Source organism: Pelophylax lessonae (assembly GCF_965119305.1).
Source record: "Pelophylax lessonae genome assembly, chromosome: 13".
Classification (NCBI taxonomy): domain Eukaryota; kingdom Metazoa; phylum Chordata; class Amphibia; order Anura; family Ranidae; genus Pelophylax; species Pelophylax lessonae.
In genome coordinates this window covers 207,894,248-207,960,764 of record NC_138780.1, presented here as the reverse complement: position 1 = coordinate 207,960,764, position 66,517 = coordinate 207,894,248, and the positions used below count along the sequence as shown (strand labels likewise).

Genomic DNA, 66,517 nt, shown 5'->3' with positions numbered 1-66,517 from the left:
GGGACCGGGAAAGGACCCCTACATTACTCAGGAGAGGGACCGGGGAATGGACCCCTACATTACTCAGGAGAGGGACCGGGGAACGGACCCCTACATTACACAGGAGAGGGACCGGGGAACGGACCCCTACATTACTCAGGAGAGGGATCGGGGAACGGACCCCTACATTACTCAGGAGAGGGATCGGGGAACGGACCCCTACATTACTCAGGAGAGGGACCGGGGAACGGACCCCTACATTACTCAGGAGAGGGATCGGGGAACGGACCCCTACATTACTCAGGAGAGGGACCGGGGAACGGACCCCTACATTACTCAGGAGAGGGACCGGGGAACGGACCCCTACATTACTCAGGAGAGGGACCGGGGAACGGACCCCTACATTACTCAGGAGGGGGACCGGGGAACGGACCCCTGCATTACTCAGGAGAGGGACCGGGGAACGGACCCCTACATTACTCAGGAGAGGGACCGGGGAAAGGACCCCTACATTACTCAGGAGAGGGACCGGGGAACGGACCCCTACATTACTCAGGAGAGGGATCGGGGAACGGACCCCTACATTACTCAGGAGAGGGACCGGGGAACGGACCCCTACATTACTCAGGAGAGGGACCGGGGAACGGACCCCTACATTACTCAGGAGAGGGACCGGGGAACGGACCCCTACATTACTCAGGAGAGGGATCGGGGAACGGACCCCTACATTACTCAGGAGAGGGACCGGGGAACGGACCCCTACATTACTCAGGAGAGGGACCGGGGAACGGACCCCTACATTACTCAGGAGAGGGATCGGGGAACGGACCCCTACATTACTCAGGAGAGGGACCGGGGAACGGACCCCTACATTACTCAGGAGAGGGACCGGGGAACGGACCCCTACATTACTCAGGAGAGGGACCGGGGAACGGACCCCTACATTACTCAGGAGAGGGACCGGGGAACGGACCCCTACATTACTCAGGAGGGGGACCGGGGAACGGACCCCTACATTACTCAGGAGAGGGACCGGGGAACGGACCCCTACATTACTCAGGAGAGGGACCGGGGAAAGGACCCCTACATTACTCAGGAGAGGGACCGGGGAAAGGACCACTACATTACTCAGCAGAGGGACCCTGGAAGGACCCCTACATTACTCAGGAGAGGGACCGGGGAACGGACCACTACATTACTCAGGAGAGGGACCGGGGAAAGGACCCCTACATTACTCAGGAGAGGGACCGGGGAAAGGACCCCTACATTACTCAGAAGAGGGACCCTGGAAGGACCCCTACATTACTCAGGAGAGGGACCGGGAAAGGACCCCTACATTACTCAGGAGAGGGACCGGGGAAAGGACCCCTACATTACTCAGAAGAGGGACCCTGGAAGGACCCCTACATTACTCAGGAGAGGGACCCTGGAAGGACCCCTACATTACTCAGGAGAGGGACCGGGAAAGGACCACTACATTACTCAGGAGAGGGACCCTGGAAGGACCCCTACATTACTCAGTAAGGGACCCAGGACCCTGGAAGGACCCCTACATTACTCAGTAAGGGACCCTGGAACAGTCCACTACAATACCCAGGAGAGGGACAGTGGTAAGAAGCAGAGTTCTGGTATCTCCATGGTGACGCCCCGTTATATTGTCATCTATTCACCCCGATGTGTAATCTATATAGGGGACTTTCTTCTCTGTTACATTCTTTTTTCCTATTTTTGTCGGTTATTTTGCTTTCTGGTTTTTATCCCCATCTACAGTATGGCCCCTACTCTTACCCCCCATCTACAGTATGGCCCCTACTCTTACCCCCCATCTACAGTATGGCCCCTACTCTTACCCCCCATCTACAGTATGGCCCCTACTCTTACCCCCCATCTACAGTATGGTCCCTACTCTTACCCCCCATCTACAGTATGGCCCCCTACTCTTACCCCCCATCTACAGTATGGCCCCTACTCTTACCCCCCATCTACAGTATGGTCCCTACTCTTACCCCCCATCTACAGTATGGCCCCTACTCTTACCCCCCATCTACAGTATGGCCCCTACTCTTACCCCCCCATCTACAGTATGGCCCCTACTCTTACCCCCATCTACAGTATGGCCCCTACTCTTACCCCCCATCTACAGTATGGTCCCTACTCTTACCCCCCCATCTACAGTATGGCCCCTACTCTTACCCCCATCTACAGTATGGCCCCTACTCTTACCCCCCATCTACAGTATGGCCCCTACTCTTACCCCCCATCTACAGTATGGTCCCTACTCTTACCCCCCATCTACAGTATGGCCCCTACTCTTACCCCCCATCTAAAGTATGGCCCCTACTCTTACCCCCATCTACAGTGTGGCCCCTACTCTTACCTCCCATCTACAGTATGGCCCCTACTCTTACCCCCCATCTACAGTATGGTCCCTACTCTTACCCCCCATCTACAGTATGGCCCCTACTCTTACCCCCCATCTACAGTATGGTACCTACTCTTACCCCCATCTACAGTATGGCCCCTACTCTTACCCCCCATCTACAGTATGGCCCCTACTCTTACCCCCCCCCATCTAAAGTATGGCCCCTACTCTTACCCCCATCTACAGTATAGCCCCTACTCTTACCCCCCATCTACAGTATGGCCCCTACTCTTACCCCCATCTACAGTATGGTCCCTACTCTTACCTCCCATCTACAGTATGGCCCCTACTCTTACCCCCCATCTACAGTATGGTCCCTACTCTTACCCCCATCTACAGTATGGTCCCTACTCTTACCCCCATCTACAGTATGGCCCCTACTCTTACCCCCCATCTACAGTATGGCCCCTACTCTTACCCCCCATCTACAGTATGGTCCCTACTCTTATCCCCATCTACAGTATGGCCCCTACTCTTACCCCCCATCTACAGTATGGCCCCTACTCTTACCCCCCATCTACAGTATGGTCCCTACTCTTATCCCCATCTACAGTATGGCCCCTACTCTTACCCCCCATCTACAGTATGGCCCCTACTCTTACCCCCCATCTACAGTATGGCCCCTACTCTTACCCCCATCTACAGTATGGCCCCTACTCTTACCCCCCATCTACAGTATGGCCCCTACTCTTACCCCCCATCTACAGTATGGCCCCTACTCTTACCCCCATCTACAGTATGGCCCCTACTCTTACCCCCCATCTACAGTATGGCCCCTACTCTCACCTTCCTTCAAGTGGAACTACACTGCATATGAGCACCAAAAACATTATTTCATTTATTTTTTAATATTCAAAGCAAACCCCCCCCCCCCCATCCAACCATGTCTCCATCCATCCTTCCACTCCCCCATCCTTTCACTCCCCCATCCAACCATGCCTTCATCCATCCCTACTCTTACCCCCCATCTACAGTATGGCCCCTACTCTTACCCCCCCATCTACAGTATGGTCCCTACTCTTACCCCCCATCTACAGTATGGCCCCTACTCTTACCCCCATCTACAGTATTGCCCCTACTCTTACCCCCATCTACAGTATGGCCCCTACTCTTACCCCCCATCTACAGTATGGCCCCTACTCTTACCCCCCATCTAAAGTATGGCCCCTACTCTTACCCCCCATCTACAGTATGGTCCCTACTCTTACCCCCCATCTACAGTATGGTCCCTACTCTTACCCCCCATCTACAGTATGGCCCCTACTCTTACCTCCCATCTACAGTATGGTCCCTACTCTTACCCCCATCTACAGTATGGCCCCTACTCTTACCCCCCATCTACAGTATGGTCCCTACTCTTACCCCCATCTACAGTATGGCCCCTACTCTTACCCCCCATCTACAGTATGGCCCCTACTCTTACCCCCCATCTACAGTATGGTCCCTACTCTTACCCCCCATCTACAGTATGGCCCCTACTCTTACCTCCCATCTACAGTATGGTCCCTACTCTTACCCCCATCTACAGTATGGCCCCTACTCTTACCCCCCATCTACAGTATGGTCCCTACTCTTACCCCCATCTACAGTATGGCCCCTACTCTTACCCCCCATCTACAGTATGGCCCCTACTCTTACCCCCCATCTACAGTATGGCCCCTACTCTTACCCCCCATCTACAGTATGGCCCCTACTCTTACCCCCCATCTACAGTATGGCCCCTACTCTTACCCCCCATCTACAGTATGGCCCCTACTCTCACCTTCCTTCAAGTGGAACTACACTGCATATGAGCACCAAAAACATTATTTCATTTATTTTTTAATATTCAAAGCAAACCCCCCCCCCCCATCCAACCATGTCTCCATCCATCCTTCCACTCCCCCATCCATCCATCCTTTTACTCCCCCATCCAACCATGCCTCCATCCATCCATCCTTCCCCCCCCCCCATCCAACCATGCCTCCATCCATCCTTCCACTCCTCCATCCATCCATTCACTCCCCCATCCAACCATGTCTCCATCCATCCTTCCACTCCCCCATCCAACCATGTCTCCATCCACCCTTCCACTCCTCCATCCATCCATTCACTCCCCCATCCAACCATGCCTCCATCCATCCTTCCACTCTCCCATCCAACCATGTCTCCATCCATCCTTCCACTCCCCCATCCAACCATGCCTCCATCCATCCTTCCACTCCCCCATCCACTCCCCCATCCAACCATGCCTCCATCCATCCTTCCACTCCCCCATCCATCCATCCACTCCCCCATCCAACCATGCCTCCCTCTATCCTTCCACTCCCCCATCCATCCTTCTACTCCCCCATTCATCCATGTCTCTATGCTTTATTTTGCTGAGAAATCACTTTGAAAAACACACCCCTAGCTTCCCTAGCAGTGGCCATCTTGAGTAAGGGCAGATTAATTATGTGGCATTTACTTCCTGTAATCCATCTGCCCATAGCTCAGGCATTCAGGCAGGAGGGTGTGCTTAATAGAGAAGGCCCCTCCTCTCATGAAGTCTCCTGGGATGTATGACGTCATTGTGGACCAGGCCAGAAACCAACTGAAGAGAGTGAAGTTTTATCTTTCATTCCTCTGGCTGGGGGTTCACACATTTTCACTTGCACCCTTTATTGGCAATCTTTTCACCGTGACTTTTTCCAGCACTTTGTGATGTCATGCGTTCTTCCCCGGTACTCTGTCACCGCAGCTGCAGTGTTGGGACAGCCGGCTCCGCCTCTCGTGCCGCTGCATGTCATGAGCTATATATCCCCCTTTGGGTTGATCTGGCGCTGTACTGCGCATGCACAGTTACCTAGCAACAGGACCAGATATTCTGATGCAGATTGTCCCGCTCCTTCAATGGGACAATTGTGTGTGATGGGGTTCCTGTGATCAGTGTAGATATTAGGGACACCTCATCTTTGTACGGCACACAGCATTGCTTTTACTTCGGTGATTCTTTGTTAGGACTGCAGATTACAGATCCAGGGTGCAAATATCCCAACCTGCAAAAACTCATTATAGGAAGGTGGCACCCCCCCCCCCCCCCCACCACCACCAATTTAACACAACTAGAGGATGATGAAATGCAATCAGTAGACAGAGGATTACTTCTTCTGAGAGATATTAAAGGAACACTCTAACCACCATGATCAGTGATTTGGAGTGGTGATGGTGGGAGGAGTCAGAAACACTGCACATGCTGGGATACTTACAGTTATGTGATGGGGGATAGTTGCACCACTAGTACATGTGACTTAGGCAGCCAGAAAACGTCATGTCCTTATTCATACATGTATATACAAGGACATGACATATTATGACAAAACACAACTAGCTATTAAAAAACATATTGCAACAATTTACACACACTAATGCACAGACTGATCCAGAAAAGTGCCTAAGGCTGCTTTCACATGGATGCACTACGGTTTACCTGCACCTCAATCTTCACTTCTTCCTCAGGATTCCTGCAGGTATCACTGGCCGATGCTGTCCCCCAGGTGAGTATAGCTGGTGGCTTCTGCTGGCTGGAACAGCTGTGGGTACTGCTGGCTGGGACAGCTGTGGGTACTGCTGGCTGGGACAGCTGTGGGTACTGCTGGTGGATACTGCTGGCTGGTACAGCTGTGGGTACTGCTGGCTGGGACAGCTGTGGGTACTGCTGGTGGATACTGCTGGCTGGGACAGCTGTGGGTACTGCTGGTGGATACTGCTGGCTGGGACAGCTGTGGGTACTGCTGGCTGGGACAGCTGTGGGTACTGCTGGTGGATACTGCTGGCTGGTACAGCTGTGGGTACTGCTGGTGGATACTGCTGGCTGGGACAGCTGTGGGTACTGCTGGTGAATACTGCTGGCTGGGACAGCTGTGGGTACTGCTGGTGGATACTGCTGGCTGGGACAGCTGTGGGTACTGCTGGCTGGGACAGCTGTGGGTACTGCTGGCTCCTCTGAGACACCAATGGAGATGTGACAGGAGCGGCACTCTACTGCGGTTGGAGAAGTACATTTTATATCACTCCGCCTATGACAGGAGCCGGAACTATACAGGAATCATCGGCTCCATTCTTCACAGTAATGCTCGGGGATACGGCCTCGGGCTGCTGCAGCTGACTGCCGGGATATCACACGGCACTTGCGGGTGTCAGGGAGCCGCAGCCCAAATGCTGGAGACTCCCGCACCTGGCAGGAGACTTGGAAGGTCTGCATGGTGTGGTGATGACATGTTCACCGCCACCTGTGACTCCCGTATCCCGGCACTGCTGGATGAAGAAGTCTTCTTGTCAATACTAGTTGCCTGGCCAGTCATACTGATCCGGTTTCTTTAGTATTCTGTAGGCCTGACCTTGACAAATACACAACGCGAAAAACTTCAAGAAGGGGTCAGATACAAGTTAGAGGCTCAAATCTGCCGAGTCCTTCAGGGTCAGCAACTCCAGAAAAGTACAAGAGACAGCAGCGGTCCCCTTTTTGGCACCAGGAACTACTTTTGATGTAACCAATTTTTCAGTGACTGCAGGGGGGGGGGGGGGGGGGAGTTATGGGGAAGGCGGTTCATGGGGGGGTCTCACAACCTGTACTTCACTGTGATGATTACAGTCACCGTTTACTGTGCAGTGCTCTTATATCAGTGTCCCTTGCAGTCATGCACCCCCCCCCCCCCCAATCACAGCTCTCCCTGCACTTATGGCCCCACCCCCCTATCACAGTTGTCCCTGCAGCCATGGACCCTCCATCACAGTTATGCCTCCCCACCCATCAGAGTCGTCCTTGCAGTCATGGTCACCCCTATCAGTTATCCTTGCAGTCATGGTTCCCCCCATCACAGTCCTCCTTGCAGCCATGGTCCCTCCATCACAGTCCTCCCTGCAGTCATGGTCCCTCCATCACAGTCCTCCCTGCAATCATGCCCCTCCATCACAGTCCTCCCTGCAATCATGCCCCTCCCCAGTCATGGTCCCTCCATCACAGTCCTCCCTGCAGTCATGGTCCCTCCATCGCAGTCCTCCCTGCAGTCATGGTCCCTCCATCACAGTCCTCCCTGCAGTCATGGTCCCTCCATCACAGTCCTCCCTGCAGTCATGCCCCTCCCCAGTCATGGTCCCTCCATCACAGTCCTCCCTGCAGTTATGGTCCCTCCATCACAGTCCTCCCTGCAGTCATGGTCCCTCCATCACAGTCCTCCCTGCATTCATGGTCCCTCCATCACAGTCCTCCCTGCATTCATGGTTCCTCCATCACAGTCCTCCCTGCAGTCATGCCCCACCCATCACAGTCCTCCCTGCAGTCATGCCCCTCCCCCAATCAAAGTCTTCCCTGCAGTCATGCCCCCTCACAGTCTTCCCTGCAGTCATGCCCCCTCACAGTCTTCCCTGCAGTCATGCCCCCTCAGTCTTCCCTGCAGTCATGCCTCCTCACAGTCTTCCCTGCAGTGGCCATTTAATTCTCTGCCTCCCCTGCAGTGTCTTACCTTTGGCAGGGGCAGTTAGCAGCCTGTGTGTATTCTCGCATATCGCCCGGCCGCTGATGTCAGGGGGCGGGGGCAGCTGCAGATCGCGACAGAGAGCGGGAGACTTATAACAACAAGCCGGTAATCACTCGCTTAGTATAGGTTTGGCAGCTCCCGCTCTCTGTCCAATCTGCAGCTGCTCCCGCCCCCTACCTTACTAATAGGCTGACATTGGCGGCCAATCAACATGAGAGAATACACACAGGCTTCTAAATGGCCGGCAGTCCGTAACAGGACTCACCTGCTGTGACGGCAGCCCGCTCAACAACAGGCCACAGACCAGTAGTGGGGGGTTGGGGACCCCTGTACTACAGGGTACACCTGTGCCAAAAGGCCACGGTTGCCTGCATGGGAATGTACAGGTGTTCCACGCATCCCTGTCCAGGCAGTCCCATTTCTCTCAATTGGGACATTATGGGTGCTTGGCCCTAAACACCTGCCGTTAGAACCACATGTAAACACGACACGCTGCAACCTAGCCTGGAAGGAACAAAGCGGTGCAGCACTCCACAGACCGGAGAGTCCATCACTGCATAACAACAAAGCAGGTGCAAACTTCTAGGATGGAGGCCATTTCCCAGGAAACATGGATCTTGTGTCATCTGCACATACTTATGGACTGTTTTATGTCATGCCATCCAATACATTTGCCTTGTAAGTATAATATAGGTTTTCGGTCACCCTTTAACCACTTTACCACCGGAGGATTTTGCTGTCTTACGTCCAGGCCACTTTTTGCGATTCGGCGCTGTGCGACTTTAACTAACAATTGCGCGGTCGTGCGACGCCGTACCCAAACCAAATTTACGTCCTTTTTTTCCCACAAACAGAGCTTTCTTTTGGTGGTATTTGATCACCTGTGCAATTTTTACTTTTTGCACTATAAACAAAAAAAGAGCGTTTATTTTGAAAAAATAACAATATTTTTCACATTTTTTTATATGAAATTCCCCCCAAAAAATGTAAAAATCAAATTTTTTTAAAATTTTTGGCCAATTTGTTTTCTGCTACATATGTTTGGTAAAAAAAAAAATCACGATAAGCGTATTTTGATTGGTTTGCGCAAAAGTTATTGCGTTTACTAACTACGGGAAAGATTTCTGTCATTTTTACACACAGCGGGCGGATCTCCAGACTCGATCCCCGACGATCGGGTAAGAGCAGCGGCGATCGCCGCTGCTCCTCCCCTGGCCCGACTCCCGCTGTGAATGAAAACAGAGGGAGCGCGCCTCCGGCGGCGCGCGAGCGCCGCCTACAGGGGGAGGAGTCCAGCGACGTATGTCTACGTCGCTGGACGGGATCGTGGCAAAGTGCCGCAGTAGCCTCCATGTGAGCGGAGGTAAAGTGGTTAATTGTCAGGGATAATGCACTTGGCTTTTGCACGCTCTGTTTCTTGTATTTATGCACTAAACCCAGGAAGACTGGAGGACTTTACACTGTTTGGCCCCTTTCACACAGGCAGACCCCGTTCAGATCCGCCTGTCAGTTTTTTTGGCAGATCTGAATGGTCACCCCATGCATCTCTATAGGACATCGGATGTCAGAGGACATGTCTCCACTGGTTTAAAAATTGTACGAGTTCAGCCCTTGTGTTCAATGTGAATGAGGGCTTAGGGGTGGATTTACTAAACTTAGAGAATGCAAAATCTGGTGTAGGTGTGCATGGCAGCCAATCCGCTTCAAGCTTCAGCTTCTTCAATTAGGCCCCTTTCACACAGGCAGACCGTTCAGATCCGCCTGTCAGTTTTTCAGGCGGATCTGAACAGTCCCCCTCATGCATCTCTATGGCGCATCGGATGTCAGCCGAGACAGGTCTGCTGACATCCGATCAGATCCGTCAAATCTGGACGGATGGAAACCCTATTTTCCCATCCGCTCCATGGGGACCTGACAGCTGTGTCTCTGCACACAGCACGGAGACACAGCTGTCATCCTCCTGCTCAGCGGGGGATCTGCGGACCGATCCCCCGCTGAGAAAAACGGAGTCCGTCTGACGGACTCAGTGTGTGAAAGGGGCCTTAAGGGGGACCATGGCCCCACCTCCTAAGACACATGTCAAACACAAGGCTCGCGGGGCTGAATCTGGCCCTCCAGGCCATTTTATGTGGCACTCGTACCTCTCCTGCGCTCCTACCTTGTCTCAGCAGTTGGCAGCAGAGAGGATAGAACTCCTTCACCAGATCCTGTGCTTCTCTGTGCAGCCACAGAGGCTCATCTCTGCCCACAACCCTGTCTCAGCAGTTGGCAGCAGAGAGGATAGAACTCCTTCACCAGATCCTGTGCTTCTCTGTGCAGCCACAGAGGCTCGTCTCTGCCCACAACCCTGTCTCAGGAGTTGACAGCAGAGAGGAGGACTGAAATCCTCCGTGCCGCCACAGCAACCCCTGGTCTCTGCCTTCACTGGGGTCAGCTTTCATTAGACTCTGGCTCTCCCATGGATCCCCCCAGACCCTGTACTGTCTGCTACCCAGCTTCTTCCTGGCAGCAGCACAAAGGTATAGGGGGTGCACTGTGGTGTAAGTAAGGGTGGGGGACTCTTGACCTTTGATGGTGGGGGGGGGGGGGGGGGGGGCGCTTGCTCTGGACATCTAGTCTTAGATATAACTTGCACTTTGAGGGTAACCATAAGGCTGATGCGGCCTGCGATGAAATGGAGTTTGACATCTCTATCCTAAGAGGAGTCACCACAGGGCACTGCAGTCACATTGATGCAGAAAGCGGTGCGGTCATCATTAATACTCTGCATCAGTATGGAGCACCCAGTGCAGAGAACCAACAGACTGAGATGAGGACCATCGCAGCATCACATGACTGGTCTAAAGAGTTCATAAAACATCAATATAAAAAGCAAACAAATTCCAGCAGGGCCATGGAACATTGTCTTTGTTGGACTTAAGCAGAATCTGGAAGATGCAGACGAGCGTTTGTAGAATCCAGCCAACTTCCCGAATGTCCTTTTTTTTGGAGGCCCATGAGAAATTTGTTTTTCATGTCCTAAAAAAGAAGGAAAAGGAAAATCCTTTTTTTTCCCAGCCTTTGAGAGATTAGAACTTCTTTAAAAACATTCCAATCTTTATCTCTATCTGCTGGAGAAGGAGGCTCTTCATCTAGGAGGATCAGACAAGGTTAAGTCTTAATAGTTAAACTTTTTATTTTAATAGAACGGTATTTAACAAAAAACAAACATCAAAAAAATAAATATTTTTAGACATAACCTGCAGACAGTGGAATTGCTGCACAAAGTACAAAAACCTAACCGGTGAAGATTAGAACTGGAACGTTTAAAGTGTTTCAGGGAATTAACTGATTCAGTCAACTTCTTCCATACGAGAAGAGTCATCTTCTTCTTCAAGTGGTGGCATCTCCTCCATCGTAGGGGCCGTCAGGTCTTCAGTGGCTGCGTCATCTTCATCAATGCCTGAAAGCAGAGAAGAAAGAAGGTGAGACCCGCGGGGTCAGAGCAGAACTTCCAGGTGAGACCCGCGGGGTCATAAAGCACAGAGGGTGAAATCAGGGAAATCACCAGGCCCGGATGGCGTACATCCGAGAGTACTCAAAGAACTCAGTAAGGTTATATCCAGACCACTGTTCCTGATATTTGCTGACAGTATGACAGGAAATGTACCAGGGGATTGGAGGAAAGCTAACGTGATACCGATATTCAAAAAATGGCAGAGACATATCCCGGGAAATTATAGGCCTGTCAGTCTGACATCAATAGTATGTAAACTTCTGGAGGGGATGATAAGGGACTATATCGTAGAGTTTGCTAAAGACAACAACATCATCCAGCAGTAATCAGCACGGGTTTACAAATGGGCGTTCTTGTCAAACCAATCTATTAACATTCTACGAGGAGGTGAACTGTGAGGTAGACAGGGGGGGGATGTGGTGTACCTGGATTTCGCTAAGGCGTTTGATACAGTTCCCCACAAGCGCTTAATTTATAAAATAAGGTCTGCAGGTATCGACCGCAGGGTTTGCTCTTGGATACAGAACTGGCTAAAAGGGCGTGTCCAAAGGGAAGTAATAAATAGTGCATACTCAGACTGGTCTGAGGTGGTAAGCGGGGTGCCCCAAGGCTCAGTCCTGGGACCAACCTTGTTCAATTTATTCATAAACAGCATTGAGGACGGGATCAGGAGTTCGATATCAGTTTTTGCAGATGACACAAAATTGAGACGGGCAATAACTGCACAGCATGAAGCAGATATCCTACAGAATGACCTGAACAAAATAACGGAGTGGGCAACGACATGGCAAATGAGGTTTAATGTGGAGAAGTGTAAGGTTTTGCACTTGGGGACTAAAAACATAAAAGCACAATACACGTTAGGAGGGGAACCCTTGGGGGAATCAAAAATGGAGAAAGATTTGGGAGTCTTGGTTGATGATAGATTAGGCAATAGCATGCAATGTCAAGCGGCAGCTTCCAAAGCCAACAGAATATTAGCATGCATAAAGAAAGGGATGTATTCCAGAGATAAGACTATAATCCTTCCACTTTATAAAACTCTGGTCCGACCGCATCTGGAGTATTCTGTCCAGTTCTGGTCGCCAGTCCTCAGGAGGGATGTGTTGGAGCTGGAGAGAGTCCAGAGAAGGGCAACTAAACTAATTAGGGGATTGGAGGACCTTGACTATGAAGAGCGTCTACAATCGCTCGATTTATTCTCCCTGGAGAAGAGACGCCTGACAGGGGACATGATAGCAATTTATAAATATCTCAATGGTGATCTCAGCATAGAAAAAAAGCTATTCAGTCGAAAGGATTGCATGAGGACTCGAGGGCATACAATGCGATTAGAGGAGAAGCGTTTTAACCTCAGGCAACGTGGGGGGTTCTTTACTGTTAGGGCTACAAGATTGTGGAATTCTCTACCACAAGAGGTGGTTTCTGCGGGAAGTATGGTGACTTTCAAAAGACTCTTAGACGTACATCTCAAGGATCAGAACATTCAGGGGTATGAGAGATGATTACGGCCACACACACCTACACAGGGGGAACTGGATGGACTATTGTCTTTATTCAACCTCATCTACTATGTAACTATGTAACTTCCAGGTGAGACCCGCTGCGTCATAAAGCAGAACATCCAGGTTGACTATTAGAACCAATCTTTATATAAAGCCCCTGGTCTGAAAGGAACACATACAAAGTGTAGGCTGCCATTATTAACCCCTTGGAGCGGCTACCTGGTCATCTCTGGCTTAAAGACCAACCAATACAAGAACGACCAAAGGAAACATAGGGGCAGTCCGGGGAAATCTGACAATTAGCTAGACATGCGGGCCTGGTCCCTCTCCAACTGGTCTGATAGGTGTGGGGGGGGGGGGGGGGGGTATCTGTTCAAGATTAGTAGGAGGCTACCTTTTTTTCTTTTTTAATCTAGGACTCTCCTCTCTGGGTATAAACAACTGCACAGATAGAGGGGATTATTAGGGTTTAAAGCATTTGTTACCCCAACACTTCATATTCCTGATATGTGGCTGCTGTACCATGTACGGATATGAAGAAGTCTCCTGTTCTCTTTGTATTGCTTCCTTCATGCAAAATCCCTGGTGTTCCTGCCAGTCCCTCTGCTTTCCTATTAAATGTGAGCACACTAAGCAGGTGAGCACAGCGTGGTCAGTTCCATAGCGGTGCTGGGAACTCTGTGCTCTCCTCCAATCATCAGACTTGTCCTGACATGCCCCCCTGCTGCACAGCCATTCACTGGGAAGATTCCTGTGCTGCTTCTCTTCCCCCCCCCCCCCCCCCCAGCTCTTATGCAGCTGAGAACACAGGAAATGTCTTTACACAAAAAAAAGTGAAATTCACACACAGTATCTCACAAAAGTAAGTACACCCCTCCCATGTGACAACACTGAAGAAATGAGACTTTGCTACAATGTAAAGTAGTGAGTGTACAGCTTGTATAACAGTGTAAATTTACTGTCCCCTCAAAATAACTCAACACACAGCCATTAATGTCTAAACTGCTGGCAACAAAAGTCAGTACACCCCTAAGTGACAACACACAGCCATTAATGACCATTAAGGAGTCCTGGCTTCTAATATCCGGGCCGATGACACAGTGGGCCCCAAAAAGATGGTGGCCGCAGCAGTGAGAGACCAATAATTCGTTAAGTTTGTGACCGATACCAAAAAAAAAAAAAAAAGTGAATAATCAGCCCCCAATAATTGCTCAACCCCTAGCTCAGACACACCTGTCTCAGGTCTTTCTTATCATGTGACCGGGTTTCAATCATCATGTGAGCCATGCGATGTAATACCCATCTCCTAGCTTTTGACCCTTCTATCTGAGCTGTACACTTCATATACGTGACACACACACACACACACATACACACACACATATACACACACACATATATACACACGGATTTGATATTATGGCAGGATAGACTCCTTCCTATCAGAGGGATCTTCGCTTTCTCCTTACAAACCCCAAACACGGAGCTGCACAGCTCAGTACAGTGCCAGCCACTGATTTGTGTCCCCCTGGTAAGGACAATCAATATGGCCACAGATCCCAAACCTGGAAGATGTCTGCCCCCCCCCGTCCTGTCATCACATGACTGGAGCGGAGGAGAGTAGTTTCAGTACATGAACCCAGAACAAGCATGCAGCCAAATGCTGGACACTTATTCCGGGGTCCGTAGCCAGGCAACAGGAATATTCAGACAATGGCAGCCTCAATTTTAGTCCTCATTTAGGCCAACAGCACCGTAGGCGAGTCACAAGAATCTTATGAGCTAAACCAGTCTGGCACCATTCATCTCAACAAGAAAAATCTTCCGGAAGACCTGAGAACTCACCTAAGCCCAGTTTTATCATCCTGTAGATGCGATTTGCATGCGTCTGCGGGTCCTCCAGACTGAAGCCGGATGACAGAAGTGCCGTCTCGTACAGAAGAATCACCAGATCCTTTACAGACTTGTCATTCTTGTCGGTGTCAGCCTTCTGTCTCAGCATTTCAATAATGGAATGGTCGGGGTTAATCTCTAGGTGTTTCTTGGCGGCCATGTAACCCATTGTGGAATTATCTCGCAGGGCCTGCGCCTTCATGATACGCTCCATGTTGGCGGTCCAGCCGTATGTACTCGTTACTATACAACACGGGGATATCACCAGTCTGTTGGACACCGCAACCTAAGAACAAATAAAAGGGACATTAGAGGCTGGAAAATGACAGATGAGGACGAGCACAGGACCTACGAGTGCAATACCAACCTTCTCTACTTTCTTCTCCAGTATGTCCTTCATGATCTTACACAGATTCTCATACTTGGATTGCTTTTCCTCCTGCCTCTTCTTCTCCTCTTCATCCTCCGGGAGCTCCAATCCTTCCTTTGTGACAGAGACCAGCGTCTTCCCCTCAAACTCCTTCAGCTGCTGCACACAATATTCATCGATGGGTTCAATCATGTAAATGACTTCCAGGCCAGCCTTCCGGAGCCGCTCCACGAAGGCCGAGTGAGCGACCTGCTCCTTGGTTTCCCCTGTGAACAGAAAAATGAGGAAAGGGTTAGACAAACTGACAAGTTTTTAGGAATTTCCATTGTGCATCCGTCATTTTAGGACCCGCGAGCTCAAACAGTTCACCTCATTTTATGCCTCTAGATCTCCCCCCCCCCACCTCTCTCCATCATGTATAAAGTGGAACTAAACCCTCCTATCATTTTCAGACAAGGAAGCTGCCATCTTATCCTCTGATCTACAATTGCCATGATGCTGCACATGATCAGCTGTGACTCCGGCCATGTGATGGTTTTGTGACTCCGGTCATGTGATGGTTTGACAGTTTGGTTGGGAGCAAATGTGACGGTTACTTTCCCAGCATGCACCAGAAATGTAAGGGGCATTCACACCACATGCAGTCCAGTGCATTTTTTTTTCTGCATCAAAAACACATGGATTGTAGGGTATATGGTTTGCAATGGCACAGTTCATACCGGTGATGTCAGTTCCAGAAAATTAAGAAAAATAAATAAAATAAATAGAACACGCTGATTTAGTTTCTGCACTTGAAAGCAGTAAAACACAAAAAATGCACAAAAAAAAACAAAAAAAAAAAAAACACATCCTTAAAGATTACGGAATTTTTGTTTTTGTTGATGTTCCCCAACTTCTCTCTCCATCCCCCCTTCTCTGTTCTTGTCTGATCTCGTGCCTTTCTGCCCCCTCCCTAATTGCACGATTCTCTTTGAATCGTGAAAATTTTCACCTTCCCCATTCCCCCAGGCATGCAAGCCGCTGAGCAGGGTATGTGGGCGGTGCCATGGTCGGTTGTCAGTCACCATTGGTGCGCTCCTTCTTCCCAGTACACCGGTAGGAACGGAGGACACCCTCGGGACTCACCTAGGTGTTTTCGCCTTTTGATTGTTATTTTCTGTACTTTGAATATATGCTTATTTATATATGTCATGGCTACGATATTACCTTTGTCCTTCGGGATACCTCACCTCCCCTCCTCAAGCTGTAGATATGTCAACTGTCGATTTTCATGCTTGTATTGTATGCCTTTCTTGATAAATAAAGAATTTATATATATATAAAAAAATGCACTGGAATGCATTAAAAAACGCACAGTCCGGACTGCCTTTCTATGGTGAGAAGTGGCCCCAACATTTTTTTTTTGTAAACCACAGACATGAAATCACAACAAAGCACATCCCTTTATAATGTGTACGTGTCTCAGTCCAGAGCACTGAGGGGTTGATTTACTAAAATTAAAGTGTAAAATCTGGTGCAGCTCTGTATAGGAGCCAATCAGCTTCCATGTTCTCTTTTCAAAGCTTAATTGAAGAAGCGGATCGGCTGCCATGCACAGCTGCACCAGATTTTGCATTCTCTACGTTTAGTAAATCCACCCCTAAGCCCTCATTCACGCTGAACGCGAGGGCTGAACTCGTACAATTTTAAACCAGCGTTTCAGTAGGAGTTCGGGGGGCGATTTGAATGACATCTGTGGGGGTTCATGCACTGAGGTCTATTGAAAAATCGCCAAAAGTAGTGCAGGAATTTGTTTTGGAAATCGGTGCAACGCTGCAAAGTCAGCATCCCACCGATTGGGACAGAGCCGGCAACAGGCTGCAATTTGAAATGCGACTTCTTAGGCCCCTCTCACAGGACCGCTCATTTCATGTTTCTCATCAGTTCTTATAAATCCACTACCAATGCAAAAACAGATCGTTTGACTCCTTACATCACTTTTCTCGTCAGTTCTGATTTTTTTCCCTTATAAACGGAACAAAAATAGGGATAGGATCTGCAAAAAATGGACGATCGCCCACTTTTCTATAGAGCTGCATTGATGTCCGTTTTTTCATCTGTCAACAGATCTCATGTGTGAAAGGGGTCCAACTGTCATTTCTGTCTGCTGCCTCCTTCCTCTGCACAAATCTACCCCTCCCTCTGCTATCAGCATGAGTCTCCTCCCCCTCACCCCGCCCCCCCCCTCTATCAACAAGTCTCCTCCCCCTCACCCCACCTCCTTCCTCTGCATGAGTCTCCTCCCCCTCACCCTGCCTCCTTCCTCAGCTATCTGCATGAGTCTCCTCTCCCCCTTCCTCCGCTATCAGCATGAGTCTCCTCCCCCTCACCCCCCTCCTTTCTCTGCAGGAGTATCCTCTCCCCAATCCTCCACCATCAGCATGAGTCTCCTCCCCCTCACCCCGCCTCCTTCCTCTGCTATCTGCATGAGGATCCTCCCCCTCACTCCTCCTCCTTCCTTTGCATGAGTCTCCTCCCACTCACCCCTCCTAAGCACGAGTCTCCTCCCCCTCACCCCGCCTCCTTCCTCTGCTATCTGAACAAGTCTCCTACCCCTCCCTCCCTTTCTCTGCATGAGTCTCCTTCCCCTCACTCTGCCTCCTTCCTCTGCTATTTGCACGAGACTCCTCCCCCTCACCCCCTATCAGAACTTGTCTCCCCCTCCCCCCAGTCACTTCTAACAAGTTTTCCTGACACAGCTATGTTCCTGTGTGAAGGGGGAAGGGGTTGATTTCCCTCCAATCAGCTCTCAGGCTTCTCCTCACTGAGCTCTCCAGAGTGCAACTTCAGCTCTCTACCCACCCCCTTTTTTTTTTTAATAAAAGCTCAGACAAGGTGTATAAAATTCTGGATTTTGAATGGATGTAGAGAAGAGAAGACTTCAAATAAACAGGTACAACTTATGTACATCAGACTTCCTGATGACGCTGCATAGCGAAATGCATTGTGGTCTACAGAACAGCCAGAAACACTGAGAGCCAGCGACGTCACTTCTGCTTTGTCTGGAACGCATGCCGACCGCTGCCACGCTACAAGGGCTGCATAGTAAATTCCATTACAGTACAGAGGGACACGACTTCTTCTATATACACCGGCCCTACAGATTTCTTCTATATACACCGGCCCTACAGATTTCTTCTATATACACCGGCCCTACAGATTTCTTCTATATACACCGGCCCTACAGATTTCTTCTATATACACCGGCCCTACAGATTTCTTCTATATACACCGGCCCTACAGATTTCTTCTATATACACCGGCCCTACAGATTTCTTCTGTATACACCGGCCCTACAGATTTCTTCTGTATACACCGGCCCTACAGATTTCTTCTATATACACCGGCCCTACAGATTTCTTCTGTATACACCGGCCCTACAGATTTCTTCTGTATACACCGGCCCTACAGATTTCTTCTGTATACACCGGCCCTACAGATTTCTTCTATATACACCGGCCCTACAGATTTCTTCTGTATACACCGGCCCTACAGATTTCTTCTATATACACCGGCCCTACAGATTTCTTCTATATACACCGGCCCTACAGATTTCTTCTGTATACACCGGCCCTACAGATTTCTTCTATATACACCGGCCCTACAGATTTCTTCCGTATACACCGGCCCTACAGATTTCTTCTATATACACCGGCCCTACAGATTTCTTCTATATACACCGGCCCTACAGATTTCTTCTATATACACCGGCCCTACAGATTTCTTCTGTATACACCGGCCCTACAGATTTCTTCTGTATACACCGGCCCTACAGATTTCTTCTATATACACCGGCCCTACAGATTTCTTCTATATACACCGGCCCTACAGATTTCTTCTATATACACCGGCCCTACAGATTTCTTCTATATACACCGGCCCTACAGATTTCTTCTATATACACCGGCCCTACAGATTTCGTCTATATACACCGGCCCTACAGATTTCTTCTATATACACCGGCCCTACAGATTTCGTCTATATACACCGGCCCTACAGATTTCTTCTATATACACCGGCCCGAGATCCACATCCAAGGCCTCTGTTTTAAGGAGAAGGAGGGTGAAGGATTTTTCCCTGTATAACCATCCAGTCCCATTGAGATTACCAGCCCTACAACTACTGATGTAGAGGAGCTGGGTGTAGGATTGATCCATCCTTGTAAAGGGATCAAAAGCGTTTTAGGTCTGTGTGACCCGAGGCCATCTGGTAAGCAGTATTGATTACCATTATCACAAGAGCACAAGTTGGAGCACCTAAACTGAAGAAATCATTTGAGTTACTTTATTGCACGGACTAAGGTCACTGCTTGCACAATGTTTTGTGAATTACTTATCGGCCAGTTCTATATTTAACCACTTAACGTCTGCTTACATTGCTGCTACTGCAGCAAAGTGGCTCGTTATCGTCTAGCGACGTAGTACTACATCGCTAGACTCCTCCCCCTGTAGGCAACGCGCTTCCGCTGTTTTCAGTCACAGCGGGAGTCGGGCCAGGGGAGGAGCGGCGCTGCTCTTCCCCGATCGTCGGGGAATCTAGTTTGGAGATCCGCCTGCTTGTGTAAACAGAGCGGGCGGATCTCCTAAGTGACAAACAGTGACAGATTGCAGGGTTCAGCATAGCTCAACCTGCGATCTGTCCCTGTGTCACACAGTCCCCTCCCCCCCCCACACACGTCAGTAAGCACCAGGCATACATTAACCCCTCCCTCTCCAATAAAATTAACCCCTTCCCTGCCAGTGTCATTTTTACAGTGACAGTGCATATGTATAGCACTGATTACTGTAGTAATGTCACTGGTACCCCAAAAGTGTCAAAAATGTCAGTCAGGGGTCCGATCTGTCCGCCGCAATGTCGCAGTCCCTCAAAAAAAAAAAAAAAATTGCAGATCGCCGCCATTACTCGTTAAAAAAAAAAAAAAACACCAAGAATGACCGAAATCTTTCCCTTTGTTAGTAAACGCAATAACTTTTGCGCAAACCAATCAAAATACACTTATTGGGATTTTTTTTACCAAACATGGGTAGCAGAAAACAAATTGGCCAAAACTTAAAAAAAAAATGTGATTTTTACATTGGGGGGGGGGGTTTCATATAAAACAAATGTGAAAAATATTGTTATTTTTTCAAAATAAACGCTCTTTTTGTTTATAGCGCAAAAAGAAAAAAAAAAAAAAAAAAAAAAAAAAAAAAAAAAAAAAAAAAAAAAAAAAAAAAAAAAAAAAAAAAAAAAAATCGCACAGGTGATCAAATACCACCAAAAGAAAGCTCTGTTTGTGGGGAAAAAAAAGGACTCAAAATTAGTTTAGGTACAGCGTCGCACGACCGCGCAGTTGTCCGTTAAAGTCGCACACCGTAGAATCGCAAAAAGTGGCCTGGACGTAAGACAGCAAAATCCTCCGGTGGTAAAGTGGTTAATTTCTACACAGAGTACAATCAATACCTGCACAATATCGTGTATTATTGATCACAACAGTCACATATTGCACTAATATTGTGATTTACTGTTCAGCATTATTTTTTATTGGTTCACAATAATTGGGTCACAGATATATATATATATATGCTCTACACGGATGACGTACACACCTATAGTTGATTTCATATTTTTACACTTATTTGCATCCTGAGGATATTGTTTGGTGTTCAACATATATCACTACACTAACATAAGTGCGTATACTTGATAGATACACTTTAGAGTATATTACCCAAAATATAAAAATACCTACTCATACCAGTGCCTACTTCATCTCTCTATAGAACTTTGTAGGTTGATTTGTTTAATCTCTGCATCACCGGAAAAAAAAAAACCTCAACTGGAAGTAGTACGGGGGGGATTTGATCTGCCAGCAATCCGGTGAGCCAACACATTTCTACTAGACTCCACCCTCCATCAGAGGCAATGTCGGCCATGACCGGGTCACCTCTGACTAAAGAGCACCTTCCTCCCCAAGTTACATAGAGATGAGGAGTGACAACGCTGATACTATATTCCGGTGGCTCTCAGCTCCTGTCCTCAGGGCCCACTAAAGGGCCGGATTTTAAGTATTGGGGAGATGCAGACTAGAATACTCCAATCACTGAGCAGCAAATGATATCACCTGTGATACGTTTCAGTTATCTTGCAAACCTGGCCTGTTAGTGTGTCCTGAGGACAGGAGTGGAGAACCACTGATATATTCCATATAGTGGGTAATGTCACAGGAAGGAAGGAAGGAAGGAAAGGAAGGAAAAGAAGGAAAGGAGGAAGGAAGGAAAGGAAGGAAAGGAGGAAGGAAGGAAAAGGAAAGGAAGGAAAAGGAAAGGAGGAAGGAAGGAAAGGAAGGAAAGGAGGAAGGAAGAACAGCCCCATACACACCCATCTAAGGAATGAAAAGTGGCACAAATCACATTTAATCCTGTGTTTAGACACACCCACTGTGACCAATATATACACGTTCCCGGCATGTTCTAGTACAGAGCGGGATACACACCTGTGATATAGTAGATGTGTTTCTGGTTCTCCTTCATCCTTGTACAATAGTCTTTCAGTGACACCATCTCATCCCCAGACGCGGAGGTGAAGTATCGCAGCATTTCAGAAAGCTTGTTGCGGTTTTGCGAATCTTCGTGAATTCCGAGCTACAGAAAAACCATAAAAGGTTTGTTACTCAGCGTATCCGAGGACGGAGACAATGGGGAGCGAATTTACTAAAACTGGAGGGTGCAAAATCTGCATAGAAACCAATCAGCTTCCAGGTTTCATTGTCAAAGCTTAAAGCGGAGTTCTGGCCTCGGGGGTGAAATTTAGATAAAAATCCCCCCGGGACAGTCAGGGTTAGTACACAATGAATAGCCTCTGTACTGTACCCGGGTCGCACTTACCTGTAAGAAGAAATACTTACCTTGAAAATTTCTTCTCCAGCGCTGCCATCTCAGGTGTGGGCAGCTGAAGCCAGGGCGTCCTCTTCCGTGTCCTCTTCTCCCAGAATGCACTGCACCGGCCCCGCTCGTCACTTCCAGTGTGGGCGCGTCATCCCTGCACAGCTTCTGGGCATGCCTAGAAGCTGTTTAGCAGGGAATGCCGCGCCTGCAACGGAAGTGACGTGCGGGGCTGGTGCAGGCGCATTGACTTCTGGGAGCGATGACGTTCATCTCCCAGGAGTCATCGCAAACCGGAAGAGACGGCGCGGGCCGCAGAGGGAGGAAGTGGAAGGAAGGTGAGTATATTTTCTTCAATATCAAGGTTGAGTGACAAAAAAATAAATAAATAAATAAATAAAAAATCGGGAGCATCCATTTCTTTTTCAGGTGACCCTCAGCAAGCGGATGGCCCAAAATCGATTTTTTCGATTTTGAGGCCAGAACTCCACTTTAAGTGAAGAAGCTGAAGTTAGAAGCTGATAGAATTTGGTGCAGCTCTGCATGGTAACCAATCAGCTTCTTCACTTAAGCTTTGGTAATATAACCTGGAAGCTGATTGGTTACCACACAGAGTTGCACCACATTCTGAATGCTCCAGTTTTAGTAAATTTCCCCCAATGTTTGATCCAACCAACACATGAGACCAGATGGGGCGAGTCTTCCATCGTACCAACCTTAATGTTCTTGGAGAATTGCTCATAAAACTTCTTGTAGTTCTCTTTGTCCTCGGACAATTCTGTGAAAAGTTCCAAACATTTCTTCACCAGATTCTTCCGGATGACTTTCAGGATTTTGCTCTGCTGAAGCGTTTCTCTGGAGATGTTCAGAGGGAGATCTTCAGAGTCCACCACACCTCGAATGAAGTCTGAGGAGTATAGAGGGGGGGTCGTTACATTTCAGGTCAGTTGCATATCCAGCCCCCCCCCCCCCCACTCTAGGATGAATTGGATGTTACTTACTGAGATACTCCGGGATCAGCTCCTCACAGTTGTCCATGATGAAGACTCGGCGCACGTACAGCTTGATGTTATTTTTCTTCTTCCGGTTCTCAAACAAGTCGAAGGGCGCTCGCCGGGGTGCAAACAGCAGAGCCCGGAACTCCAACTGGCCTTCCACTGAGAAGTGCTGGAAGGAAGGAAGAACATTCACACATAATGATCCACCAACTCAGGTTCTCCTCACTGACCTTCAACTTCGGCAGATAGCCAGGATTACAATGTGTCCCCCCCCCCCCAAGATAGCCAGGATTACAATGTGTCCCCCCCTTCCCCCAAGATAGCCAGGATTACAATGTGTCCCCCCCCCCCCCCCAAGATAGCCAGGCTTACAATGTGTTCAATTCCCCCCCCCCAAGATAGCCAGGCTTACAAGGTGTTCGATCCCCCCCAAGATAGCCAGGCTTACAATGTGTTCGATTCCCCCCCCCCCCCCAAGATAGCCAGGCTTACAATGTGTTCGATTTCCCCCCCCCCCCCCCAAGATAGCCAGGCTTACAAGGTGTTCGATCCCCCCCCCCCCCCCAAGATAGCCAGGCTTACAAGGTGTTCGATCCCCCCCCCCCCCCCAAGATAGCCAGGCTTACAAGGTGTTCGATCCCCCCCCCCCCCCCAAGATAGCCAGGCTTACAAGGTGTTCGATCCCCCCCCCAAGATAGCCAGGCTTACAATGTGTTCGATTCCCCCCCCCCCCCCCCAAGATAGCCAGGCTTACAAGGTGTTCGATCCCCCCCCCCCCCAAGATAGCCAGGCTTACAAGGTGTTCGATTCCCCCCCCCCCCCCAAGATAGCCAGGCTTACAATGTGTTCGATTTCCCCCCCCCCCCCCCAAGATAGCCAGGCTTACAAGGTGTTCGATCCCCCCCCCCCCCCCCAAGATAGCCAGGCTTACAAGGTGTTCGATCCCCCCCCCCCCCAAGATAGCCAGGCTTACAAGGTGTTCGATCCCCCCCCCCCCCAAGATAGCCAGGATTACAATGTGTCCCCCCCCCCCCAAGATAGCCAGGCTTACAAGGTGTACAATCCCCCCCCCCCCCAAGATAGCCAGGCTTACAATGTGTTCAATTCCCCCCCCCCCCCAAGATAGCCAGGCTTACAATGTGTTCGATTCCCCCCCCCCCCCCAAGATAGCCAGGCTTACAAGGTGTTCGATTCCCCCCCCCCCCCCAAGATAGCCAGGCTTACAAGGTGTTCGATCCCCCCCCCCCCCCCAAGATAGCCAGGCTTACAATGTGTTCGATTTCCCCCCCCCCAAGATAGCCAGGCTTACAAGGTGTTCGATCCCCCCCCCCCCCAAGATAGCCAGGATTACAATGTGTCCCCCCCCCCCCCCCAAGATAGCCAGGATTACAATGTGTCCCCCCCCCCCCCCAAGATAGCCAGGCTTACAATGTGTTCAATTCCCCCCCCCCCAAGATAGCCAGGCTTACAAGGTGTTCGATCCCCCCCAAGATGGCCAGGCTTACAATGTGTTCGATTCCCCCCCCCCCCCCCCAAGATAGCCAGGCTTACAATGTGTTCGATTCCCCCCCCCCCCCCAAGATAGCCAGGCTTACAATGTGTTCGATTTCCCCCCCCCCCCCCCAAGATAGCCAGGCTTACAAGGTGTTCGATCCCCCCCCCCCCCCAAGATAGCCAGGCTTACAAGGTGTTCGATCCCCCCCCCCCCCAAGATAGCCAGGCTTACAAGGTGTTCGATCCCCCCCCCCCCCCCAAGATAGCCAGGCTTACAAGGTGTTCGATCCCCCCCCCCCCCCCAAGATAGCCAGACTTACAAGGTGTTCGATCCCCCCCCCCCCCCAAGATAGCCAGGCTTACAAGGTGTTCGATCCCCCCCCCAAGATAGCCAGGCTTACAATGTGTTCGATTCCCCCCCCCCCCCCCAAGATAGCCAGGCTTACAAGGTGTTCGATCCCCCCCCCCCCCCAAGATAGCCAGGCTTACAAGGTGTTCGATTCCCCCCCCCCCCCCCCAAGATAGCCAGGCTTACAATGTGTTCGATTTCCCCCCCCCCCCCCAAGATAGCCAGGCTTACAAGGTGTTCGATCCCCCCCCCCCCCCCAAGATAGCCAGGCTTACAAGGTGTTCGATCCCCCCCCCCCCCCCAAGATAGCCAGGCTTACAAGGTGTTCGATCCCCCCCCCCCCCCAAGATAGCCAGGCTTACAAGGTGTTCGATCCCCCCCCCCCCCCCAAGATAGCCAGGATTACAATGTGTCCCCCCCCCCCCCAAGATAGCCAGGCTTACAAGGTGTACAATCCCCCCCCCCCCAAGATAGCCAGGCTTACAATGTGTTCAATTCCCCCCCCCCCCAAGATAGCCAGGCTTACAATGTGTTCGATTCCCCCCCCCCCCCCCCCAAGATAGCCAGGCTTACAAGGTGTTCGATTCCCCCCCCCCCCCCCCAAGATAGCCAGGCTTACAAGGTGTTCGATCCCCCCCCCCCCCAAGATAGCCAGGCTTACAAGGTGTTCGATCCCCCCCCCCCCCCAAGATAGCCAGGCTTACAAGGTGTTCGATCCCCCCCCCCCCCCAAGATAGCCAGGCTTACAAGGTGTTCGATCCCCCCCCCAAGATAGCCAGGCTTACAATGTGTTCGATTCCCCCCCCCCCCCCCAAGATAGCCAGGCTTACAAGGTGTTCGATCCCCCCCCCCCAAGATAGCCAGGCTTACAAGGTGTTCGATTCCCCCCCCCCCCCAAGATAGCCAGGCTTACAATGTGTTCGATTTCCCCCCCCCCCCCCCCAAGATAGCCAGGCTTACAAGGTGTTCGATCCCCCCCCCCCCCCCAAGATAGCCAGGCTTACAAGGTGTTCGATCCCCCCCCCCCCCCCCAAGATAGCCAGGCTTACAAGGTGTTCGATCCCCCCCCCAAGATAGCCAGGCTTACAAGGTGTTCGATCCCCCCCCCCCCCCAAGATAGCCAGGCTTACAAGGTGTTCGATCCCCCCCCCCCCCCAAGATAGCCAGGCTTACAAGGTGTTCGATCCCCCCCCCAAGATAGCCAGGCTTACAATGTGTTCGATTCCCCCCCCCCCCCCCAAGATAGCCAGGCTTACAAGGTGTTCGATCCCCCCCCCCCAAGATAGCCAGGCTTACAAGGTGTTCGATTCCCCCCCCCCCCCAAGATAGCCAGGCTTACAATGTGTTCGATTTCCCCCCCCCCCCCCCCCAAGATAGCCAGGCTTACAAGGTGTTCGATCCCCCCCCCCCCCCCAAGATAGCCAGGCTTACAAGGTGTTCGATCCCCCCCCCCCCCCCCAAGATAGCCAGGCTTACAAGGTGTTCGATCCCCCCCCCAAGATAGCCAGGCTTACAAGGTGTTCGATCCCCCCCCCCCCCCCCAAGATAGCCAGGCTTGTATAATTGTTGCTGTGCTGAAAGAAGTCATAGTCACAACAATAAAGCCCCCACCCAGCCGTTTGTCTGCTATAGGCCGGGTGGGAAGGTGTAAAAAAAAAAAAAAAAAAAAAAAAAACACAACTGTATATACTACTTAAAGCAGAATTACAACCCAAAAGGGAAAGTTCCACTTTAAAGTGGAGTTCCACCCATTTTTAATAACTTGGATTACATAGATCTATGTAATCCCCTTTAAAACGACTTTTACCAATGGAAACTTTTTTTTTTTGCTAGTAAATACCTTATTTTCTTCTTTATTCATCCTCTCCTCACTTCCGGGTCCGGCCGCCGATCGGCGATTACGTCATTCGGCGATTCGCAGGGGGTGCTGGGATGGCATGAAATCTCGCATTATTACAAAGGAGCTGAGCTGTTTGTATTGAGGCCGTGCTCTGCCCCGCCTCCTCTCAGTGAGCTGTACTGTATTGTATTGAGGCCGTGCTCTGCCCCGCCTCCTCTCAGTGAGCTGTACTGTATGTATTGTATTGAGGCCGTGCTCTGCCCCGCCTCCTCTCAGTGAGCTGTAATGTATTGTATTGTATTGAGGCCGTGCTCTGCCCCGCCTCCTCTCAGTGAGCTGTACTGTATGTATTGAGGCCGTGCTCTGCCCCGCCTCCTCTCAGTGAGCTGTACTGTATGTATTGAGGCCGTGCTCTGCCCCGCCTCCTCTCAGTGAGCTGTACTGTATGTATTGAGGCCGTGCTCTGCCCCGCCTCCTCTCAGTGAGCTGTACTGTATTGAGGCCGTGCTCTGCCCCGCCTCCTCTCAGTGAGCTGTACTGTATGTATTGTATTGAGGCCGTGCTCTGCCTCGCCTCCGCCCCGACTCCTCTCAGTGAGCTGTACTGCATGTATTGTATTGAGGCCGTGCTCTGCCCCGCCTCCTCTCAGTGAGGATATAATGCTTTCAGTCCTCGCTCACTGAGAGGAGGCGGGGCAGAGCACGGCCTCAATACAAACAGCTCACTGAGAGGAGGCGGGGCAGAGCACGGCCTCAATACAAACAGCTCAGCTCCTGTGTAATAATGCGAGATTTCATGCCATCCCAGCACCCCCTGAGAATCCCCGAATTACGTAATCGCCGATCGGCGGCCGGACCCGGAAGTGAGGAGAGGATGAATAAAGGAGAAAATAAGGTATTTACTAGCAAAAAAAAAAAAAGTTTCCATTGGTAAAAGTCGTTTTAAAGGGGATTACATACATCTAAAGTTACTAAAATGGGTGGAACTCCACTTTAAGTCCCCCTCCTCTGCCACATCAGGCATGTCTTTTTTTTTTTGATGATGGATGGAGGGGGTACCTAATTTCGACAGGCACTTGCTCCCACCTTTGCTCAGATGGTCTAGATGAGCTGAGCGGGGGGGGGGGTTCTCTTTTCCCCCCTCCCTTCCCACAATCTTTTGGGACACATCACTGGTCCCAGATGATTGCAGGACCATTCACAACGCGCAGCATGGCTCGGGCACGCGCAGTGGGCAGCTGAAAGCGGCATAGCTAGCTGCCCACAGTAGGATGCCGGAGACCCAAGGCTAGTGAAGAATTAGCCCAGATGAGGAGATCGCTGGATCCCTGGCCAGGTAGGTGGCCTTTTATAAAAGTCAACAGCTACAGAATTTGTAGCTGCTGATTCCCCCCTCCCCAGAATGAACCTCCTCTAACCTGTTGCTGCCCGTGTAACACATTATGTAAGGTGGCAAGGCTAAAGGATGGGTTTAACATTCACCGGGCAGGCAATGCTTGTGCTGAGAGCGTGCTCATTGCATGTTCCCAGCACAGGAGCCCACAAATCTCCCACTGAAGATTGGTAGTCGGTGGGAATCCGCTCCCGATCATATGACCACTGTGACAGCCAATCAAATGTTGAGGGACAGACAAATGTTCAACATCCAAGTACTGAAATCAGTTGCAATAATCCTCACTTCTGAAGAGATGTAACCCCCCCCCCCCCCCCCACTGGAAACCAGCATCTGGATCGGCGCGGTGAGATTACCTTCACAGCCAGGTGGTCCTCCCAGTCGTTGGTGAGACTCTTGTAGAACTCCCCGTACTCCTCGTTAGTGATGTCGTCGGGGTTGCGGGTCCAGATGGGTTTGGTTTTGTTCAGCTCTTCCTGGTCGATGTATTTTTCCTTAATCTTCTTTTTCTTCTTCTTGTCGCCTTCCTTCTTGTCTTCCTCCTCATCAGATCCCACATCTTCAATCTCTGGCTTCTCCTCGCTCTTCTCTTCCTCTTTCTTCTCTTCCTTCTCCTCCTCGGCTTCATCATCACTCACTTCCTTGTCGCGCTCCTTCTCCACAAACAGTGTAATGGGGTAACCGATGAACTGGGAATGTTTCTTCACAATCTCCTTTATCCTCTTCTCCTCCAGGTATTCAGACTGGTCCTCCTTCAGGTGCAGGATGACTTTTGTACCGCGTCCCAGAGGCTCACCTGGAAGAGTAATCGCCTTTCATTAGCCAACAGCATCCTAATCCAAGGTGCATGAACCAAATAAAGGTCTGCGCCTGAATCCGACATCCACCACTCACTGCTGTCAGTATACTCACCGTTATCCACTCTGACAGTGAAGGATCCTCCGGCTGAGGATTCCCAGGCATACTGCTCATCATCATTGTGCTTGGTGATCACCATCACTTTCTCAGCAACCAGATAGGCGGAGTAAAAACCCACACCGAACTGACCAATCATGGAGATGTCCGCTCCGGCCTGCAGAGCCTCCATGAAGGCCTTGGTCCCGGATTTGGCGATGGTGCCCAGGTTGTTGATGAGATCAGCTTTGGTCATCCCGATTCCGGTGTCAATGATGGTCAAGGTTCTGTCCTGTTGGTTTGGGATCGCATCAATCTTCAGCTCCTTCCCAGAATCCAGCTTGCTGGGGTCAGTGAGACTCTCGTATCGGATCTTATCCAGAGCCTGAAACAAGAAGGTTTACATTAGTCACCGTGGTTACCGATAACGGAATGAGAAGTATTTCCACCTGGGGGAAATGGGGATACGACCTCCCTGTACTGGTTACATGACCTCCCTATACTGGTTACATGACCCCCCTGTACTGGTTACATGACCTCCCTAAACTGGTCACATGACCTCCCTAAACTGGTCACATGACCCCCCTGTACTGGTTACATGACCCCCCCTGTACTGGTTACATGACCCCCCCTGTACTGGTTACATGACCTCCCTATACTGGTTACATGACCTCCCTATACTGGTTACATGACCTCCCTATACTGGTTACATGACCTCCCTGTACTGGTTACATGTTCTTATACTCAATAGTTAGAGAAATTGGGGATACGACCCCCCTATACTGGTTACAGGTTCCTATACTCAATGGTTAGATGAATTGGGGATATGACCCCCCTGTACTGGTTACATGACCCCCCTGTACTGGTTACATGTTCCTATACTCAATAGTTAGAGAAATTGGGGATACAAACCCCCTATACTGGTTACATGTTCCTATACTGAATAGTTAGATGAATTGGGGATCTGACCTCCCTGTACTGGTCACATGACCTCCCTGTACTGGTTACATGACCCCCCTGTACTGGTTACATGACCTCCCTGTACTGGTTACATGTTCCTATACTCAATATTGTTAGATGAATTGGGGATCTGACCTCCCTGTACTGGTTACATGTTCTTATACTCAATAGTTAAAGAAATTGGGGATACGACCCCCCTATACTGGTTACATGTTCCTATACTGCATAGTTAGATGAATTGGGGATATGACCCCCCCTGTACTAGTTACACGACCTCCCTGTACTGGTTACATGTTCCTATACTCAATGGTTAGATGAGTTGGGGATCTGACCCCCCTATAATGGTTACATGACCTCCCTGTACTGGTTACATGTTCCTATACTCAATATAAAAAATACTTTCATATAAAAAAATGTGAAAAATATTGTTATTTTTGCAAAATTGTCCCCTTTTTTTTGTTTACAACGCATGATCAAAAAAAAAAAAAAAAAAAAAAAAAAAAAAAAAAAAAAAAAAAAAAAAAAAAAAAAAAAAATCGCAGAGGTGATCAAATACCACCAAAAGAAAGCTCTGTTTGTGGGGAAAAAAGGACGTCAATTTCGTTTGGGTACAGCGTCGCACGACTGTGCAATTGTCAGTTAAAGTCACGCAGTGCCGAATCGCAAAATAGGCCCTGGTCAGGAAGGGGGTAAAATCTTCCTGGCTTAAGTGGTTAAGGGAAAGAAGTGGAATGTTATGCAATGGCCAAGTCAATCACCTGACCTGAATCGGATTGAGCATGCATTTCACTTGCTGAAGACAAAACTGAAGGAAAAATGCCCCAAGAACAAGCAGGAACTGAAGACAGTTGCAGTAGAGACCTGGCAGAGCATCACCAGGGATGAAACCCAGCGTCTGGTGATGTCTATGCGTTCCACACTTCAGGCTGTAATTGACTGCAAAGGATTTGCAACCAAATATTAAAAAGTGAAAGTTTGATTTATGATTGGTAATCTGTCCCAGTACTTTTGGTCCCTTAAAAAGTGGGAGGCACATATACAAACTGTTGTAATTCCTACACCGTTCACCTGATTTGGATGAAAAAACACTCAAATAAAAGCTGAAAGTCTGCAGTTAAAGCACATCTTGTTTGTTTCATTTCAGATCCATTGTGGAGGTGAATAGAGCCAAAAATATTAGAATTGTGTCCATGTCCCAATATTTATGGACCTGACTGTATATATATATATAATGTTTGGGGGTCCTAAGTAATTTTCTAGCAATTGATACGGTTTTTAAGTTGTAAGAAACAAATGTCAGAAGCAGTCCTGGTCTTTGAGTGGTTAAAATAATGAAATAATTCTGTTTCCCTGTGGGGAGGGGGGGGGGGGGGTATCGGACCCCAAGGTCATAGAGTTGAATATTCAGTACTCACATCAGATGAATTGGAGATCAGCTCCCTCAGGAAGATTTCTTTGTTGGAATAGAAGGTGTTGATGATCAGAGACATCAGCTGAGCGATCTCAGCCTGGAAAGCGAAGGTTTCCCCATCCTCCTCCATTTGTTGGTCCTGAGGAACCGCAGCCGGAGCTTCTTCTGCCATCTGTGCAATGATAGAGATCGGAGAATGAGACTCAGCAAAGAGCCGGCACTTTACATAAAATAAAGAAATCAGAAAAGCCGTTCATTCCCTTCCTGCATCCCAATCACAAGAATGCAGCCGGAACAATGCCTGTTCCTTCTACATAAACACACTGAGGGGACGCTGCCACCTACAGGCCACATGACACAACTGCATGATTCTAGAAGTTACCATAAGAGCATCCCTCCCCTCCAGCACTTCATGCAGATTACAGGAAAGTTCTGGATGAAATGTTCTTTGAGTCACAAATTACTGCAACCCCCAGAGATCCATGGAGGGGGAGGGGTCCCTTCTGAGATAAAACCCCCGACATTCCGTTATAAGCCGAACACCACCACACTCCTCCTCCACCACCGCACTCCTCCTCCACCACACTCCTCCTCCTCCACCACACTCCTCCTCCACCACCACAAACTCCTCCTCCACCACCACAAACTCCTCCTCCTCCACCACAAACTCCTCCTCCACCACCACAAACTCCTCCTCCACCACCACAAACTCCTCCTCCACCACCACAAACTCCTCCTCCTCCACCACACTCCTCCTCCACCACAAACCCCTCCTCCTCCACCACAAACTCCTCCTCCTCCACCACAAACTCCTCCTCCTCCACCACACTCCTCCTCCTCCACCACACTCCTCCTCCACCACCACACTCCTCCTCCACCACCACAAACTCCTCCTCCACCACCGCACTCCTCCTCCACCACACTCCTCCTCCACCACCACAAACTCCTCCTCCACCACCACAAACTCCTCCTCCTCCACCACAAACTCCTCCTCCACCACCACAAACTCCTCCTCCACCACCACAAACTCCTCCTCCTCCACCACACTCCTCCTCCACCACAAACCCCTCCTCCTCCACCACAAACTCCTCCTCCACCACCACAAACTCCTCCTCCTCCACCACAAACTCCTCCTCCACCACCACAAACTCCTCCTCCACCACCACAAACTCCTCCTCCTCCACCACACTCCTCCTCCTCCACCACAAACTCCTCCTCCTCCACCACAAACTCCTCCTCCTCCACCACAAACTCCTCCTCCTCCACAAACCCCTCCTCCTCCACCACAAACTCCTCCTCCTCCACCACAAACTCCTCCTCCACCACAAACCCCTCCTCCTCCACAAACTCCTCCTCCACCACAAACCCCTCCTCCTCCACCACAAACCCCTCCTCCTCCACCACAAACCCCTCCTCCTCCACCACAAACTCCTCCTCCACCAAAACAAACTCCTCCTCCACCACCACAAACTCCTCCTCCTCCACCACAAACTCCTCCTCCACCACCACAAACTCCTCCTCCTCATCCACAAACTCCTCCTCCACCACCACACTCCTCCTCCACCACCACACTCCTCCTCCACCACCACAAACTCCTCCTCCACCACCACAAACTCCTCCTCCTCCACCACAAACTCCTCCTCCTCCACCACAAACTCCTCCTCCTCATCCACAAACTCCTCCTCCACCACCACAAACTCCTCCTCCTCCACCACAAACTCCTCCTCCTCCACCACAAACTCCTCCTCCTCCACCACAAACTCCTCCTCCACCACCACAAACTCCTCCTCCTCCACCACACTCCTCCTCCATCACCACAAACTCCTCCTCCATCACCACAAACTCCTCCTCCTCCACCACCACAAACTCCTCCTCCACCACCACAAACTCCTCCTCCTCCACCACAAACCCCTCCTCCTCCACCACCACAAACCCCTCCTCCTCCACCACCACAAACTCCTCCTCCACCACCACAAACTCCTCCTCCACCACCACACTCCTCCTCCTCCACCACAAACTCCTCCTCCTCCACACTCCTCCTCCTCCACCACAAGCTCCTCCTCCACCACCACAAACTCCTCCTCCACCACCACAAACTCCTCCTCCACCACCACAAACCCCTCCTCCACCACCACAAACCCCTCCTCCACCACCACAAACTCCTCCTCCACCACCACAAACTCCTCCTCCACCACCACAAACTCCTCCTCCACCACCACACTCCTCCTCCACCACAAACTCCTCTTCCACCACCACAAACTCCTCCTCCTCCACCACAAACTCCTCCTCCTCCTCCACCACAAACTTCTCCTCCTCCACCACACTCCTCCTCCTCCACCACACTCCTCCTCCATCACCACAAACTCCTCCTCCATCACCACAAACTCCTCCTCCTCCACCACAAACTCCTCCTCCTCCACCACACTCCTCCACCACACTCCTCCTCCACCACCACAAACTCCTCCTCCACCACCACAAACTCCTCCTCCACCACCACAAACTCCTCCTCCACCACCACAAACTCCTCCTCCACCACAAACTCCTCCTCCTCCACCACAAACTCCTCCTCCTCCACCACAAACTCCTCCTCCTCCACCACACTCCTCCTCCTCCACCACAAACTCCTCCTCCACCACAAACTCCTCCTCCACCACAAACTCCTCCTCCACCACCACAAACTCCTCCTCCACCACCACAAACTCCTCCTCCTCCACCACAAACTCCTCCTCCACCACCACAAACTCCTCCTCCTCCACCACAAACTCCTCCTCCTCCACCACACTCCACCACCACAAACTCCTCCTCCACCACCACCACAAACTCCTCCTCCACCACCACAAACTCCTCCTCCTCCACCACCACACTCCTCCTCCACCACCACAAACTCCTCCTCCTCCACCACAAACTCCTCCTCCACCACCACAAACTCCTCCTCCACCACAAACTCCTCCTCCTCATCCACAAACTCCTCCTCCTCCACCACCACAAACTCCTCCTCCTCCACCACAAACTCCTCCTCCACCACCACAAACTCCTCCTCCTCCACCACACTCCTCCTCCACCACAAACCCCTCCTCCTCCACCACAAACTCCTCCTCCTCCACCACAAACTCCTCCTCCTCCACCACAAACTCCTCCTCCACCACCACAAACTCCTCCTCCTCCACCACAAACCCCTCCTCCTCCACCACAAACTCCTCCTCCTCCACCACCACAAACTCCTCCTCCACCACCACAAACTCCTCCTCCACCACCACACTCCTCCTCCACCACAAACCCCTCCTCCTCCACCACAAACCCCTCCTCCTCCACCACAAACTCCTCCTCCACCACCACAAACTCCTCCTCCTCCACCACAAACTTCTCCTCCTCCACCACACTCCTCCTCCTCCACCACACTCCTCCTCCATCACCACAAACTCCTCCTCCATCACCACAAACTCCTCCTCCACCACAAACTCCTCCTCCACCACAAACTCCTCCTCCACCACCACAAACTCCTCCTCCATTACCACAAACTCCTCCTCCTCCACCACAAACTCCTCCTCCACCACCACAAACTCCTCCTCCATCACCACAAACTCCTCCTCCACCACCACAAACTCCTCCTCCACCACAAACTCCTCCTCCTCCACAAACTCCTCCTCCACCACCACAAACTCCTCCTCCTCCACCACACTCCTCCACCACAAACTCCTCCTCCACCACACTCCTCCTCCACCACCACAAACTCCTCCTCCTCCACCACCACAAACTCCTCCTCCTCCACCACCACAAACTCCTCCTCCTCCACCACCACAAACTCCTCCTCCTCCACCACCACAAACTCCTCCTCCTCCTCCACCACAAACTCCTCCTCCTCCACCACACTCCTCCTCCATCACCACAAACTCCTCCTCCATCACCACAAACTCCTCCTCCATTACCACAAACTCCTCCTCCTCCACCACAAACTCCTCCTCCACCACCACAAACTCCTCCTCCTCCACCACCACAAACTCCTCCTCCTCCACCACCACAAACTCCTCCTCCTCCACCACCACAAACTCCTCCTCCTCCACCACCACAAACTCCTCCTCCTCCACCACAAACTCCTCCTCCTCCACCACACTCCTCCTCCATCACCACAAACTCCTCCTCCATCACCACAAACTCCTCCTCCATCACCACAAACTCCTCCTCCTCCACCACAAACTCCTCCTCCTCATCCACAAACTCCTCCTCCTCCACCACCACAAACTCCTCCTCCTCCACCACCACAAACTCCTCCTCCTCCACCACACTCCTCCTCCTCCACCACAAACTCCTCCTCCACCACCACAAACTCCTCCTCCTCCACCACACTCCTCCTCCACCACAAACCCCTCCTCCTCCACCACAAACTCCTCCTCCTCCACCACAAACTCCTCCTCCTCCACCACAAACTCCTCCTCCTCCACCACAAACTCCTCCTCCTCCACCACACTCCTCCTCCTCCACCACACTCCTCCTCCTCCACCACAAACTCCTCCTCCTCCACCACAAACTCCTCCTCCTCCACCACCACAAACTCCTCCTCCACCACCACAAACTCCTCCTCCACCACCACACTCCTCCTCCACCACAAACCCCTCCTCCTCCACCACAAACCCCTCCTCCTCCACCACAAACTCCTCCTCCACCACCACAAACTCCTCCTCCTCCACCACAAACTTCTCCTCCTCCACCACACTCCTCCTCCTCCACCACACTCCTCCTCCATCACCACAAACTCCTCCTCCATCACCACAAACTCCTCCTCCACCACAAACTCCTCCTCCACCACAAACTCCTCCTCCACCACCACAAACTCCTCCTCCATTACCACAAACTCCTCCTCCTCCACCACAAACTCCTCCTCCACCACCACAAACTCCTCCTCCATCACCACAAACTCCTCCTCCACCACCACAAACTCCTCCTCCACCACAAACTCCTCCTCCTCCACAAACTCCTCCTCCACCACCACAAACTCCTCCTCCTCCACCACACTCCTCCACCACAAACTCCTCCTCCACCACACTCCTCCTCCACCACCACAAACTCCTCCTCCTCCACCACCACAAACTCCTCCTCCTCCACCACCACAAACTCCTCCTCCTCCACCACCACAAACTCCTCCTCCTCCACCACAAACTCCTCCTCCTCCACCACACTCCTCCTCCATCACCACAAACTCCTCCTCCATCACCACAAACTCCTCCTCCATCACCACAAACTCCTCCTCCATTACCACAAACTCCTCCTCCTCCACCACAAACTCCTCCTCCACCACCACAAACTCCTCCTCCTCCACCACCACAAACTCCTCCTCCTCCACCACCACAAACTCCTCCTCCTCCACCACCACAAACTCCTCCTCCTCCACCACCACAAACTCCTCCTCCTCCACCACAAACTCCTCCTCCTCCACCACACTCCTCCTCCATCACCACAAACTCCTCCTCCATCACCACAAACTCCTCCTCCATTACCACAAACTCCTCCTCCTCCACCACAAACTCCTCCTCCTCCACCACAAACTCCTGCTCCACCACCACAAACTCCTCCTCCACCACCACAAACTCCTCCTCCACCACCACAAACTCCTCCTCCACCACCACAAACTCCTCCTCCACCACAAACTCCTCCTCCACCACCACAAACTCCTCCTCCTCCACCACCACAAACTCCTCCTCCTCCACCACCACAAACTCCTCCTCCTCCACCACCACAAACTCCTCCTCCTCCACCACACTCCTCCTCCATCACCACAAACTCCTCCTCCATTACCACAAACTCCTCCTCCTCCACCACAAACTCCTCCTCCTCCACCACAAACTCCTCCTCCTCCACCACAAACTCCTGCTCCACCACCACAAACTCCTGCTCCACCACCACAAACTCCTCCTCCACCACCACAAACTCCTCCTCCACCACCACAAACTCCTCCACCACCACCACAAACTCCTCCACCACCACCACACTCCTCCTCCACCACCACAAACTCCTCCTCCTCCACCACACTCCTCCACCACCACCACACTCCTCCTCCACCACCACCACACTCCTCCTCCACCACCACCACACTCCTCCTCCACCACCACCACACTCCTCCTCCACCACCACCACACTCCTCCTCCACCACCACCACACTCCTCCTCCACCACCACCACACTCCTCCTCCACCACCACACTCCTCCTCCACCACCACACTCCTCCTCCACCACCACCACACTCCTCCTCCACCACCACCACACTCCTCCTCCACCACCACCACCACCAAAATCCCAGACACCACCACACACTCCTCCACCACCACCAAAATCCCCCACCACCACCACAATCCTCCACCACCACAATCCCAGACACCCCCACACACTCCTCCACCACCACCACACTCCTCCACCACCCAACCCCCCTCCCCCCCAACACCTATCCCTATACAGACCCACCCCCCGACACCTATCCGTATACAGGCCCACCCCCCCCCCCCGACACCTATCCCTATACAGACCCACCCTCCCCCGACACCTATCCGTATACAGGCCCACCCCCCGACACCTATCCCTATACAGACCCACCCCCCCGACACCTATCCGTATACAGGCCCACCCCCCGACACCTATCCCTATACAGACCCACCCCCCGACACCTATCCGTATACAGGCCCACCCCCCGACACCTATCCGTATACAGACCCACCCCCCGACACCTATCCGTATACAGACCCACCCCCCCGACACCTATCCGTATACAGACCCACCCCCCGACACCTATCCGTATACAGACCCACCCCCCCGACACCTATCCGTATACAGACCCACCCCCCCCGACACCTATCCGTATACAGACCCACCCCCCCGACACCTATCCGTATACAGACCCACCCCCCCGACACCTATCCGTATACAGGCCCACCCCCCCGACACCAATCCGTATACAGACCCACCCCCCCGACACCTATCCGTATACAGGCCCACCCCCCCCGACACCTATCCGTATACAGGCCCACCCCCCCGACACCTATCCATATACAGACCCACACCCCCGACACCTATCCCTATACAGACCCACCCCCCCCTGACACCTATCCGTATACAGACCCACCCCCCTGACACCTATCCGTATACAGACCCACCCCCCGACACCTATCCCTATACAGACCCACCACCCGACACCTATCCGTATACAAGCCCAACCCCCCTCCGACACCTATCCCTATACAGACCCACCCCCCCGACACCTATCCGTATAAAGACCCACCCCCCGACACCTATCCATATACAGACCCACCCCCCCTCCGACACCTATCCGTATACAGGCCCACCCCCCCTCCGACACCTATCCGTATACAGACCCACCCCCCGACACCTATCCGTATACAGACCCACCCCCCTGACACCTATCCATATACAGGCCCACCCCCCCCCGACACCTATCAATATACAGACCCACCCCCCCACACCTATCCGTATACAGACCCACCCCCCCAACACCTATCCGTATACAGGCCCACCCCCCCTCCGACACCTATCCGTATACAGGCCCACCCCCCCTCCGACACCTATCCGTATACAGACCCACCCCCCGACACCTATCAATATACAGACCCACCCCCCGACACCTATCCGTATACAGACCCACCCCCCCGACACCTATCCGTATACAGACCCACCCCCCGACACCTATCCATATACAGACCCACCTCCCCCGACACCTATCCGTATACAGACCCACCCCCCCGACACCTATCCGTATACAGGCCCACCACCCCCGACACCTATCCGTATACAGACCCACCCCCCCGACACCTATCCGTATACAGACCCACCCCCCCGACACCTATCCGTATACAGGCCCACCCCCCCCGACACCTATCCGTATACAGACCCACCCCCCGACACCTATCCCTATACAGACCCACCACCCGACACCTATCCGTATACAAGCCCAACCCCCCTCCGACACCTATCCCTATACAGACCCACCCCCCCGACACCTATCCGTATAAAGACCCACCCCCCGACACCTATCCATATACAGACCCCCCCGACACCTATCCGTATACAGGCCCACCCCCCCTCCGACACCTATCCGTATACAGGCCCACCCCCCTGACACCTATCCCTATACAGACCCACCCCCCGACACCTATCCCTATACAGACCCACCACCCGACACCTATCCGTATACAAGCCCAACCCCCCTCCGACACCTATCCCTATACAGACCCACCCCCCCGACACCTATCCGTATAAAGACCCACCCCCCGACACCTATCCATATACAGACCCACCCCCCCTCCGACACCTATCCGTATACAGGCCCACCCCCCCTCCGACACCTATCCGTATACAGACCCACCCCCCGACACCTATCCGTATACAGACCCACCCCCCTGACACCTATCCATATACAGGCCCACCCCCCCCCGACACCTATCAATATACAGACCCACCCCCCCACACCTATCCGTATACAGACCCACCCCCCCAACACCTATCCGTATACAGGCCCACCCCCCCTCCGACACCTATCCGTATACAGGCCCACCCCCCCTCCGACACCTATCCGTATACAGACCCACCCCCCCGACACCTATCAATATACAGACCCACCCCCCGACACCTATCCGTATACAGACCCACCCCCCCGACACCTATCCGTATACAGACCCACCCCCCGACACCTATCCATATACAGACCCACCTCCCCCGACACCTATCCATATACAGACCCACCCCCCCGACACCTATCCGTATACAGGCCCACCACCCCCGACACCTATCCGTATACAGGCCCACCACCCCCGACACCTATCCGTATACAGGCCCACCACCCCCGACACCTATCCGTATACAGACCCACCCCCCCGACACCTATCCGTATACAGGCCCACCCCCCCGACACCTATCCATATACAGACCCACCTCCCCCGACACCTATCCGTATACAGACCCACCCCCCCGACACCTATCCGTATACAGGCCCACCACCCCCGACACCTATCCGTATACAGACCCACCCCCCCGACACCTATCCGTATACAGACCTACCCCCCCCGACACCTATCCGTATACAGACCCACCCCCCCAACACCTATCCGTATACAGGCCCACCCCCCCTCCGACACCTATCCGTATACAGGCCCACCCCCCCTCCGACACCTATCCGTATACAGACCCACCCCCCCGACACCTATCAATATACAGACCCACCCCCCGACACCTATCCGTATACAGACCCACCCCCCCGACACCTATCCGTATACAGACCCACCCCCCGACACCTATCCATATACAGACCCACCTCCCCCGACACCTATCCGTATACAGACCTACCCCCCCCGACACCTATCCGTATACAGACCCACCCCCCCAACACCTATCCGTATACAGGCCCACCCCCCCTCCGACACCTATCCGTATACAGGCCCACCCCCCCTCCGACACCTATCCGTATACAGACCCACCCCCCCGACACCTATCAATATACAGACCCACCCCCCGACACCTATCCGTATACAGACCCACCCCCCCGACACCTATCCGTATACAGACCCACCCCCCGACACCTATCCATATACAGACCCACCTCCCCCGACACCTATCCGTATACAGACCCACCCCCCCGACACCTATCCGTATACAGGCCCACCACCCCCGACACCTATCCGTATACAGACCCACCCCCCCCGACACCTATCCGTATACAGACCCACCCCCCCGACACCTATCCGTATACAGGCCCACCCCCCCCGACACCTATCCGTATACAGACCCACCCCCCGACACCTATCCCTATACAGACCCACCACCCGACACCTATCCGTATACAAGCCCAACCCCCCTCCGACACCTATCCCTATACAGACCCACCCCCCCGACACCTATCCGTATAAAGACCCACCCCCCGACACCTATCCATATACAGACCCACCCCCCCTCCGACACCTATCCGTATACAGGCCCACCCCCCCTCCGACACCTATCCGTATACAGACCCACCCCCCGACACCTATCCGTATACAGACCCACCCCCCTGACACCTATCCATATACAGGCCCACCCCCCCCCGACACCTATCAATATACAGACCCACCCCCCCACACCTATCCGTATACAGACCCACCCCCCCAACACCTATCCGTATACAGGCCCACCCCCCCTCCGACACCTATCCGTATACAGGCCCACCCCCCCTCCGACACCTATCCGTATACAGACCCACCCCCCCGACACCTATCAATATACAGACCCACCCCCCGACACCTATCCGTATACAGACCCACCCCCCCGACACCTATCCGTATACAGACCCACCCCCCGACACCTATCCGTATACAGACCCACCTCCCCCGACACCTATCCGTATACAGGCCCACCACCCCCGACACCTATCCGTATACAGGCCCACCACCCCCGACACCTATCCGTATACAGACCCACCCCCCCGACACCTATCCGTATACAGGCCCACCCCCCCCCGACACCTATCCATATACAGACCCACCTCCCCCGACACCTATCCGTATACAGACCCACCCCCCCGACACCTATCCGTATACAGGCCCACCACCCCCGACACCTATCCGTATACAGACCCACCCCCCCGACACCTATCCGTATACAGACCTACCCCCCCCGACACCTATCCGTATACAGACCCACCCCCCCAACACCTATCCGTATACAGGCCCACCCCCCCTCCGACACCTATCCGTATACAGGCCCACCCCCCCTCCGACACCTATCCGTATACAGACCCACCCCCCCGACACCTATCAATATACAGACCCACCCCCCGACACCTATCCGTATACAGACCCACCCCCCCGACACCTATCCGTATACAGACCCACCCCCCGACACCTATCCATATACAGACCCACCTCCCCCGACACCTATCCGTATACAGACCCACCTCCCCCGACACCTATCCGTATACAGACCCACCCCCCCGACACCTATCCGTATACAGACCTACCCCCCCGACACCTATCCGTATACAGACCCACCCCCCCAACACCTATCCGTATACAGGCCCACCCCCCCTCCGACACCTATCCGTATACAGGCCCACCCCCCCTCCGACACCTATCCGTATACAGACCCACCCCCCCGACACCTATCAATATACAGACCCACCCCCCGACACCTATCCGTATACAGACCCACCCCCCCCGACACCTATCCGTATACAGACCCACCCCCCCGACACCTATCCGTATACAGACCCACCCCCCGACACCTATCCATATACAGACCCACCTCCCCCGACACCTATCCGTATACAGACCCACCCCCGACACCTATCCGTATACAGGCCCACCACCCCCGACACCTATCCGTATACAGACCCACCTCCCCCGACACCTATCCGTATACAGGCCCACCACCCCCGACACCTATCCGTATACAGGCCCACCACCCCCGACACCTATCCGTATACAGACCCACCCCCCCGACACCTATCAATATACAGACCCACCCCCCGACACCTATCCGTATACAGGCCCACCCCCCCGACACCTATCCATATACAGACCCACCTCTCCCGACACCTATCCGTATACAGACCCACCCCCCCGACACCTATCCGTATACAGACCCACCCCCCCGACACCTATCCGTATACAGACCCACCCCCCGACACCTATCCGTATACAGGCCCACCACCCCCGACACCTATCCGTATACAGACCCACCCCCCCGACACCTATCCGTATACAGACCTACCCCCCCGACACCTATCCGTATACAGGCCCACCCCCCCCCCGACACCTATCCGTATACAGACCCACCACCCCCCGACACCTATCCGTATACAGGCCCACCCCCCCTCCGACACCTATCCGTATACAGGCCCACCCCCCGACACCTATCCGTATACAGACCCACCCCCCCGACACCTATCCGTATACAGGCCCACCCCCCCTCCGACACCTATCCGTATACAGACCCACCCCCCCTCCGACACCTATCCGTATACAGGCCCACCCCCCCGACACCTATCCGTATACAGGCCCACCCCCCTGACACCTATCCGTATACAGGCCCACCACCCCCGACACCTATCCGTATACAGGCCCACCCCCCCCCGACACCTATCCGTATACAGACCCACCACCCCCCGACACCTATCCGTATACAGACCCACCACCCCCCGACACCTATCCGTATACAGGCCCACCCCCCCTCCGACACCTATCCGTATACAGGCCCACCCCCCGACACCTATCCGTATACAGGCCCACGCCCCCTCCGACACCTATCCATATACAGACCCACCTCCCCCCGACACCTATCCGTATACAGGCCCACCCCCCCTCCGACACCTATCCGTATACATACCCACCCCCGACACCTATCAATATACAGACCCACCCCCCCGACACCTATCCGTATACAGACCCACCTCCCCCGACACCTATCCGTATACAGGCCCACCACCCCCGACACCTATCCGTATACAGGCCCACCACCCCCGACACCTATCCGTATACAGACCCACCCCCCCGACACCTATCTGTATACAGGCCCACCCCCCGACACCTATCCGTATACAGACCCACCTCCCCCGACACCTATCCGTATACAGGCCCACCCCCCCGACACCTATCCGTATACAGACCCACCCCCCCGACACCTATCCGTATACAGGCCCACCACCCCCGACACCTATCCGTATACAGACCCACCTCCCCCGACACCTATCCGTATACAGACCCACCCCCCCGACACCTATCCATATACAGACCCACCCCCCCGACACCTATCCGTATACAGGCCCACCCCCCCCCGACACCTATCCATATACAGACCCACCTCCCCCGACACCTATCCGTATACAGGCCCACCCCCCGACACCTATCCATATACAGACCCACCCCCCCGACACCTATCTGTATACAGGCCCACCCCCCCGACACCTATCCATATACAGACACACCCCCCGACACCTATCCGTATACAGACCCACCCCCCCGACACCTATCCATATACAGACCCACCTCCCCCGACACCTATCCGTATACAGACCCACCTCCCCCGACACCTATCCGTATACAGGCCCACCCCCCCTCCGACACCTATCCGTATACAGGCCCACGCCCCCTCCGACACCTATCCGTATACAGACCCACCCCCCCGACACCTATCCGTATACAGACCCACCCCCCCGACACCTATCCGTATACAGACCCACCACCCCCGACACCTATCCGTATACAGACCCACCTCCCCCGACACCTATCCGTATACAGGCCCACCCCCCCGACACCTATCCATATACAGACCCACCTCCCCCGACACCTATCCGTATACAGGCCCACCCCCCGACACCTATCCGTATACAGGCCCACCCCCCGACACCTATCCGTATACAGACCCACCCCCCCGACACCTATCCGTATACAGGCCCACCCCCCCGACACCTATCCGTATACAGACCCACCCCCCCGACACCTATCCGTATACAGGCCCACCCCCCCGACACCTATCCGTATACAGGCCCACCCCCCGACACCTATCCGTATACAGACCCACCTCCCCCGACACCTATCCGTATACAGGCCCACCCCCCGACACCTATCCGTATACAGACCCACCTCCCCCGACACCTATCCGTATACAGGCCCACCCCCCCGACACCTATCCGTATACAGACCCACCCCCCCGACACCTATCCGTATACAGACCCACCCCCCGACACCTATCCGTATACAGGCCCACCACCCCCGACACCTATCCGTATACAGGCCCACCCCCCGACACCTATCCATATACAGACCCACCCCCCGACACCTATCCGTATACAGACCCACCTCCCCCGACACCTATCCATATACAGACCCACCTCCCGACACCTATCCCCCCCTTAGGGACCTATCATCATATTATATTCCCATCACCCCCAACACCTGTAATGAAGTTCCGGCCATCAGACATTTCCATATCACTGCTCATCCAATCAGAGGAGTTTTTGGGTTGGAAATTGTAAACAGAAACATTGTATCACCCCGCAGATTATAATCTACTAATAATTATTACACAGATCTGTCATCCCCCTCCCCCCCCTCTACACCCTCCCCCCCTTCTACCATATCTTACAATGTGGGGGGGGGGGGGGGGATATAAAGATACGGAGCCCCAAATATCCCCACTGACTGCAATCTCAGATTTTCATAATACTTCCATAATATCAGATTGCAGTCAGTGGAGATATTTGGGGCTCCGTATCTTTATATCCCCCCCCCCCCACATTGTAAGATATGGTAGAGGGGGGGAGGGGGATGACAGATCTGTGTAATAATTATTAGTAGATTATAATCTGTGGGGTGATACAATGTTTCTGTTTACAATTTCCAACCCAAAAACTCCTCTGATTGGATGAGCAGTGATATGGAAATGTCTGATCCCATCCCCCACTGTACTCCGATCACCCCAAAATCTGCACCTGCCCCCCCCCCCCCCCCGTGTGCCCCCCAATCCTCAACACACCGGGGTGACACCTCAACCCTTCATCTCCACATCACCGTCACATCTTCTCAGCTGGGGTATTTACCATCCATCCATCCCACCATCCATCCATCCCACCGTCCATCCATCCCACCATCCATCCATCCCACCGTCCATCCATCCCACCGTCCATCCATCCCACCATCCATCCATCCCACCATCCATCCCCGGCACAATCCCACCATCCATCCATCCCACCATCCATCCATCCCACCGTCCATCCATCCCACCATCCATCCATCCCACCGTCCATCCATCCCACCGTCCATCCATCCCACCGTCCATCCATCCCACCATCCATCCATCCCACCGTCCATCCATCCCACCGTCCATCCATCCCACCGTCCATCCATCCCACCATCCCTCCCACCGTCCATCAATCCCACCGTCCATCCATCCCACCGTCCATACATCCATCCCACCGTCCATCCATCCCACCGTCCATCCATCCCACCGTCCATCCATCCCACCATCCCTCCCACCGTCCATCAATCCCACCGTCCATCCATCCATCCCACCGTCCATCCATCCATCCCACCGTCCATCCATCCCACCGTCCCCGGATCAATCCCACCGTCCATCAATCCCACCATCCATCCATCCCACCATCCATCCATCCCACCACCCATCCCCGGATCAATCCCACCGTCCATCCCTCCCACCATCCATCCCACTGTCCATCCATCCCACCATCCATCCCCGGCACAATCCCACCATCCATCCCACCGTCCATCCATCCATCCCACCGTCCATCCATCCCACCGTCCATCCATCCCACCGTCCATCCATCCCACCATCCCTCCCACCGTCCATCAATCCCACCGTCCATCCATCCCACCGTCCATCCATCCATCCCACCGTCCATCCATCCCACCGTCCCCGGATCAATCCCACCGTCCATCAATCCCACCATCCATCCATCCCACCATCCATCCATCCCACCACCCATCCCCGGATCAATCCCACCGTCCATCCCTCCCACCATCCATCCCACTGTCCATCCATCCCACCATCCATCCCCGGCACAATCCCACCATCCATCACACCGTCCATCAATCCATCCCACCCACAGTCCATCCATCCCCGGATCAATCCCAGCGTCCATCCATCCATCCATCCCAGGAATAGGCAGTAGGGGGGGGAGGGGTCTGACACCACAACACGTGACCGGGAAGTTTCTATTACCGACACAGAGCCAATGTCGCCCCGGGCAACCAAACTAAACAGCAAGGCGTCACATGACAGGAAGAAGGTTGCTAGGGGCAACGACCATGTCCCCCCTCCCCGAATACCCGGGTAATGACATCACCGCTCCCCTCCCCCTCACCATGCCGGTCTCCGGTCTATCCGGTCCGCTGACCCCGCGCTGAGAGACCCGGGAATGTCGGATCTCTGACTGACAGTCCGTACTTATATGACTCCGCCCCCTCACAGGACACGCCCCCTGAGCTTCCAGAAATGTCTGGAACTTTCACCAATGCCGCATGGCGGGAGGAGCCGCGCTTCACCCCGACAACCAATCAGCGGACATCATGGAAGGCAGACACGCCTACAATACCTGCCCGCTTCTTCGGTGCTGAGGAGAAAGTTGCGGAAAGTAGTGATGGGGAAGTTCGATTCTTCGAAGTGAATCGGTTCATTGAATCTTCGGATCATTTGCTGAGTTTACTGAGAAGCAGAGAACCGAAGCGCTGACTCCATTCTATAGAAATGAGACGAATCAGAGGAGTGACTCCTAGGTTCCGCAACTCTTTTATTTAACTCCTTCTTGGCTCCTCAGAGCTGTGTCAAGCCTACAGTATATCAGACACAATACACGTTCAGGACCTCAGGTGACAGCTGTATACATTTAAACAGGGGCGTAACTACAGGGGTTGCGATTGCAACCGGGCCCCATCCTCCAGGGGGCCCGACATTGGATAGGAAGGGGGGGGGGCAGAATGTAGAGAAATCATTGTCCTCCTTTTACCTCCTGTAGCTGCAGGAGGAGAATGGAGGAGATTGGTTCCTCTGTATGCTGCCCCCCCCCCACCACCACCCCTCCTATCCATTCACTTGTGTTCTGCTGTCTCTGGGCCCCTGTGTGCTCCCCTGGTCCCCCCCCCCCCCCCCCACTGTGCTCCCCTGGTTCCCCCCAACCCCCACCCCACTGTGCTCCCTCCCCTTTCATGCCGGCTGCTGCGGGGGATGTGTCACAATAGAGAACCAGGAAGGGGGGTGGTAAATATGTAATTCACCAGCTCCTTGCTTCTCTAAATGGACAGAGTCATAGTCAGTGACATTGTAAAAAAATAAAATAAAATGATAAAAAATAATACAATTAAAATACCAAAAAATAAAAACTACTGACACCATTGGGTGAACTTCCAAGGTCACACTGGCAACCGGGCCCTGGCATTCCACCCCCGTGGGGAGGCCCCAAGATGGCAGGAAGGGGGCCCACTGCAAAACTTGTGAAAGGGACCCGCTGTGGGACAGCAATAAAGGGCCCCATTACAAGAGTAAAGGGCCCCAGGATCAGTGGGAAGAGCCCCAGGCTTAAAGGGAAGGGCCCCGGCCAGGGGTCCAGGGGGGCCCTTCATGGTTTCTTGCACCGGGGCCCTGAAGGTTCTAGTTATGCCTCTGCATTTAAAGCAGATTTCTGTGCGTGTGATCTGCATTCTGATGGGAAAACTTCACAGCTAACATTGCCAGCTATCAGATCTGTCCGGTTTTTACAGATTATGCACAGGAATAACGATCAGATTTTATTACTGTGTGCGGGTACTTCAGCCACAGTAATAAAATCTGATCGTTATTCCTGTGCATAATCTGTAAAAACTAGGGATGCACCGAATATTCGGCGGCCGAACATTATTCGGCCGAAAATAGAGAAAATAGCACTTTCGGTGTTCGGCCGAATAAGTCAAAAGGCCGAATAATTTTGTGCCGAACAATGTCAGCTTCCGCCCTGACCGCTCCCCTTCCTCATTGCAGCTCGCGGCTCCCTTCTCACACGCCGCCGGTGTCCTGTCCGGCCACGAGTAGGTGGTGTGACGTCACGCGCGCGTCCCGCCCCCCTGCTACTGACTGCGGCTCCTTCACACTAGGTCCACGCCCCGCCCCCCTGTTCGCGGCTTTTGGCTCTGGCTGCAGTTCAGGTATGTGATGTGGAGCTGAGCACATTTGGGGGAGAATACGGTAGCTGGCAGCTGCACAAGCATTAGGGTGCAGACTGCCATATGTTGTTGCCACTTGCCATGCTCATTACATTAGAGTGCCCTATAAAGTGCCCCTTAAAAAAAAAAAAAAGAAAAAAAATGTGCCCAACAGAGTGCTCCCTTGACATAAAATGTGGCCATCAGCGTGCCCCTTATTTTATGCTAAGGGACATGTTGATGGGCATATTTTATGTTAAGGGGCACGCTAATGGGCATATTTTATGTTAAGGGGCACGCTAATGGGCATATTTTATGTTAAGGGGATATTTTATGTTAAGGGGCACGCTGATGGGCATATTTTATTTTAAGGGGCACGCTAATGGGCATATTTTATGTTAAGGGGCACTCTGATGGGCATATTTTATTTTAAGGGGCACTCTGATGGGCATATTTTATGTTAAGGGGCACGCTAATGGGCATATTTTATTTTAAGGGGCACGCTAATGGGCATATTTTATGTTAAGGGGCACTCTGATGGGCATATTTTATGTTAAGGGGCACTCTGATGGGCATATTTTATTTTAAGGGGCACGCTAATGGGCATATTTTATGTTAAGGGGCACGCTAATGGGCATATTTTATGTTAAGGGGCACGCTAATGGGCATATTTTATTTTAAGGGGCACGCTAATGGGCATATTTTATGTTAAGGGGCACTCTGATGAGCATATTTTAAGTTAAGGGGCACTCTGATGGGCATATTTTATTTTAAGGGGCACTCTGATGGGCATATTTTATGTTAAGAGCAACGCTGATTTAAATGTTTTGTTTTGCCCATCAGCGTGCCCCCTAACATAAAATGTGCCCATCAGAGTGCCCCCTAACATAAAATATGCCCATCAGCAAAAATTGGCAAAATAAATGGAAAAAATGTGAAACACCACGTTCGGTATTCGGCTTCGGCCAAGAATTTCATTTCGGTGCATCCCTAGTAAAAACCGGACAGATCTGATAGCTGGCAATGTTAGCTGTGAAGTTTGCCCATCAGAAAGCAGTTCACATGAACAGAAACCTGCTTTTCATGTATACAGCTGTATGTGCTGCTGGTGATGAACGGTTCTTTTAGTGTACTGTGTGCTAACAGAGACCGACTCGTAGGTTTCGATTCTTTAAGCCCCGTACACACATACCGATCGTCTGCCGACGATCGTCCGTCTTTTGTCCAGGGCTGTCGTGTCTGTTGAAAAGTGCAAAGACTGCACAAGACTTTTGTCCGCCGACTACAGCCGATTGCAGAAGTGATGTCACGTAATGGTTAACTTTCCCTGTGTTTTTTCTTTTCTGAGCATGCCCAGTCTTGCAAATCTGAGGTCTGTCGGCCGAATTCTGTACTGACTGGCGAACAATCGGCCGTTCTGGTGTCGGCATACAAAAATTTTAATGCTTGCACAACAGACTCTTGTCTGCAGAATGTGCGCTGACATCTGTCGGAGACACCATACTAACAAGCGTACAATCGGCAGATCCTTCGTCTGCCGACGTTTGTATGCCGACGATCGGTACGTGTGTACGGGCCTTTAGACTCAGTAACCGCTGCACTGAACCAATCAGGGAAATGATTCGACTCTTCTCCCTGATCGGTTCATTACAAGCTATTCAGTGTGCTTGCCTGGGAGACGCTGATTGGTTAGAGGGAGGAGCTGAGCTCCTCACTCTAGGATCATATTACCATCAGCCCAGAGCAGCTCTCAGCTCTCCTTCACTGAATACTGAACCGTTTCCTGCCGACTCGTTCAGTAAGAAGAACCGAGTCATCCGGCTCACTGATAAGAATCGATTCAAAAGAACGATTCGTTCATGAACCGGACATCACTAGCAGAAAGCCGAAAAGTATAAGAGGGGACCACGTGTGTGACTGTTACCCCGGGCAACCGAGGAGAGGGGACCACGTGTCTGACTGTTACCCCGGGCAACCGAGGAGAGGGGACCACGTGTCTGACTGTTACCCCGGGCAACCGAGGAGAGGGGACCACGTGTCTGACTGTTACCCCGGGCAACCGAGGAGAGGGGACCACGTGTCTGACTGTTACCCCGGGCAACCAAGGAGAGGGGACCATGTGTCTGTTACCCCGGGCAACCGAGGAGAGGGGACAATGTGTCTGTTACCCCGGGCAACCGAGGAGAGGGGACCACGTGTCTGACTGTTACCCCGGGCAACCGAGGAGAGAGGACCACGTGTCTGTTACCCCGGGCAACCAAGGAGAGGGGACCACGTGTCTGACTGTTACCCCGGGCAACCGAGGAGAGGGGACCACGTGTCTGTTACCCCGGGCAACCGAGGAGAGGGGACCACGTGTCTGACTGTTACCCCCGGCAACCAAGGAGAGAGGACCACGTGTCTGACTGTTACCCCGGGCAACCGAGGAGAGGGGACCACGTGTCTGTTACCCCGGGCAACCGAGGAGAGGGGCCCACATGTCTGACTGTTACCCTGGGCAACCGAGGAGAGGGGACCACGTGTCTGACTGTTACCCCGGGCAACCGAGGAGAGGGGACCACGTGTCTGACTGTTACCCCGGGCAACCAAGGAGAGGGGACCATGTGTCTGTTACCCCGGGCAACCGAGGAGAGGGGGCAATGTGTCTGTTACCCCGGGCAACCGAGGAGAGGGGACCACGTGTCTGACTGTTACCCCGGGCAACCGAGGAGAGGGGACCACGTGTCTGTTACCCCGGGCAACCGAGGAGAGGGGCCCACGTGTCTGACTGTTACCCCAGGCAACCGAGGAGAGGGGAACACGTGTCTGACTGTTACCCCGGGCAACCGAGGAGAGGGGACCACGTGTCTGACTGTTACCCCGGGCAACCGAGGAGAGGGGACCACGTGTCTGACTGTTACCCCGGGCAACCAAGGAGAGGGGACCATGTGTTTGTTACCCCGGGCAACCGAGGAGAGGGGACAATGTGTCTGTTACCCCGGGCAACCGAGGAGAGGGGACCACGTGTCTGACTGTTACCCCGGGCAACCGAGGAGAGGGGACCACGTGTCTGACTGTTACCCCAGGCAACCGAGGAGAGGGGACCACGTGTCTGACTGTTACCCCGGGCAACCGAAGAGAGAGGACCACGTGTCTGTTACCCCGGGCAACCAAGGAGAGGGGACCACGTGTCTGTTACCCCAGGCAACCGAGGAGAGGGGACCACGTGTCTGACTGTTACCCCGGGCAACCGAGGAGAGGGAACCACGTGTCTGACTGTTGACCCGGGCAACCGAGGAGAGAGGACCACATGTCTGACTGTTACCCCGGGCAACCGAGGAGAGGGGACCACGTGTCTGTTACCCCGGGCAACCGAGGAGAGAGGACCACGTGTCTGACTGTTACCCCGGACAACCGAGGAGAGGGGACCACGTGTCTGTTACCCCGGGCAACCGAGGAGAGGGGCCCACGTGTCTGACTGTTACCCCGGGCAACCGAGGAGAGGGGACCACGTGTCTGACTGTTACCCCGGGCAACCGAGGAGAGGGGACCACGTGTCTGACTGTTACCCTGGGCAACCAAGGAGAGGGGACCATGTGTCTGTTACCCCGGGCAACCGAGGAGAGGGGACAATGTGTCTGTTACCCCGGGCAACCGAGGAGAGGGGACCACGTGTCTGACTGTTACCCCGGGCAACCGAGGAGAGGGGACCACGTGTCTGTTACCCCGGGCAACCGAGGAGAGGGGCCCACATGTCTGACTGTTACCCTGGGCAACCGAGGAGAGGGGACCACGTGTCTGACTGTTACCCCGGGCAACCGAGGAGAGGGGACCACGTGTCTGACTGTTACCCCGGGCAACCAAGGAGAGGGGACCATGTGTCTGTTACCCCGGGCAACCGAGGAGAGGGGACAATGTGTCTGTTACCCCGGGCAACCGAGGAGAGAGGACCACGTGTCTGACTGTTACCCCGGGCAACCGAGGAGAGGGGACCACGTGTCTGTTACCCCGGGCAACCGAGGAGAGGGGCCCACGTGTCTGACTGTTACCCCAGGCAACCGAGGAGAGGGGAACACGTGTCTGACTGTTACCCCGGGCAACCGAGGAGAGGGGACCACGTGTCTGACTGTTACCCCGGGCAACCGAGGAGAGGGGACCACGTGTCTGACTGTTACCCCGGGCAACCAAGGAGAGGGGACCATGTGTTTGTTACCCCGGGCAACCGAGGAGAGGGGACAATGTGTCTGTTACCCCGGGCAACCGAGGAGAGGGGACCACGTGTCTGACTGTTACCCCGGGCAACCGAGGAGAGGGGACCACGTGTCTGACTGTTACCCCAGGCAACCGAGGAGAGGGGACCACGTGTCTGACTGTTACCCCGGGCAACCGAAGAGAGAGGACCACGTGTCTGTTACCCCGGGCAACCAAGGAGAGGGGACCACGTGTCTGTTACCCCAGGCAACCGAGGAGAGGGACCACGTGTCTGTTACCCCGGGCAACCGAGGAGAGGGAACCACGTGTCTGACTGTTGACCCGGGCAACCGAGGAGAGAGGACCACATGTCTGACTGTTACCCCGGGCAACCGAGGAGAGGGGACCACGTGTCTGTTACCCCGGGCAACCGAGGAGAGAGGACCACGTGTCTGACTGTTACCCCGGACAACCGAGGAGAGGGGACCACGTGTCTGTTACCCCGGGCAACCGAGGAGAGGGGCCCACGTGTCTGACTGTTACCCCGGGCAACCGAGGAGAGGGGACCACGTGTCTGACTGTTACCCCGGGCAACCGAGGAGAGGGGACCACGTGTCTGACTGTTACCCTGGGCAACCAAGGAGAGGGGACCATGTGTCTGTTACCCCGGGCAACCGAGGAGAGGGGACAATGTGTCTGTTACCCCGGGCAACCGAGGAGAGGGGACCACGTGTCTGACTGTTACCCCGGGCAACCGAGGAGAGGGGACCACGTGTCTGTTACCCCGGGCAACCGAGGAGAGGGGCCCACGTGTCTGACTGTTACCCCGGGCAACCGAGGAGAGGGGACCACGTGTCTGACTGTTACCCCGGGCAACCGAGGAGAGGGGACCACGTGTCTGGCTGTTACCCCAGGCAACCAAGGAGAGGGGACCATGTGTCTGTTACCCCGGGCAACCGAGGAGAGGGGACCACATGTCTGACTGTTACCCCGGGCAACCGAGGAGAGGGGACCACGTGTCTGTTACCCCGGGCAACCGAGGAGAGGAGGCCATGTGTCTGTTACCCCGGGCAACCGAGGAGAGGGGGCCATGTGTCTGTTACCCCGGGCAACCGAGGAGAGGGGACCATGTGTCTGTTACCCCGAGCAACGGAGGAGAGGGGGACCATATGTCTGTTACCCCGGGCAACCGAGGAGAGGGGACCACGTGTCTGTTACCCCATGCAACCGAGGAGAGGGGACCATGTGTCTGTTACCCCATGCAACCGAGGAGAGGGGACCATGTGTCTGTTACCCCATGCAACCGAGGAGAGGGGACCATGTGTCTGTTACCCCTGGAATAATATAGTATATATTAATATAATAATAATATAGTATATAGGACGTATATAGTATAGGAAGTGCTGGCCTCTAGTGGCACCGGAGATAAGTGCAGTCAATGAAATGTCAACAGAAGAAATAGGAGAGACTTCTACTGACCGAATACAGAGAAACATTTCATTATACTTCTATTAATATTGTCATTATTATTATTATAAATACTATTACAATTAGTATTACATCTAAATAAATAAAACATTATTACATTTTATTAATATTATATGTATATAAAATATAGTATCATGTATGAATAACAATCAGGAAAATACATAAAATAATATTAATAATAATAAAAGTAATAATTATAAAGTTTGATCTGCTATAATAATATATATATTCTGTATGATGCGGCCATTTAATTTTCTCGGTCTGTAAAGGGTTTTTATTGCCCCCATGACTCCATTCTGCTCCTAAACCCTCCTATAATATATATTACACCCAATAGGAAACATTCCACTTTGGTGAATATATACGCAGTATTCCATGTTATATAATACCATCCTTTCCACATCTGCTCCCATACAGCCAGTCAGAACACAGATCAGCCAATCAGATTGAAGCAGCTGCAGGACAAACCAATGAGAGGCTGTGGGTTGTTTTTCATGCACAGGCACTATGATTTCTCAGTGGTGGTCACATGACCTGCAGCCTATAAATAGAGGAGCACAGGGAGAATTTGGCAGTTGGCTCTTGGACTGCACAGAAGAAGCATCTCTCTTGCAGAGCTCCTGAGTGATTGAATTGTATTTTATCACATTATTTCCAGTGATTGGAATTCAGAGTCAATTTATTGATTGGTATTATTTTTCAGATACTAATCTTTCATTAATAGTAATTGGCATTTCCTGTCAGTTATTCTTTTCAAACGAAAATGAGGAGTGAAATCCTTACCGTGATTTTTATTCTGTTGCTCTCTTTGGGAGTAGACAGAAATACTGCTATACAATCCCCAGAGGTAGACGTGGAGGGGGAGGGGATTGAGGAAACAACACAGCAGCCAGCGGAGATTCCGCTGATTTTTAGAATCTTGTACCCATGGGCTGTACCCAGAAATGTCATCAGAGGGTCCCCAGAGACCCGAATGGAGGAGCCCAAAAATGTCATCAGAGGGTCCCCAGAGACCCGCATGGAAGAGGAGGAAGAAGTTGTGGAAACAACACAGCAGCCAGCGAAGATTCCGCTGATTTATAGAATCTTGTACCCATGGGATATAATCCGAAATTTCATCAGAGGGTCCCCAGAGACCCGCGTGGAGGAGCCCAGAAATGACATCGGAGGGTCCCCAGAGACCCACATGGAAGAGGAGGAAGAAGTTGTGGAAACACAGCAGCCAGCGAAGATTCCGCTGATTTTTAGAATCTTGTACCCATGGGCTGTACCCAGAGATGTCATCAGAGGGTCCCCAGAGACCAGCGTGGAGGAGCCCAGAAATGTCATCAGAGGGTCCCCAGAGACCCGTATGGAAGAGGAGGAAGAAGTTGTGGAAACACAGCAGCCAGCGGAGATTCCGCTAATTTATAAAATCTTGTACCCATGGTATATACTCAGAGATATCATCAGAGGGTCCCCAGAGACCCGCATGGAGGAGTCCAGAAATGACATCAGAGGGTCCCCAGAGACCCGTATGGAAGAGGAGGAAGAAGTTGTGGAAACAACACAGCAGCCAGCGAAGATTCCGCTGATTTATAGAATCTTGTACCCATGGGCTGTACCCAGAGATGTCATCAGAGGGTCCCCAGAGACCAGCATGGAGGAGCCCAGAAATGTCATCAGAGTGTCCCCAGAGACCAGCGTGGAGGAGCCCAGAAATGTCATCAGAGGGTCCCCAGAGACCTGCACTGGGCTCTGGTCAGTCTGGTCCAAGGGGAGGGTGGCCTTAGAAAACACAGTCCCACCCCTGCTTATAAATATTGTTGTTGAGTACCGGTCAGAATGCTTTCTGGGGCTTACCACCATGCTGCTGGTACTGCTCCTAATATATTTCAAGCCATTCTACCGACTGTTCCAACCAACAGGTAGCAACATCATCACCAATGTCATTCTACCAGAAAGTGATGACACCACCTCACCAACTAGTGATGTCATTCCACCAGCAACTACTGTCCCCATTTCACCAACAAGTGAAAATGCCGACAACGCTATGGAGGAGACAGACTTTCCCATTCCCAGCATTGCACCTCCTAGGGATGACATCCGTGCTCACCTACGGGATTTATGCCGGCCAATGAAGAGGCGCAGGCCAACCAAGGTGTTCAGGCACGGCAACATCCATTCATCAACAAGTGACAATGCTATGGAGGAGACAGACATTCCCATTCCCAGCATTGCACCTCCTAGGGATGACATCCGTGCTCACCTACGGGATTTATGCCGGCCAATGAAGAGGCGCAGGCCAACCAAGGTGTTTAGGCACTGCAACATCCATTCATCAACAAGTGAAAATGCTGACAATGCTATGGAGGAGACAGACATTCCCATTCCAAGCATTGCACCTCCTAGGGGTGATATCCGTGCTCACCTACGGGATTTATGCCGGCCAATGAAGAGGCGCAGGCCAACCAAGGTGTTCAGGCACGGCAACATCCATTCATCAACAAGTGACAATGCTATGGAGGAGACAGACTTTCCCATTCCCAGTGTCGCACCTCCTAGGGATGATATTCGTGCTCACCTACAGGATTTGTGTCGGCAAATGAAGAGGCGCAGGCCAACCAAGGTGTTCAGGCACTGCAACATCCATTCATCAACAAGTGAAAATGCCGACAACGCTATGGAGGAGACAGACATTCCCATTCCCAGTGTCGCACCTCCTAGGGATGATATTCGTGCTCACCTACGGGATTTATGCCGGCCAATGAAGAGGCGCAGGCCAACCAAGGTGTTCAGGCACGGCAACATCCATTCATCAACAAGTGAAAATGCTGACAATGCTATGGAGGAGACAGACATTCCCATTCCCAGCATTGCACCTCCTAGGGATGACATCCGTACTCACCTACGGGATTTATGCCGGCCAATGAAGAGGCGCAGGCCAACCAAGGTGTTCAGGCACGGCAACATGCTTTCATCAACAAGTGAAAATGCCGACAACGCTATGGAGGAGACAGACATTCCCATTCCCAGTGTCGCACCTCCTAGGGATGATATTCGTGCTCACCTACGGGATTTGTGTCGGCAAATGAAGAGGCGCAGGCCAACCAAGGTGTTCAGGCACGGCAACATGCTTTCATCAACAAGTGAAAATGCCGACAACGCTATGGAGGAGACAGACATTCCCATTCCCAGTGTCGCACCTCCTAGGGATGATATTCGTGCTCACCTGCGGGATTTGTGTCGGCAAATGAAGAGGCGCAGGCCAACCAAGATGTTTAAGGATGGTAACATAATCCCAACGAGTGATGACATAACTTCAATAAGTGAAAAAACGGACAACGCTATGGAAGAGACTGATGTTCCCATTTCCAGAGTCGCACCTCCTCGAGATTACCTCAAGAAAATGTTCCCACGAAAGAGTGACATCATTCCGCCGAGTGATGTCATCAGTCCACCAACAAGTAAAAATGCACAAAGCGTTATGGAGGAGACTGACTTTACGATTGCCAGCATCGCACCTCCTAGTGCTCACCTACGGGATGGTTTATGCCGACCAACGAATGATAACATCACCCTACAAAGGAATGACAGTATTCCATCATCAAGTGAGGACAACTTTCCACCACCGAGGTCTGAAACCATCCGTCAAAGAAGGACTGTACTGAATGTTACTCCCAGAGTCATTCCTTCAACGTGTGAGAACCGCATTCTACCGCAAAATAACACTAGGCCATGGAAGGATGAGATCCGACCAACCATATACAAGATCCCATTCGCGACTTCCCGCTTTAGAAAACGATGGAGAATGGTAACTCCTCATCCTAGCATCGCAAGTCCTAGGAAACGCAGCCGTTTTCACCCACTGGAATTATTCCGACTAATGAAGAAGCGCAGGCCAACTAAGGAGGACTAGCAGGAGTCTTAAAGCAGAACTATACTTTTCCAGCGCTATGGTGTCCCAGGGACATCGCCATCTTTGGCCCGGTGCGGCTCTCTTTCTGGGATGACATCATACGACAGCGACCAGTTTAGCCTTCATCGATTGAGCAATTGTGGGCACACTATGTTCTAGAACACGGCCCGACCACCATCTTGGCAAAGAGCCGCGGCTCTTTAACCATTTGATCGGCTGTGTCCAATCACAGCCGATCTCATGTAAACAAGGAAGTGCCATTTATCGGCTTTTCCTCTCTCACACAAACAGAGTGTGAGGAGAGCTGATAAGCAGCGTCTCCTCACAGAGAAGACTTGTAAAGGTAATCAGTGCCCTGATTACTATGCGTGCCCCAATAGTGTCCATCAGTGATGCCACTCTGTGCCCATCAGTGACACCAGTCTGTGGCCATCAGTGCCACCAATTAGTGCCCTTAAGTTATGCCATTCAGTGCCGCCCATCAGTGCCATCTACCATTGTCCATAAGTGCCACCTATCAGTGCCCATAAATTACGCAAATCAGTGCTGCCATTCAGTGCCGCCCATCAGTGCCACCTATCAGTGCGCATCAGTGCCGCCTTTAATTGCCATAAGCCTTGAAGACCCAATCCCTCTCACCTGCAGACAGGTCCTCTTAAAAACCCTGAAGGGATAATCCTACTTTCCAAAGTGGGGGCGTCTGTTGACCTTTAAGGTCACACGGATGCTCAGGTAAGAGATGTGCTGCTAAGGGGCAACAAGCGGGAGTTACGCTCTCTGCCCCCACCCTGCTTCGTGTTGGCAGGTTGGACAACACAAAGCGGGGTGGGGGGTTGGGGCAGAGAGCAGAACTTCAGCTTGTAGCCCCTGGACACCACATCTCTCACCTGAGCATACCAGAAACTTTCTGACTAGGTGTCCACAAAGCTCAGCAGACCTTTGGAAAGTGGGGACGTCCCTTCAGGATGTTTGATAGAACCAGTCTGCAGGCTTGGGGGATTAGGTAACCAAGGCTTGTGACTAAACTGGCTCAGGTCTGGCCTTGTAGGTTGAAGCCTTGAAGAAAAGAAAGGAACTCTTCTTGTCTTCACAGATGGGAGGAGTCTTCCCAGCTTAAGGCCTAGGCTTGTTCTGCTGGGGCCTATGATTTCCCTTTCCATGACGTCCTTTATGAAGTTGTCTAAAGAGGTACCAAAGAGACGTTCACCATCAAAATGGCCCCATTCTGAACGGGATCCCAAACGCGGAGTGATTTTTGCAGTGATAGCGATGCGACAATACGCCAGTAACGTCCTTTATGAAGCTGTCCTAGAGTTGGGTTGGAGGCACCAAAGAGATTTTCACCATCAGAAACAAATGAACACCAAACATTTTTTACATCACTGCTTCACAGCAATATATACAATGTTCTCTGTATATTGGGGGTCACCCCCATCATATCTGTATATAGAATGTGCTCTGTATATTGGGGGTCACCCCCCATCATATCTGTATATGTAATGTTCTCTGTATATTGGGGGTCACCCCCCATCATATCTGTATATAGAATGTTCTCTGTATATTGTGGGTCACCCCCCATCATATCTGTATATAGAATGTTCTCTGTATATTGGGGGTCACCCCCCATCATATCTGTATATAGAATATTCTCTGTATATTGGGGGTCACCCCCCATCATATCTGTATATAGAATGTTCTCTGTATATTGGGGGTCACCCCCATCATATCTGTATATAGAATGTTCTCTGTATATTGGGGGTCACCCCCCATCATATCTGTATATAGAATGTTCTCTGTATATTGGGGTCGCCCCCATCATATCTGTATATAGAATGTTCTCTGTATATTGGGGGTCACCCCCATCATATCTGTATATAGAATGTTCTCTGTATATTGGGGGTCACCCCCCATCATATCTGTATATAGAATATTCTCTGTATATTGGGGGTCACCCCCATCATATCTGTATATAGAATATTCTCTGTATATTGTGGGTCACCCCCCATCATATCTGTATATAGAATGTTCTCTGTATATTGGGGGTCACCCCCATCATATCTGTATATAGAATGTTCTCTGTATATTGTGGGTCACCCCCCATCATATCTGTATATAGAATGTTCTCTGTATATTGGGGGTCACCCCCATCATATCTGTATATAGAATGTTCTCTGTATATTGGGGGTCACCCCCCATCATATCTGTATATAGAATATTCTCTGTATATTGGGGGTCACCCCCATCATATCTGTATATAGAATGTTCTCTGTATATTGGGGGTCACCCCCCATCATATCTGTATATAGAATATTCTCTGTATATTGGGGGTCACCCCCATTATATCTGTATATAGAATGTTCTCTGTATATTGGGGGTCACCCCCCATCATATCTGTATATAGAATGTTCTCTGTATATTGTGGGTCACCCCCCATCATATCTGTATATAGAATGTTCTCTGTATATTGGGGTCACCCCCCATCATATCTGTATATAGAATGTTCTCTGTATATTGGGGGTCACCCCCCATCATATCTGTATATAGAATGTTCTCTGTATATTGGGGGTCACCCCCATCATATCTGTATATAGAATATTCTCTGTATATTGGGGGTCACCCCCCATCATATCTGTATATAGAATGTTCTCTGTATATTGGGGGTCACCCCCCATCATATCTGTATATAGAATGTTCTCTCATCCATCCCTAACCACAGGAGTTGTCCAAGGGTTGGGTTGGGGGCACTGAAGAGACTTCACCATCAGAAGACATCAGCAGGAAGCATTTTTCACATTGCTGCTCCACAGACCAACATTTCAGACAAAGAGATCTCCACATGTTCACAGACAGGACACGCCTTCAGGAAATAAGATGGACAACATCAAAGAACCCGTCCACGTAATGATGTAGAGTTGAAGGCATCATCTCTAAGCTCTATTGGACATCACTGATTTACCCTGCTCAGCGGGGGCCGGCCTTATAGAACATAGGCCGCATATGGGCAGCACAGAGGCTTAGTGGTTAGCCTTGCAGTACTGGGGTCCTTGGTTCAAATCCAGAACAGGACGGTATCTGCATGGAGTTTGCATGTTCTCCCTGTGCTTGCGTGGGTTTCCTCCGGGTACTCCGGTTTCCTCCCACACTCCAAAGACATGATGCCACCTTGCGCTTATGGTGCAGTGGTAAGCAGAGCTGCTTTCCAAGCATCTGACCTGGGTTTGATTCCTGGCCAACGCAATCTCCATGATATCTGCCTCACCGTGCATTGAGTCCCCAGGAGGAAAGCGCTATACACATTAGGTGTTCAGTATATATTAATGGTGGAATAAAATTTAAATCAAATCTAATGAAGCAAATGTGTCGTATGTTGGTATAGGTTTTAGTAAACATTATTGAATAACAGATTTCTTGCAGGTGGGTGTGATTGTTTTGTGTTCTCCTTTTCAGCCAGTAGGTGGAGCACTCGGCTCCTTTTCAGGCATTTTCTCAGCTCTCCTTCACAGCTTGGCTGAAGAAAGGCCGCTATGTACTATATAACTCAATAGATAAAAGAGGAAGTAAACCCAATGTGAAAATTAAAAAATGTGAAAAAAAAAAAAACCTGTAAAGACAAAGGCACAATGAGCTAGTATTTACCTAAAAACGAAGCCCCCTCAGTGCCGGTTCAATTCAGGTGCCTCCATCCGGCTGTTACTGATCTTATTAACTCTTTCACACCTAAGGGTAAAACAAATGTTAATGCCTAAGCGCAATTTTGCAACTTTGAGAAGTTTTAGTAAAACTGCACATATCATCACTACTACTTTGTACATCCAGGTAGTATATACTGCATTTTTTTTCAGGACAAACTGGGCTTTTTTTTGATGGTAACTGGTAATGGATATCTCCAGATTCTTTTTTAAATTCTCCAGCTCCTGACGAGCGCAGTGATACCACACATGTATGATAGTTGATGTTTGTACCTGTTGAGAGGGGGCCATGTGTCTGTTACCCCGGGCAACCGAGGAGAGGGGGCCATGTGTCTGTTACCCGGGCAACCGAGGAGGAGAGACCATGTGTCTGTTACCCCGGGCAACCGAGGAGAGGGGACCATGTGTCTGTTACCCCGGGCAACCGAGGAGAGGGGACCATGTGTCTGTTACCCCGGGCAACCGAGGAGAGGGGGCCATGTGTCTGTTACCCCAGGCAACCGAGGAGAGGGGGCCATGTGTCTGTTACACCGGGCAACCGAGGAGAGGGGACCATGTGTCTGTTGCCCCGGGCAACCGAGGAGAGGGGACCACCTGTCTGTTACCCCGGGAATAATATAGTATATAGGACGTATATAGTATAGGAAGTGCTGGCCTCTAGTGGAAGCGGAGATAAGTGCAGTCAATGAAATGTCAACAGAAGAAATAGGAGAGACTTCTAATGACCGAATACAGAGAAACATTTCATTATACTTCTATTAATATTGTCATCATTATCATTGTTATTATAAATTGTATTAATATTTACAATAATAATTATTATTATTATAAATACTATTACAATTAGTATTACATCTAAATAAATAAAACCTATTAATACATTTTATTAATATTATATGTATATAAAATATAGTATCATGTATGAATAACAATCAGGAAAATACAAAAATAATATTTAATATTAACAATAATAAAATGAATAATTATAAAGTTTGATCTGCTATAATAATATATATATTCTGTCTGATGCGGCCATTTAATTTTCTCGGTCTGTAAAGGTTTTTATTGCCCCCATGACTCCATTCTGCTCCTAAACCCTCCTATAATATATATTACACCCAATAGGAAACATTCCACTTTGGTGAATATATACGCAGTATTCCATGTTATATAATACCATCCTTTCTACATCTGCTTCCATACAGCCAGACAGAACACAGATCACCCAATCAGATTGAAGCAGCTGCAGGACAAACCAATGAGAGGCTGTGGGTTGTTTTTCATGTACAGGCACTATGATTTCTCAGTGGTGGTCACATGACCTGCAGCCTATAAATAGGAGAGCACAGGGAGAATTTGGCAGTTGGCTCTTGGACTGCACAGAAGAAGCATCTCTCTTGCAGAGCTCCTGAGTGATTGAATTGTATTTCATCACATTATTTCCAGTGATTGGAATTCAGAGTCAATTTATTGATTGGTATTATTTTTCAGATACTAATCTTTCATTAATAGTAATTGGCATTTCCTGTCAGTTATTATTTTCAAACGAAAATGAGGAGTGAAATCCTTACCGTGATTTTTATTCTGTTGCTCTCTTTGGGAGTAGACAGAAATACTGCTATACAATCCCCAGAGGTAGACGTGGAGGGGGAGGGGATTGAGGAAACAACACAGCAGCCAGCGCAGATTCCGCTGATCTTTAGAATCTTGTACCCATGGGCTGTACCCAGAAATTTCATCAGAGGGTCCCCAGAGACCCGCGTGGAGGAGCCCAGAAATGTCATCAGAGGGTCCCCAGAGACCCGCATGGAAGAGAAGGAAGAAGTTGCGGAAACACAGCAGCAAGCGGAGATTCCGCTAATTTTTAAAATCTTGTACCCATGGGATATAATCCGAAATTTCATCAGAGGGTCCCCAAAGACCAGCGTGGAGGAGCCCAGAAATGTCATCGGAGGGTCCCCAGAGACCCGCATGGAGAAGGAGGAAGAAGTGGAAACACAGCAGCCAGCGAAGATTCCGCTGATATTTAGAATCTTGTACCCATGGGCTGTACCCAGAGATGTCATCAGAGTGTCCCCAGAGACCAGCGTGGAGGAGCCCAGAAATGTCATCAGAGGGTCCCCAGAGACCCGCATGGAAGAGAAGGAAGAAGTTGCGGAAACACAGCAGCAAGCGGAGATTCCGCTAATTTTTAAAATCTTGTACCCATGGGATATAATCCGAAATTTCATCAGAGGGTCCCCAGAGACCAGCGTGGAGGAGCCCAGAAATGTCATCAGAGGGTCCCCAGAGACCCGTATGGAGGAGCCCAGAAATGTCATCAGAGGGTCCCCAGAGACCCGCATGGAGAAGGAGGAAGAAGTTGTGGAAACACAGCAGCCAGCGGAGATTCCGCTGATATTTAGAATCTTGTACCCATGGGCTGTACCTAGAGATGTCATTATAGGGTCCCCAAAGACCAGCGTGGAGGAGCCCAGAAATGTCATCAGAGGGACCCCAGAGACCCGTATGGAGGAGCCCAGAAATGTCAACAGAGGGTCCCCGGAGGAGCCCAGAAATGTCATCAGAGTGTCCCCAGAGACCAGCGTGGAGGAGCCCAGAAATGTCATCAGAGGGTCCCCAGAGACCTGCACTGGGCTCTGGTCAGTCTGGTCCAAGGGGAGGGTGGCCTTAGAAAACACAGTCCCACCCCTGCTTATAAATATTGTTGTTGAGTACCGGTCAGAATGCTTTCTGGGGCTTACCACCATGCTGCTGGTACTGCTCCTAATATATTTCAAGCCATTCTACCGACTGTTCCAACCAACAGGTAGCAACATCATCACCAATGTCATTCTACCAGAAAGTGATGACACCACCTCACCAACTAGTGATGTCATTCCACCAGCAACTACTGTCCCCATTTCACCAACAAGTGAAAATGCCGACAATGCTATGGAGGAGACAGACTTTCCCATTCCCAGCATTGCACCTCCTAGGGATGACATCCGTGCTCACCTACGGGATTTATGCCGGCCAATGAAGAGGCGCAGGCCAACCAAGGTGTTCAGGCACTGCAACATCCATTCATCAACAAGTGAAAATGCTGACAATGCTATGGAGGAGACAGACATTCCCATTCCAAGCATTGCACCTCCTAGGGATGATATCCGTGCTCACCTACGGGATTTATGCCGGCCAATGAAGAGGCGCAGGCCAACCAAGGTGTTCAGGCACTGCAACATCCATTCATCAACAAGTGACAATGCTATGGAGGAGACAGACTTTCCCATTCCCAGTGTCGCACCTCCTAGGGATGATATTCGTGCTCACCTACGGGATTTATGCCGGCCAATGAAGAGGCGCAGGCCAACCAAGGTGTTCAGGCAAGGCAACATCCATTCATCAACAAGTGAAAATGCCGACAACGCTATGGAGGAGACAGACATTCCCATTCCCAGTGTCGCACCTCCTAGGGATGACATCCGTGCTCACCTACGGGATTTATGCCGGCCAATGAAGAGGCGCAGGCCAACCAAGGTGTTCAGGCACGGCAACATGCTTTCATCAACAAGTGAAAATGCCGACAACGCTATGGAGGAGACAGACATTCCCATTCCCAGTGTCGCACCTCCTAGGGATGATATTCGTGCTCACCTGCGGGATTTGTGTCTGCAAATGAAGAGGCGCAGGCCAACCAAGATGTTTAAGGATGGTAACATAATCCCAAAGAGTGATGACATAACTTCAATAAGTGAAAAAACGGACAACGCTATGGAAGAGACTGATGTTCCCATTTCCAGAGTCGCACCTCCTCGAGATTACCTCAAGAAAATGTTCCCACGAAAGAGTGACATCATTCCGCCGAGTGATGTCATCAGTCCACCAACAAGTAAAAATGCACAAAGCGTTATGGAGGAGACTGACTTTACGATTGCCAGCATCGCTCCTCCTAGTGCTCACCTACGGGATGGTTTATGCCGACCAACGAATGATAACATCACCCTACAAAGGAATGACAGTATTCCATCATCAAGTGAGGACAACTTTCCACCACCGAGGTCTGAAACCATCCGTCAAAGAAGGACTGTACTGAATGTTACTCCCAGAGTCATTCCTTCAACGTGTGAGAACCGCATTCCACCGCAAAATAACACTAGGCCATGGAAGGATGAGATCCGACCAACCATATACAAGATCCCATTCTCGACTTCCCGCTTTAGAAAACGATGGA

At 51.8% G+C, this 66,517-nt stretch overlaps 1 protein-coding gene across 1 annotated transcript; it reads right to left on the bottom strand.

Moving 5' to 3' along the window:
* Positions 1 to 11,049: 11,049 nt before the first annotated feature.
* LOC309569616 (heat shock protein HSP 90-alpha) lies at positions 11,050 to 31,608 on the bottom strand. Its single transcript, XM_082275505.1, has 9 exons — positions 31,408 to 31,608; positions 29,051 to 29,417; positions 28,495 to 28,934; positions 23,067 to 23,232; positions 22,782 to 22,972; positions 21,678 to 21,825; positions 15,161 to 15,429; positions 14,746 to 15,079; positions 11,050 to 11,341 (listed from the first exon to the last, which is right to left on the bottom strand). Exons 1-9 carry the CDS (start codon positions 31,573 to 31,575, stop codon positions 11,232 to 11,234), a joined length of 2,193 nt encoding a protein of 730 aa, XP_082131631.1. The 5' UTR covers positions 31,576 to 31,608; the 3' UTR covers positions 11,050 to 11,231.
* Between the last annotated feature and the right edge of the window lie 34,909 nt (positions 31,609 to 66,517).

Coding starts and splice junctions, on each gene's coding strand:
- LOC309569616 (XM_082275505.1), bottom strand. CDS start 31,575: ATGGCAGAAGAAGCTCCGGCTGCGGTTCCTCAGGACCAACAAATGGAG. Junction 23,233..28,494: donor AGGACCACCTGGCTGTGAAG/GTAATCTCACCG, acceptor CCTTCCTTCCAG/CACTTCTCAGTGGAAGGCCA. Junction 22,973..23,066: donor GCTGATCCCGGAGTATCTCA/GTAAGTAACATC, acceptor TATACTCCTCAG/ACTTCATTCGAGGTGTGGTG.